Raw genomic sequence first — 70,272 nt, 5'->3', positions numbered from 1 at the left:
CAAGTAAAAGCCTCCTGAAGGTAAGGCTCCATCATATATTCCCATCTTGCTTTGTTCTTCTCTTAATCTCTAACCAGCATTTTTCTCACACACAGTGACTCTTCAGAAATATTTCCTTTACAGGCTGGCAGGTCCCCTGCTCCCTCCCTTTTTCCACCATGGCCTTGACTTCCTCTCCCTAGTGTCACTTTTATCTACCTTTTCCTGGACCCTCAGTCCCTAGCAAAGTCAAGCCTTGACTCTCCAGAGTCTGTTCTTACCCAATCCTTGTCCTGTGGTTCTGGTAGACAACAGCTCCAAATAATTCCGTTGGTTTGGAAGATGTTTGGGTCTTTCTCACCCTATGAATGTTTCCTTTGTAGCTCAACTAAACCTGGAATGGGGGAAATGGGGAGGGAGTTAGGAGTGGCCAGTGTTGGATAGGGACAAAGTAATTTCCCAAACACATGGAGCAAAACAAGGGATTGGATTTCAGATATATATATTATCCAGTGGGTAATAAAAACAGGAGTCCCAGGGTCATATTTAGGACTGGGTGGCAGGGGAAGTAAGGTAGTACTCTGATAGAACCTTCACTCTGACTTGGAATAGAAGAAAAATGAAAGAAAACCATTTCTCTCTTTCCTTGGCCTGTGCTATGTTGAACATTAAGAAGAGGGGAATGGGAAAAAAAGACATAACTCCAATTCTGGACATTTCTCTGTTTAGCCTGCCAAATCTATAATGGTTCTACCACTGGGGAGGGAGAGTCTCATCACAACCTGGTTGTAAGACTGTATCCCAGCAAGAACCTTTTTGTCAGTCTAATTCCTTAGAGAAACTGAGTCTAAGTGGTGGTGCTTTGGTTCAGCTTTATATTATTTATTCAGCAAATATATATTCAGTTTTTACCATGTGTCTGACATTATCCTGAATCTTATAGAAGAATACAGAGAAGTATAAAGCAGGAACATGAAAGGTTAAACAACAAAAAGCATTCTGTTTAAGACAATGATTATAGTAAAAATGATATAGCAAGTCTTGAGATTAAACTTTTTGTTTTTCAATTTCTATTATCCTGAAATTCATAACTTCATTTTTTACAGACATGTTCAATTTACTTTGTTGCTCATGTATCTAGTTTCTTCACTTTTTATTGGTGGCCAGTATAGACTTTGTGTATCTTCTCATCTGTGGTCCCAATCAGTTAGGGTAATCACCTATTTAATCTTATGGCTCAAGACTCAGTGCCAATGCTTTTCTTTTTTTCATGGGGGGGGGCAAGGAGGTTAAGTGACTTGCCCAAGGTCACATATCTAGTAAGTATCAAATGTCTGAGGTCACTGAACCCAGGTCCTCCTGGTTCCAGGGCCAGTGCTGTATCCACTGTGCCACCTAGTTGCCCCACGCCAATGTATTTCTAACTAAACCCAATAACTTTAAATTCATTATCATCCTAGACACTCATTCACAAGTGACTTCTATCCATTTCTCCATCCAGGTCATCTGGGAAGCACTTCTCTCACTCATGATTAACCCTTTGCTGGGTCCCCCAATATAGTTAAGGACAGAGGGTAGAAAAGGGAAATCGGTTACATGTTGGCCTTGGTTGGAGCAGCTTCTCCCCTCTTAAACTGACTCTTTTCTCTCACTGGATTCCATAAAGCAAGAAGTCAATTGGAAGAGAAGGAATAAGGTTGGCTAGTGCTTTTTGAATGTACCTCACCCCTAGTTAAGGTTACACAAACACAGCTAATCAAAGAAACTCCTATTCAGCACGTGCTTATCAAACCAGAATCAGTTATAGAATATCTTTGCAAGCTCCAAAGTCTCTTCAAGGTACATTCCATCATGACTCTCCCAGAAGCAGGTTCCCCAGTCTCTTTGACCGGAAATTCTACCAGTGTCACAATGCATGTGCTTTTCAGACCTGAGATCATTGACAAGTTCCCAGGTGCACTTTTTGTTGTTGTTGTTGTTGTTGTTGGCAATCTAGGTTAAGTGACCTGCCCAGGGCCACACAGTTAATGTCTGAGGCTAGATTTGACCTCAAGTTCTCCTGATTCTACTGGACTACCTAGCTGTTCTTGCTGGCTCAGTCTCTCATTACACTAGCCTGCCCCACTACCTCTGCCCTTCTATATTCCCTTCATTTAACTTCTTATTGGAGCAGCAGCATAAAGATTACGGAGACTAATTCAAGCAAAAGTCAATAATAATAATAATAATAATAATAACAACAATAACATTTATATAACTCTGCCATGTACCAGAGCATTTTACAATTAAATCTTATTTGATCTCCACAACAATCCTGGAAGATAGGTAATATCATTATCTCCATTTTAGAGATGAGATAACTGAGACAAAAAGGAGTTGTGACTTGCCTAAGTCAGGTGACCTTGACTAGGCTCTTATCACAGTGAAAAACTAGAGAATTGATTTTTTTTTTAGTACAATCTCTTTTCTGTCTCTACCGCCTCTTCTGTACCTGATAATCTCCTCCACAAATTAATCTTCATTTCTCCTCCTGGCTTCTACAACTCATTCTTACATTATTCACAAAATTATACTGGTTATCTATATTCATCCTTTCCAGATTTTTGAAATAGGACTTATCATTGACTCAGTAGCCAAATTTTACCAATTCTACCTCCACAGTATCCTTTGCAAGGGTCTCCTCTCCACTTAAAAATAAACAAACCAAAACAATAACCACAGTATATGCACTCACCTCTTCTTGCCTGGATTATTGCAAAAATCTCCCTTCTTTCAGCCTTTATCCTCTCCAATCCATCCTACAAAGAGGTGCCAAAGCAATTTTCCTAAACTTGAGGTCTAATATGTCTCTCCATTTCTCTGCAAACTTCAATGACTCCCTATTGCCTTGAAAATAAAATATAAACTATTCTGTTTGGCATACATTGTGTGATCATTTAACTGAGTCCAAGTGAACTGAGTTCAACTCCAGCTTCAGATCCTTGATATTCATTATCTGTGTGACCCTGGGCAAGTCACTTAACCCTGTTTGTTTCAGTTCCACATCTGTAAAATGAGCTAGAAAAGTAAATAGCCAACCATTCCAGTCTCAACTGGGACCAGTAAGAGTTGGACAAGAAGCAGCAACAGTTATCTATTATGGCATTCCAAGATAAATCTAATTTGCATTTTCCTGCGAATCATTCCCTTCTAGATAAAATGTCAAGTACTTACTAGTCATATGACTATATGTAAATCCCACAAGAAATGAGCCTCAGCTTCCTAACCTATTCAATGCACATATGCTTGAACTACCTACCTTACAGAGTCCTTGGATCAAGAGGAAATAATATCTGAAAAGTGCGTTGTAAACCTTAAAGTATGGTATTTAGTCAATCAATAAATCAATCTTTAAGTTCCTACTATATGTTGAGTACTTTGCTTGAGGGGCAAAGATAAAAGTTAAATAACTCCTACCTTCATAGACTTATTGTCTAATTTAATTTATTTTCTTTTTTTCCAATTGCATGCAAAGATAGTTTTCAACATTCATCCTTTTCTAAGTTTTTGAGTTCCACATTTTTTCTACCACCCTCCCTCCCCATGGCAGCAAATATTCTGATATAGGTTGACCAGGCACAATTGTGTTTAATATATTTCTATATTAGTCATGTTGTGAAAGAAGAATTAGAACTAAAGGGGGGAAAAACATGAGAAAAAAAAGAAAAAATATAAAAGAAAATTTTAAAAGTAAACATAGTATGCTTTGCCCTGCATTCAAACTCCATAGTTTTTTGTCTGGATATGGATGGCATTTTCTTTCCATCACAAGTCTTTTAGAATTATCCTTGATGGCTGAACTGTTGAGAGTTACTGAGTCCATCATAGTTGATCATCTCACAATGTTACTATCAATGTGTACAATATTTTCTTGGTTGTGTTCACTTCACTCAGCATCAGTCTATGCAAGTCTTTCTAGGCTTTTCTGAAGTCCAGAGGATAGAGAGCTTATAGTATAACAAAGAAGAAAATATATGTATTATTAATATGTAGATGTATAGCATTATGTATATATGTATATACATATATGCCTATATTTTAAAAGTTCAAAAATAATTACTGGATAATTTAATTATTTTATTGATAATTTCAGCATTTTAATAAAAGGATGGTCATTTGACCATCTCTCTCATAAACCAAAGACCATCATGATGTCAGACTCAAGACTTATATGTCCTTTGGAAGAACAGTGTTCCTGAGAAAGACAATTAATGAAAGAATAAATATTACAATGAGGAACTGAATTTATTCAAATGATCTTTGATTAAGTCATTTATTTCTTTTCTTTGCTTCATTTATTCCTAAACCATTCCCAATCTTAGTCTATTCAGAGAATTTATCTCCTATACAAGCCTGAGCAGAAGGAAGATTCACTTTAGTTTAGAAGTTTGATCTAGTAGGTAAAGCAGCAGATCAGAATGTCTTGTTTTTCTGCCTGTTCTTGAGAGATTAGCCAAGAAAATAGGACAAATAATTGATTGTAAATATGAGAGAGAAATAATCATCTCTCAATATATACATATATACACACTATCACTGCATATATGTACAAACACATTCAAAATAGACACGTGTATCAAAATAAAATGTGTATGTAGGTACAGAGAGTGCATTTGTGTGCAGACACATATCTGTATGTGTGTATTATGCATATATATGCATATAGATCTACAAAACATATTTCAAAATAAATACATGGTAACCTTGAGGGGGAAGATATTAGCTGATGGGAGAACCAAGATAATCTCATGCAGAAAGGAGCCCTTGAAATGAATCATAAAGGAAACTGAAAATTCCAAGAGATAAAGATAAACAGAGGGAAAGTGTTTCAAGCATGGTGGGGATAGACACAAAAGCCTAGACATGGGAAAAGGAGTGTTGTTTGTAAGTCTATGTATGAAGGCCTATTTGACTGGATCATAGCATACACAGATAATTGAGTAATAATTAATTGATAAATAAGTATGAGTAAGAAAAATGGAAAGGAAGGATGGGACCAGATGTAATATAAACTATATTTTTCTAATGTTACATTCTGAGTCAAAATCAAAATAGATTGTTATTCTTTAAAATTTTGTTCATCAACCAACCTCTGTTTTCCATTTCCCAATTTCCTCTATTAATCAAATTTCAGAAAGTTGGGTGAGGTGGAGAAAGTATAGAAAAAGAAAATACCTTTTAAATTCTTCTTTTAGAATGTAATTTCTAGTTACAGTTTGCCTTAGTTTTAAAATATGGGGAATAAGAAGCTAAATGATGAAGATACAAGAAAGAAAAATGAGATGTTAGTTTTTCAAGTTTATGGGATTTTATCAGTGAAAGTATTCCTTTTACCAAGGCAGACTGCAAATTCCTTCATGTTTTAGTAGATAATCTTGGATCCTAATCAGTTACCATTGCTTTAAAAAAAAACTTACCATATCAGATCTAAAACTTTATTATAAACCTAACATCATCAAAACTGTCTGGTCCTAGCTATGAAAAAGAGAAATGAATCAGTAGAATAGATTAGTTACAGAGGCAGTTAGGTGGAATAGTGGATAGAGCACTGGCCCTGGAGTCAGGAGGACCTAGCTATGTGACCTTGGACAAGTCACTTAACCCCATTACCTTAAAAAAAATAAAAATTTTTAAAAAGATTAATTACAAAAGACTATGGTAATATACTGTTTGATAAACCCAAAGACTCTAGCTTCTGGGAGAAGAACTTACTATTTGACAAAAACTCCTGGGAAAACTGGAAAATAATATAGTAAAAACTCAGAATAGATCAATATCTCACACCCTATACCAATATAAGGTCAAAATGGGTTCAGGATTTGAATATAATGGATGATAGTATAAGCCAATTAAAAGAGGAGTAGTCTGTCAGATCTATGGTATAGGGAGAAGTCTATGAACAAAAGAGTAAGAGAACAAATTGCAAAATGAATAATTTCGACTACATTAAGTTAAAAAAATTTTGCACAGATAAAACCAATGCAATCAAATTAGAAGAAATGCAGAGCAATGGAAAACAATTTTCTGATAGTGTTTCTGATAAAGGTCTCATTTCTAAAATACACAGAGAACTGAGTCAAATTTATAAGAATATATTCTTCAATTGACAAATGGTCAAAGATATGAACAGGCAGTTTTCAAATCAAGAAATTAAAACTGTCTATAGTCTTATGGGAAAATATCACAAAACATTATTGATTAGAGAATGAGGTACAACCTGACACTATCAGATTGGCTAAAATGATAAAAAAAAAAAAAAAAGGAAAATGAGCAATGTTGGAGGCAATGTGAGAAAACTAGAACACTAATGCACTGTTGGTAGAGTTGTATACTAATCCAACCATTCTGGAGAGCAAGTTGGAACTATGCCCAAAGAGCAATAAAACTGTGCATACCCTCTGATCCAGCAATACCATTACTAGGTCTATATCCCAAAGAGAGATCATAAAAAAAGGGGGGAAAGGATGTACACATGCAAAAAATATTTATAATAGCTTTTTGTAGTGGCAAAGGATGGGGGAATTGAGGGGATGCTCATTAATTGGCTAAACAAGCTATGGTATATGAGTGTTGTTATGGAGTACTATTGTTCTATATCATGAGTAGCCAGACTTCAGAAAAGCATGGAAAGTCTTGATGATCTGAGGCTGAGTGATTGAACAGAATCAGGAGAATATTATACACACTAATAACAACATTGTGAGATGATCAACTATGATGGGTTCAACTCCTCTTGGTAATTCAGTGATCAAAGATAATCCTGAGAGATCTGTTAAGGAAAATGTCATCCCTATCCAGAGAAAAAACTATGGATTTTGAATATAGAACAAAGCATACTCTATTCACTTTTTAAAACTTTTTTTATGGTTTTTTTCTTATGTTTTCCCCCCATAGTTCCAGTTTTTCTCACAGTTTGACTAATACAGAAATTTTCTAAGTGCGATTTTACATATATATAACCTATAACAGATCTTTTGCTGCCATGAGAAGGGGGTGGACAGGAGAGTGGAAAAAAATGTGGAACTCAAAAGCTTACAAAGGGATGAATATTGAAAACTATCTTTGCATGTAACTGGAAAATAAATAAGGGGGAAGGGTGAGTTCATTAGCTTCTGATAATAAAAGTTCTTCATATTTAGCAAGCTGAGTATTTGAAAGATGTATACACTCTCTATTGCCATGACCTCTTTCAGAAGTTTCCCAGTTTAAGTAGAACCTGCTAAAACTTATGTTCAACTTGCAGAACTCAGGTCATCTCCAGGCAATCATAAGGCAAGGGAATAACATTTCAGGAACTAATGAGGAGGAAGGAAGAACTGTAAACATAGAGTGATAGCCAGTTTCAAGTTGCCAACTTCAGGAGGTAGATAAAAATAGATTTGGAGCTTCGGTTATTTTTCTGCCCTTTGAGAAAAAAAAAAAGATGTTACTAGATCTTTTTTTTTTAATAGGCTGTACTTTGGAACAGTTGTTCCTAAGTTTAGAGAAAACATAGTGTCGGATTTTATCTGAGAAAACAATATCCGGGGTAGAATTGATGGTTCTCAAGTCTCTCAGACTCAAATATATATTTACATTGACATATGTCCAAACCACTTCGAGAAAGTCTGTTGATCCTATTTCCATTTTGTTTTCTTTAATTTTCAGCTCCCTAACATTTTATCTGCCATGTTGGCACTTCTCTCAACATCTATTCTTAGAACTAGGTGATAAATGACAAAGCTGTTCTGGGAAACCTAGTGAGTCTGCATCTAGTCCAGCAGATCTGAGTTAGGTGCACAGCTCTCACCCAGAAATCCATGGGAAATAATGAATTTCACTTAATGTTTTCTCTATGGTCAGGATGGAGAGACTGTGAGACAGTCCTGGGCAAAGGACAGTTATCTCCTAAAACTGATGGAGTAAAATGAGACAAAGTAGAAATTCTTGGGGATGGTTAATTGCTCTAATAAATGGGGGAAAATATAGCAGTCCAAGAGAAGGGAGCCTAAGGGAAGACAATCTCTTAAGTTATCTAAGGAGAATAAGCATTCTTCCCCATCACATACATCCCCTAAAATGAAGAATATATTAATTTTCCAAATTACATTTCATTTCTACAATGTTCACTATTGTCTTCATCAATAATTTTCAAAGTAAGTATGTTTATGAAGTTTTATGGTTTTTATGGTTTATGAAGTTTTAATCATAAGTACAAGTATTTCATACCTCAGGTAATGTCTGTCATCTTCCAGATATTTCCTTAGAAGCTAATAGGGCAGCTAGGTGTTGCAGTGGATAAAGCACCAGCCCTGGAATCAGGAGGACCTGAGTTCACTGGCCTCAGACATTTAATAATTACTTAATTATTTTCTTGAGATGGGGAGCTTGTTATACTTCTTCTTGCTCCTCTATTTTTGGTTCCATCCTACCTCTTTGTGCCTTTGAAAGCCATATCCCATACCTAGAGAGTCACTTGCTTGAGCAAGTCACTTAACCCCATTGTCTTGCAAAAACAAAAAACAAAAAAGAAGGTAATAGAAAAAAAAAGTGGTATGGAGGATAGAAGGCCAGCCTTGGAGTCAGGAAGAAAGACCCAAATTCTGTCTCTGACATATATTAGCTATTGGGCCATAAGTAAGTCCTTTAACTTCTAAATGGCCCAGTAGCTGTCAATGATGATTATTTATAGGTTACAAAGGAAGAAAAAAAGTTCCTACACTGATAAAGCCATAGAACTGCATTCACTAATACATGTTCATACACACAAAAACCTATAACAACATATACACATATTCACATAACAATAACAACAGTTGGAAGAGAAAGAAGACTTGGATAAATATGAGCCATTAATTTTTTATATAGTCAGTAAATTATTTAATAAATATTTCTGGACAAACTAAAAGGCAAGGAAATACATGAACATTATCCATCTTGAACAAGCTGACTTCAGAAGGAGGCACTCAATAGATCATTGTTTAATTCTTCATTTCTTAGCACCATAAATATCTCCATGCCCTTTTATGTTTAGAAAGAGAGGTTCCAGCAGCACTTTTTGAGTTAGACAACAAAAATAAGTTGTAGTAGAGATTAGTTGGCATCATGGTTCTAATTATTTTGATATCTGGCACATAGAAGGTGCTATATCACTATTAGCTATTAAATTATTGTTGTTTCTAACAAAAAAGAGTTAATGCAAATAATACTCAAATTACACAAATATTATAAGACACCTATTGTTTCTGCTCTAACAGAAGAGTAGAAAGGGCAGGAGATATTTAATATAATAGTAAGCTAGTATAACAACAGAATACGACAGGTACAAAGGAATCTTCTCTTATAGTTTAATATGAAGGAAGGAGAGATCATTTCTAGTTGTGATAAATATGGGGAATGGATTAAGGAAGACTTCATGAATAAGGTAAACTATCAACTGAGTCCTGAAAGAAGAGTTGCTACAGGTAGAGATGAGTGGGAGGGAGTTCATTCTAGGTATGGGAGATGGCTTTCAAAGGCACAAAGAGGTGGGATGGAACCAGAAATAGAGGAGCAAGAAGAAGTATAGTAAGCTCCCCATCTCAAGAAAAAATAAATAAAATAGATCTAAAATAGATCTAAAGAATGAGCCAGAGTTTCATGATTAGTAAACCAAGGTAAAAAAAATCACATTGAGTCATTTTTCCAGCTCAGGTCAGCATATGTATTCAGACAAACCCTGGGAAAGGAGTCTGGCTAGGACCACACCATGGGAGCATCAGATGAAATGGAGGTCCCAGATCCATCACAGAGGGACATAAACTTGTGCACAGTGCAGTAACAGATGTCATGTTGCTCACAACTCAGTTCTGAGTCATAGAGTGGACTTTGGAGGTAACCTGTGCAAAGGGGTATAATTCCAGCAAGAGCAATACCAGCCCTTCAGTGTGTACCTAGAGAGGAGCTAGTTCAGTTCTGTACCCAAAAGTAGAAGGGGTCTAAGTCCCAGACTCCAGTCCAGCTCTGAAGCCTACAGAGGACAGGACAGGGCCCCCAAACTAAAGGGGAGCCTAAAATTCTATCACTTTGCCTGGGACTGATTCTATTATGTTTTTTGTTTGTTTGTCTGTTTGTTTTTTTATATCTTTTTATTTAATATTTATTCTCACTTTGTACAAATAATGTTTTTTTTACATTAATAAAATATTCTTGTTTAAGAGTAAATGAAATACCCCCCATAAATATAGACTTGCTTGAGCGATAAAGTAAAGGGGAGAGAAAAAAATTAAAATTTAAAAAAATAATAGTAATAATTGTAGGTGTGGCCAGGTGGCACAATGGACAGAGCACCAGCCCTGAAGCCATGAGCACCAGCCCCGTACACCCAACAACCACCCAGCCATGTGGCATGCAAGCCACCTGAACCCCACTGCCCTGCAAAAACCAAAAAAAAAAGACCCAAAATAAAATAAAATAGTAATAATAGTAGGGGTGGCTGGGTGGCAGACAGAGCACTGGCCCTTGAGCCAGGAGCACCTGGGTCCAAATACAGCCTCAGGCACCCAACAATCACCCTGCTATGTGGCCTCAGGCAGGCCACCCAGCTCCATTTGCCCTGCACCTTCCTCCAAATAATAATAATAATAATAAATGTGCTTCAGTCTGTGTTCCAACACCAACAACTCTGTTGCGGGTGGATCACATTCTCTATGATAAATCCATCACAAAAGTAACTTCCATATTTTTCCACCATTGCCATTGCTGATCGCAACTCCCTCCTTTTGTATTTCTCCACTACCACGTACTATGTTTTCTCTCTCCTTTCACTGACTCTGCTGTAGGGTAGCTGAGTGATGCAGCATACAGATCCCTGGCCCTGGGGCCCAGAGGCCCTAAGCCCCCATACCACCATTTAGGCCCAGTATTCACCTGGCCCTATGGGCCCAGACAGGCCATCCAATCCCAGCCCCTTGCAAGAAGTGAAAAAGAAAATGTGTTATATCTGACCACTCTCCCCCATGGTCCATCCTCTCCTCCATGACTCACATCCCCCCCCTTCCCCCTGTCCCACCCCCCTCCTTCTTACTCCAGATGCCTATATCCCATTGAATATATATGCTGTTTCCTCTCCTAGCCACCTCTGATGAGAGAGAAGATTCCCTCAGTCCCCCTTGCCTTCCCCCCTTCCATATCATTGCAATAGTTCATTGTAATAAAGAAAAATCTTATCATATAAAATATCTTGGCCTATTCCCCCTCTCCTTTTTCTTTCTCCCATTAATTTCCCTTTTTTCTATTGACTCCATTTTTACCCTATATTTTATCTTCAAATTCAGCTTTCTCCTGTACTTCAACTATAAAAGCTCCCTCTACCTGTTTTATTAACTGAGAAGATTCATATGAGTATTATTAGTGTCATTTTTTCTATGCAGGAATACATGCAGTTCATCATTAAGTCCCTCATATTTTCCCCTTCTCCTCCAATCTCTATGCTTCACCCATGTCCTGTATCTGAAGATCAAACCTTCTGTTCAGCTCTGGCCATTCCAAAAGGAACATTTGAAATTCCCCTGCTTCATTGAAAGTCCATCTTTTTCCCTGGAAGAGGACATTCAGCCTTGCTGGGTAGTTCATTCTTGGCTGCATTCTAAGCTCTTTTGCCTTCCGGAATATTACATTCCAAGCCCTACGAGCTTCCAATGTAGTTGCTGCTAAGTCCTCCTGTGTGATCCTGACTGCAGCTCCACGATATTTGAACTGTGTCCTTCTGGCTGCTTGTAATATTTGCTCTTTGACTTGGGAGTTCTGGAATTTGGCTAAAATATTCCTAGGGGTTGGTGTTTTGGGATCTCTTTCTCAGGGGGATTGGTGGATTCTCTCCATTTCTATTTTGCCCTCTGCTTCTAGAATATCAGGGCAATTTTCCTGTAGTAATTCTTTGAAAATGATGTCAAGGCTCTTTTCCTGATCATGACTTTCAGGCATTCCAATAATTTTTAAATTATCTTTCCTAAGTCTGTTTTCCATATCAGTTGTTTTTTCAATGAGATATTTCACATTTTCTTCTAATTTTTCATTTTTTTGTTTTGAAGTATTGATTCCTGATTTCTGTTAAATTCATTAAATTCATCAATCTCCTTGAATTCTATTCTTTGTCTGAAGGATTTGTTCTCCTCAGAGAGTTTTCTTATCTCTTTTTCCATCTGGCCAATTTTGCTTTTTAAAGCCTTCTTCTCCTCACTAACTTTTTGAACTGTTTTATCCATTTGACCTAAGCTGGTTTTTAGCATGCTATTTTCTTCAGCATTTTTTTGGATCTCCTTGACTAAGCTGCTGACTTCATTTTCATGTTTTTCCTGCGTCTCTCTCATTTCTTTTCCCAGTTTTTCTTCTAACACCCTCATTTGATTTTCAAAGTCTTTTTTGAGCTCTGTCATAGCCTGAGCCCAATTTCTGTTTTTCTTGGAGTCTTTAGATGCAGGAGCTTGTGCTTCCTCATCTTCAGACTGAGTATTTTGATCCTTCTTGGGCTCATATGCATAGTATTTCTCAATGGTGTTCCTCTTTCTTCTCTGCTTGCTCATTTTCCCAGCCTAAGCCTGTTTTGGGGGTGCTTCCTGAGCTTTTGGGACACTCCCAAAAGGGTCTCAGTGTGTGAGGCTCTGTCCTCCCTCCTGGTCTGTGAATGTGCCCCCCCTCTGCCACAGACCTGAGGTGGAGGGAACCCCTGCTGTTCTATGGGGGGGCCTAGACTGTGATCAGGATCTGAATGTGGTCAAAACCCCAGTGTCCTGTTCCAGGGACAGAGGACAGAGCTCTGTAGTCTCTCTCTCTTCACTCCCACCCTTGGCTCAGTGGGCTCATGCTCTGGGGGCTCCTGCTTACTGGCTCTGTCTGCTTCTCTGTTTCCTGGATCTGGGCTGACACAAGACCAGTTGCTCACTGTGTGCCCTGAGGGCTGGGCTCCATGTGCTTGCTCTGGCAGAGGTCCCCCACTGTTCTCCCAATTTGTGCCCAGTGCTCCCCAGGGCGTAACTCAGGAAACTCCCCCGCTGCTGTGAGCTGTGGCTCCCAGTGCCCTGGGGCTGCCTCCGGGAGGCTTAAGTTCTTTCGCTCTGGCGGGCCACCCCTCTGGCAGGCCGCCCCCCCCCCCCACCCCAGGGAGCAGAGCCTTTCTGTTCTTTTCCAGGTTACCTTGAGTAGGAGAATTGCCTAACTGGTCCCTTTGTGGGTTCTGTCTCTCAAAAATTTAGTTAGAGTCCTTAGCTTATGAGTTTTATGAGAGAGCGCCTAAAACACTATCTTGTTGCCATTTTGGCTCTGCCTCCTGTTTGTTTGTTTTTTCCAAGGCAATGAGGTTAAGTGACTTGCCTATGGTCACACAGCTAGGTAATTATTAAGTGTGTAAGGCAGGATTTGAACTCAGGCCCTCCTGACTCCAGGATCAATGCTCTGTACATTGTACCACCTAGCTGCCCAATTCTATCTCAAGGATCTTAAAAAAGAAGATTGAAAGAGAGAAGGAAAGGGGCGGCTAGGTGGCACAGTGGATAGAGGCACCGACCCTGGAGTCAGGAGTACCTGAGTTCAAATCAGGCCTCAGACACTTAATAATTACCTAGCTGTGGGGCCTTGGGCAAGCCACCTAACCCCATTGCCTTGCAAAAACTTTGAGAGAGAGAGAGAGAGAGAGAGAGAGAGAGAGAGAGAGACAGAAGGAAAGGAATACACTAAGGAAGGAAAGGGAAAGAAAGGTTAGGAAAAATTATCTCAACTAATCAAAATGTGCAAGAAGACATCTATACAAACAAGGACAAAAGAGTGGAAGAAACAGTTGACAATTAAACATCACTCTCATCTGAACTAGTCAAAGGAAGGAAGAATATACATATTCACAAACATATTAAAGTAGCAAAATATATTTCACTACCCAGGAAATTAGGAAGCAAAGGGAAGTAGGAAAGAGAAGTAATTAGAAAGAGAATAGATTAAGAGAAGGATTAGTACTAGGTAGAGTTTTGCTGAATGAAAAAAACTAAAATTTAATTTTTTTTTAACTAGAGAGAGGTAGAACTTTCTATCTAGAAGGCCAGCTCAGCCGAAGGTCGCTTAACCAACTCTCCTATCTATATGCATCAGTAAAATTATGAAGTTCATACTGAACTAAATGATGATCAGGAAATACACTGAGAACTTATAGTAAATTATTACTTATACCCCAAAACTGAAAAGTCATCCAAAAACCTACAGGCTAGAGTAAATGGGAACCTTCCAGTAAAGTGTGTCAGCATGACCAGAACCAGGACACATATTGCCTCCAAGATGTGTCTAAAGATAAAAAACTATGGAGGATTCCCCCTGAGAAAACCTCAGGGTGACCAGAAAGCTCCAGAGAAATCAAAAAGTCCTAGGGTGAGGGCCTTAGAAGACCTAAGGAGTGGTGGCTAATGTCAAACACCATGGGTGCCAACCAGTGTGGTGCCAAAATGTTCAAATAAGTGTAGCCTAGACCCAGGGGAATCTAAGGTCCCTAATACTCTGACCTGAGATGCCAGAAAAGATATTGAGGATCTCACCCCCTGAACCTGAAAGATCCAGAGAGACCTAACCTTGGGAGATAGAATATGAATCCAGTTAAACCTAGAATGAAATCAAACTAGGATGACAAAGTACCCAAAAGTGTAGACAGTATGACATCCTGCAATAAAACCTCAATTCAACCACCATAGTAAATTAGCCAGGCTAGAAGCCCGGGTGATTTTGACTTCCACTTTAGTACTAAAGTCAGATAGTGTTAAAATTTCAGAATGAGCATTTAACACCTTGAAAGTTGACAAATGCTACATTTGTTATAGCAACATTTAACAAGATTTATCAGTCTACAGGGCAGCTAAGTGGCGCAGTGGATAGAGCACTGTCCTGGGAGTCAGGAGTACCTGAGTTCAAATCTGAGCTCAGACATTTAATAATTACCTAGCTGTGTGGCCTTGGGCAAGACACTTAACCCCATCTGCCTTGCAAAATCCTTTAAAAAAAAAAGATTTATCGGTCTTGTTTATTTTCTAGACTTAAGAAAATGATGGAGAAAATGTTAGCAGGACAGATTAAACTTATGAAGGAGGGGCAGTCAGGTGGCACAGTGGATACAGTACCAGCCCTGGATTCAGGAGAACCTACGTTCAAATCCAGCCTCAGAAACTTAATAATTACCTATCTGTGTGACCTTAGGCAAATCAGTTAACCCCCCATTGCTTTGCAAAAAAAAAAAAAGTAAGAAAGAAAGAAATGTATGAAGGATTCATTGTTAAACTTTTACCAGCACACCCTTGAAGATGGCAGACCCCTTGTGCATATAGATTTCCATGTTAATGCAATGTGAAGATCTAGGGTACTTAAATCAAGAGAAGATTCTAGATCTAATGAGGAATAGATTCTGTTGACCTCGAATGGTTACTAAAATATTTTAGGAGAACTGTTCCAGGCGTGTTCAAAGAAATAATCCCCTTGAATGACTTATTTGAAGAGCTTCCTTGTTAAGAAATGTTGGGTGTTGGTATGTTTAAACCTTTTATTTTTTTTAAGGTGATCAGAGGAACCTGAGTAACAGTCTAAGAGTGACTGACCACTTTACCCAATATGCCACAGGTCTAGCTAATCTGAAATCAGAGAAACCTAAAAAATTGTGGGAGAAATATTTCTCAGACTCTGGCTTCCCTAACAAGATCCACTATGATTAGTATTAAGACTTGGGAAGAAAAGTATTTTGTGAAGTATTCAACCTGGTAGAGGATTAAAAAATCTAAAACCACACCTTACCGCTGACACAGAGATCTCACATATAACATTTCTATTACACACCAGAAGTAATGCCACAGGACAACCATATGACATTGTGCAGGTGAGAGTCTAGCTGTCCTTTAGTCTATTCTCTATAGGAACAGAGGATGGAGAAGATTTAGAGATTTACAATTAACTTCTCATAAAATTTCAAAGAATTGCAGAGAAAGGTCTACAACATAGCTATAAGCTCAAAAGGAAAGAAAGCTGAAAAAGAACCAACAGTATTACAATGTTTGGGTTTGCGGTCAGGAATTCTAGCCAAGAGATAAGAGTCCTGCTATTCTCTTGATGATAGGGGAAATACAAGAAAGCTAACCAATAGAGTCAACCTTATGAAGTAAGTGGGAGAAAAAGAAGTCTATCCAACCATAAAATAATGTTGAAAAAAAATAGCTAGAGCTATGGTTCTGATGGTGAGTCTGAATCTAGGCACATTAAGAAATGTCAACTGCCTGCTTCCAAGGCTTGATCTATGGGAAATAAATGCTATGGTGGAGAGAAAACAGCTTACTTCCACTATACTTGATATTCTCAAGATAACAGAAGCTGCCTAGCACTTATCCACCTAAGAGCATCAGACAGTCCTGAGAGTCTTCTGTTCTCCTTGATCCCTTTAAGATCTCCAGATCTTGGGCAACTGGCCAGTATGGATTTGTCCCAAATAAATAATAAAAAGACAAAACATCTAGAAGTGGTTGTCAGTTGCAACATAAGCTCCTAGGCTATCTGAGTGGGAAATGAGGTAAGATAATATATTGCACACTAAGGAAAATGAGTAAAAATGTCAACCATATAGGTTCAGGTACCTTCTGGCACAACCTATCATCCTGAAGTCTAGATAGCAAGCAAATGAAGGAGTGTAAGTGAAGTATATTTTATCTGAATTGCATCATTCATGAACATTACATATTGCATATAATGTCCTGTATGCAAATGTAGTTTTTAAGAATATAGAAGGGTGGGCAGCTAGGTGGATAGAGCACCAGGCCTAGAGTCAGAAGGACCTGAGTTCAAATCCGGCCTCAGACACTTAATAATTGCCTAGCTGTGTGACCTTGGGCAAGTCACTTAACCCCATTGCCTTGCAAAAACCAAATATATATATATATATATATATATATATATATATATATATATATATATATATATGAATCTGAAATAATTTAAAAACAAGGGATCAGGAAGTTACCTGAACTCTTTTCACTTCAGAGGGATGAATAGAGCATTCATGAGTAGCCCCTTTCTGCTTCTGTTGATATTCCTAACAGAGGGCACATGGAACTTTGAGATGAGATTAGGTGAGTCTCTTCATTGGCTACTGAACAAGAAGAGCTGATGACTCAGTGGATATTTAGAAAGGAGTGATTATACTCTCGGTGTACTTTTCTTTCTACAAATCACATTGTTCAGCAGTTCCCAAAACTGTTTTATGTACTGATAAGATTTAAATATCAACTTCTTAGGAGAGTAGAACTACGGATATGAATTACTAAATCATGTCTTCTTTCTGCCATTGTTAATGTTTCCTTTTCCAAAGAACTGAAGTGAAACACAAAAAAGAAACGAGAAATGTGTTTATTTTGTGTATCAAGAGTAAATACTTATTTCATACATGTATTGTACATTAAGAACCTTTTTACCTACTCCTTTAGGGAAGCCTTCCCATGAACTCAAATCTAAGCTTTAAATAAATCTTTCTCAGATCAACAGGATGAGATAATATAATAAGTCAAAGAGTATATGATAGGGAAGTTGGACCCTTCTCATTAGGCCAGTTTCCCCTAAGACTGAACCCAATCCATATCATCGAAAAGGATCAAAAGTACAGAGGAACCTCTTAATGAGAAGGAAGGAGACATCATGCTAAAGACCCTTGAACCCACAGTAGTAAAGTAAGATTGGAGGATTCTATGAATAACTACTGGCTTACATAATGATACAGGTGAATATGTTACAGAGGCATGAGAAATGAGAGAAGAGATTCCTAGAATTTAAGCTGTCTTCCCCATATTTAACATAGGGGTATCATTGCGTGCTTTGAAGGGAGGCAAAAATAGACATCTCTAGTCTCTTCTTTTTCCACCTTTCCTCCAAGGGAGATGTTAATTCCTACCAGGAGGAAAAGAAGGAGGCTGAGGCTAATGATTGCAGCTTTGCTCTCCTCAGAGAGACAGGGTATCTGGCTAGAATTATAGCTTTTTGCTCTCTGATAAAATATTAGTCTAGGGGATATAGTTGTAAGATTCAAGATAAACTTCTGATCATTGTTTATTAAAGAGACAAGATCCTGGGGCAGCTAGATGGTGCAGTGGATAGAGCACTGGCCCTGGAATCAGGAGGACCTGAGTTCAAATTTGACCTCAGACACTTAATAATTACCTGGCTGTGTGATCTTGGGCAAGTCACTTAACTCCATTGCCTTGCCAAAAAAAAAAAGAGGCAAGATCCCAGTTTTTATCCAAGCTCAACTCCCTTACCACCAAAACCAGTTCCACACTGAACACACATAGCCAATAGCAAAGAAATCCCTTTATACAAATTAATGGCAAAACAGAAATCAGAAAAAATATATATATATATATTAGAATATATGCCAAATAATATGGAGTGAAGAAACTCTTCCATTGGTAGCAAGATAACTCAGCTCAACAGCAAAGAGTTCCAAATCTCACCCAAAAGGGAAATTCTTCCGAACTGTAAGAAGCAGGATAAGGCTATGGAGATTGTTAGCTCTTCTCATGTTGGCTTCTACCCAGAATCTTTTCCTTCAGCAGTTTCAAGTGGGGTTGGCATTATACATCTTCTCTCTTGAAGCTGGACATCAGAAGAACCTAAAGTGACCATAGGGCCTGAAGAGCCTGGTGCTCTCTTTTCTCCTGCTCTGGTCAATTCTCATGATGTTATGGGGTGCTAATCTCCACCAATGAAGAGAGAGTCCCATATCAATGAGCTTTAGGACCTGAATTACAATATATTTGTCTTTATTCAACACCATGGAAAAACTGGTGATGACAGGACCTAAGGAAAAAAAAACATTCACCAGAAATATGAATTCTAAAGTAAACAATTAAAGATTAACATACATTTTGAGAACCAATGTTTGCTTATTCTGATATCTCTTTCTTTTTTCCTCCTTTTAACAAAATATCCATCCATACTGTGAATTGCATACTTACCAGTGGGAATCTGACCTTAGTACCTTCCAGGGTGGGATCTATAAGCCCAAAGGATGAGAAAATTCTCCAAAGTGTACCTGGGTCTTCAAGTCATGAGACATTCATGTAATTTTTGTGGCCTGATTGCTGACCAGAGGAATTCAGTTCTGTTCCCCCTCTTCCACAGTTTCTAGTTCTATCTGGAAGTATCTCTGAGCCTCAGGGGTAATTTGCTAGGTGGGAATAGTGGGAAAGTGATTGGAATTGGAAAACCTGACAGAAAGGGGGGGGGGTATTTTTCTCTAGTTTCAAAAGATTCAATCGGAAATGTTAATAGTAGAAGACCACAAAGCCTGAGTCCACATGGTGAAGACGTAAATGGAAGCAAGTTATTCTAATTCAGCTAAGAGAGAGAACTAGTAGCTCTAGTAGAGAAAAATAAAGGGCCCTTTTGTTGGCAAAATGTAGACATAGACCTAAGAAGGGTTAGAGATGTAAACAGAGCAGTAGCAAAGTCATCCTTGGGCATGTTGCCTTAGATGGTTTCTCTTTACACCCAACTGGCCTTTGGGATACGAATTCATTCTTCACCATGTTAAGAAATGGAGATTCCTGGTAGCTGAGCACTGAAGAGCAAAGACAGCTGACTGCCAGGAAAATTATTACCAACTAACTTTAGGGAATCAGATATGGTAGTCTTTGGTAGAGAGAATTCCTAGTGGCCATTCAGGAATAGAACCAGGGAAAGTTGCAGCCATCAGAATGGGATTTCCCAGACCACAGAGAAGGGGAAGCTGGAGTCTAGCAGCAATCAGAACAGTCAAGCAAGAAGCAATAGAGCCTATATGGGTCAGTAAGCCCATCTGAGTAATCCTCACTGCTTTGTGTTATGGATATTCAATGACCTGAGGGGAGGGGTTCCCTTCCACAATCCCTGCCATGATGTGTGGAAGCAGAAGGGACAAAAATGTTCTCCCAGGTGCTCCAAAGAAATGGGATAGTATTTAGGAAAAAGTTTTAGCAAAGATCGATCAAAGCATTCAGAAGTGAAATGCTTGACCTTTTAGGATTTTTTTTTTGGTTTAAGGATGAAAGAGGGGTTATAGTTGGTTTTTTAAACTAATTTTTAAAATTAAAAATTAATTTCATTTTACAATGTTTAATGATCCCTGTTGCTACAGAAAAGTTCATTGCCTGAACTTGAACATCAGTGAGAGATAGGATTAGTTGCTTTTTTTAATAAGTAAATTTAGGGTTTACTGTAAAAATTAACGAGTAAATATCTTTTGTAAATGTCAAGGTTATGAGTAAGATTCATCAATAAATGGGTTAGCACGCCACCTGGTGAGCAAAATTATAAACTACACTCTCCTGCTAGTTAATGGTAGAAACTACCTTTGTGCGGAAAGTGGCTAATACAGAGTTGTGGTGTGCATTCATTATTGCCACACCCCAAGTGCCTGCAGCAGTATCATACAACCGCATGATTTATATTGATAACTTTTATTTCATTTCCATATTGTCCTTTCCCAGTGAGCCTCCCTTACAATATGCTTTTTTAGCTTCAGCAAAAACAAAATAGTATCTTGATAGTGTCTAAGAACATACGCCTTATTCCCCACTTCTCCAATAAAAGAAGGAAGGCATGTTTTCCATCTCTTCTTTGGGACAAGTTTGCCCACTATAATTATATAGTATTCAATTTTGTTTTATTTTTCTTTCCATTTCCATTGTTAAAATCATCATGAATTTTCTTGGTTCTGTTTACTTTGCCTTATATCATTTGATATATGCTTCCTGAGTTTTTCTAAATTCTTTGAATTTGTAATTTTTAAGCTTCAATAATATTCTAGCCAACAGGCACCTGTTTTGTTTCTTTGCTACCATAGAAAGTGCTGTATGAAACATTTTGGTACATAATGGGACTTTTTTTTTGTCTTTGACTTATTTGAAGTATATGCCTGGCAGTAGATACTGGGTCAAAGAGCATGGATCTTTTATTCATGGTTCTAACATAATTACAAATTTCCACTTGTTGTACAAACAACAGTTTACTCAGAGTTTATAAATCTTTTAAAGTCATTTTTCCTCACAGTATTGTTAGATATAATTGTTCTCCTGGTTCTGTTTACTTCACTCTGCATCACTTCATACAAGCTTTTCCAGATCCTTTCTGTAAATATACCTTTCATCATATACCATAATTTGTTTAACTTTTCTTCAATTAATGGGTAAACCCTTTGTTTCTAAGTCTTTGCAATTACAAAAATAGATGTTATAAATATTTTTGTAATTCATGAGCCCTTTTTCTCATTCCTTGACCTCTCTGAGGATAAAGGGCAGTAATATTATCACTGGGTCAAAGGGTATATACATAGGTTGGTAACTTTGAGGCAAGGGTCCAAATTGCTTTCGAGAATAGCTAGGCCTATCCATACCTCCAAAAATTATATTAGTGTATCTGTTGTTTGTCTACTTTTCCAGCAACTGTCATTTTCCTTCTTGTGTGTGAAGGAGAAATTTAGAGTTACCTTAATTTTCATTTTTCTAATTATTAGTAACTTGAAGAATTTTTCATATGGTTGCTGAGAGTTTGGATTTCTTCTTTTGAAAATTGCCTATTCATATCTTTTGACCATTTACATATTGGGGAATAGTTTTTGCTCTTAATCACTTTATTTTATTTTTATTTTTTTAGGTTTTTGCAAGGCAAATGGGGTTAAGTGGCTTGCCCAAGGCCACATAGCTAGGTAATTATTAAGTGTCTGAGACTGGATGTGAACCCAGGTACTCCTGACTCCAAGACCAGTGCTTTATCCACTGCGCCACCTAGCCGCCCCTTCTTAATTACTTTAAGCAGTTTTTATGTATCTTGAAATAAAACATTTATCAGGAAAACTTGCTAAGTTTTTTTTTCTTCAGGTAACCTTTTCCTTACTAATTTTAAATGTACTGCTTTTAGTTGTTCAAAATCTTTTATTTTATGTAATTGTATGTATCTTCTCTGATTTCTCTATTCCTTGTTTTTTAATTAAATCCTCCCTTATTCATAGTTATAGAAAGCATTTTCTTTCTTGCTCTTCTAATTTATTTATGATATGAATTTTTCTTGGTATATAATTTCTATAATTGGTATATAATTTCTATAATTGATTTCTCCTGTGATAGAATATGAGAGAAACCCTTGAGAACATTTTAGAGTTTATACTCTAAATAGAGTAAAATACTGAGAAGATGCTTAATACCATTTATTGATTTAGGCATTGCAGGAAATTTGAAGAAATTAGGAAAAAGAGAGGTCTATCTCAGAATGCAAGTACTTTATTGGGAGTAGGCAAGCTGAGAATAAGTAGTGAGTTGTGACTGATGTTTGCCCTTAGTTCTCAAAGAGGACCATGATATCAGGAAAGTGATGCTATGACTTGTAAATGAATTAGATTTAAGTGAGGAAGGCTATACAAAATTATCAGCCTCACTCTATTCTCTTTTCATTTGGGTCCAATAGCAAGATCAGGTCAATTGAAGATGGCCCAAGATGCAGTGGGAGACCTTTGCCATTTTAAACTAAGGTCTTTCCCAGGTCTCAGTTTGACTGAGCAATTTAGGATTGGTAAGAAATGAGGCAAATAATTATCTCTTTCACCCAGACCAAAAAAAAATCATTCTGAGAGGGGAGTTTAGTTTTCTTGAAAGATACCTGAAGGAAACTAGTATGAGTTAAGTCTTAGATTTAGATTAGAAATAAGCAAGACTTCCCAAAGCATTGAATGGCAAGACGGTGGCATTAACAAAATTACCACTAGAGGGCAGCAAACCATTTCTTTCCTGGGTACCCTTGGTAATCTCTGGGGTGCTTGGAGCTCTCTGCATCTCCTGGCACTACAGTCTCCTTCCTAGCTAACAATCAGAAGATCCAAAGGCCACTGGTTATTGGAAAGAAATCTAAATCTTCTCAGGAGTCAGTCATTGTAAAGGAACCTAAGGATTCTGCTTCTACAGTCATTCAATAGACTACAAAGGAAAAAAAACATTTTTTTCTAAGATAAATAAATGTCCCCTAACTACTTCTCCCAAGGTAACATGGGGCACCAGGATCTCTGAAACATAGCACTAGGGTACTTGGGTCCTATTTGTTTTTGTTCCATACAACGAAAAGGAAAATGGTAACTACTCACTCCTATACCCCTTTATCCATAGCTAGAGGAAAATGTCCAAGGAATAAACCAAGGGAGGAGATGAAGGAATTCCCCTACCTCCAGTAACTACAGGAATCTAGCACTGGTTTATTTGATCAGAGAGCAGTATAACTTTCAGCCTTGGATCTCAGTGAGAAAGACATTTCTCTTACTCCAGGGAAGCCTTGTCTCCCTCTCTCTTCTATGCCCCTTCTCCCTAAAACTTGGAACCCAGCAGAAGAACTATTTCCAGAAATCTGCCCTCCTCCTGAATAGATGAAAGGACGATATGGCCAATGTTTCTCTAAATATCTCTATCAGGCAATATGCCCCCATCATCCTAACATTCCCCCCTGCCCCCAATCCCTCACCTTATAAAGAGAGCAGCTGACTGAAAGGAAGATGTAGGAAAGAGGGGTTGGTGAAAAAACAAGCTTTAACTTTCTCCCTCCACTCCCCCCCATCCCCAAACCAAATCTGAACTGGCCTTTTAAATATCAGATATCTGCTGAATCCCCGAATTCCCTCCCTTCCACCACCATAAAACATTTCGTCTGGAGGAGGCCCTTCAGCCCAAGACTGGAAATCAGAAAGACGTCTAAATAAATGAGGGGAAAATTTGGCCCAGGGTAGAATTTCAAGATAGAATGTTTCCTACTTCCTGCCTCCTCTTGAACTAAGCCAGGAGTGTGCAAAGCCCTAAGAATTCTCTACCAGCTCCTTCCTCCCAGAGCTTCATTCAGCCCTGACTGGTGGTGGCCCCTCTGGGCAGAAGACCAAAGTGGGGGGTGGAGGAGAAAGTAAGGTGAATAGTGAATAAGGGCAGCCTCAGAAGAATTAGAAGTGACTGTAGAAGAAACCTTGAACTAGAGGCCACAGCCCCCCTCAACCGTGGTCCTCTATCCCAGCCCTCCCTTCTCCCCACCCCCTCCCCGCTCCACACCCACGCACCTCGTCATTCTCGGACACAGGAACCTCATTGTCCGAACAGGGCAGAGGCTGAGCGTGCTGGGCGGGAGAGAAGGGGGATGGGGAAGCTGGAATTGTCCCCTAATTTCCCTCCGTCCATCGCCACGAGATGCGCCTTGGATGAGAGGGAGGCCCTCAGCCCAAGTCTGGAAATCAGAAATCGATGAGGGATAAAACTGAAGGGAAAGCATGGCCCAGTGTAGAGTTTCGGGATAGGCGGTCTCCAGCTCCGAGCCTGCCCGGAGAGAAGAGATTGGAAAAGAGTCACCCCGAGTCCCAGAAAGATTCATTTAAGGGTCAGATCCCAGACAGATCCCGAGGGAGGGCAAGAGGGGAATCCCTGGGAGAAACTGGCTGTCCGATGGGTCAAGGTCCGGAGTAAATGAATTGGGGTCTGGGATGGATGAGAATCTGGGGTACGTGAGCGGGTGTTCTGGGTGCATGGGCGGGGTGAGGGTGGAGTGTCCCAGAGAATTGTCCATCTCCCGTTAGATCAAGTCGCGGAGCAGGAGTCTGGGGAGCAGGGGGGAGGTGGGGGTGTGCGCTTAGGGGCGGGGCGGCCGTCTTGGTCCCCCTTAGTGGAGCCCCGCGGCCTGGGATCCCGAGCCCGGGCTTAGCTTCTGCCGCTGCCTCCGGGGCTGGAGCTGTCCCTCAGCCAGACCAAGTGAGAGTCGCCGGAGGGAGGGAAGCGGGGCGCCCCGGCCCCGCCTGGACGAGCGGAGGACTGGGGCCCGGATGCCCCCGAGCCATGGTGAGTCCTGCTGCACCTCGGCGCAAACCCTCCCCCCTTCCAGCTCTTGGCCCCTGGCCCCCACCTTCTCCTTTGGGCCTCTGGATCCCAAGCCCAGCCCCAGTCCCGCCGCCGCCTCCTCCGCCTGCCCTTGATCGCGCTTCTACTTTGACTCTAGTTCCCCACCTCAGAAAAGAACGGAAAGCGCTTCCCTCCCCTCTCCTTTCTGCCTCTCTCCCTGACTCCGGGTCTGGAACTGCCTGGCTCTCCCTCTTAGTTCCTTTCTCTCCATTTAGCCCCCTCACTCCTCTTAGATCTGTATCTGGACTTTGCCACCCCACCCCCATCCTCCTTTCTGCCATGCACAAATTTGTGCTATCCGTGTCCCTTGCCTTCTCCTGTCCCCTTTCTTACTCTCTGATCTGCTTGCCTCTGACTCTCCCTATCTTTGCAGCGCCCCTTCCCTTCTCCAATTGCCCCATTAAGTTCACCCAGGACCCCTGGGAGCAGGTCCTGGCAATGGCCCTGGAAGGGTCGGCCAGGCCATGAGAACGGACCTGCCTGCAAACACCATTTTCCATCTCAGTCCCCGGTCCTGTGAGGGGAGGCCCACCCATCCGGTCCCAAGAGAACCAGTGACAGGATCAGCTGTAACTGCTCAGGGACAAGAGCAGGGGCACAGAAGAGTAAAACATGGTAGAAGAGGTGCAGAGGAGCTAAGGCTGTAGGGAATACTACCCCAGGTGGCATACCTGAGAGAGGAAGGAAGCATCACCTGGGGGAAGCTCACCCAGCCCTTTGTTCCATACCTCTCTAATTGCTCTGATCATTTAATATTGTATATTATAGCTCTCTGTGCCTATGGCAATTTTCTCTCCAAAACTGGAAACTCCAAGAGGAGGGTTATATCCTATTTAAACTCTGTATTTTTCCTACAGTTATACGGGGCTGTGCACACTATAGGTAATTGAGATGTTTGGGGAGTTGGATGGCGTAGGGAGCCAGGGGAGTTCCCTCTGCAGTGAAAAGGGTGATATTGTCTTAAGGGAAACTCACTGCACGAGTCCACACTGCAGGAAAAATGAGAGCATTTGAAGAACTGAGGCAGTAACACACTATAGGAGAGGAAATCTAGGTGCCTAATGGGCACTGCCTCTGAAGAATTCACTGCAAGAATACTTTCAGAAGGAGACCTCACTGCTGAGAGAATGAAGGCACTGCCAGGGGGAGCGGCTACTGCAGGAATGGGGGAGGGGTACCAACAGAAAGAGAGTGAACTTCAAGAAAGAAGGGGGGCACTGCCTTTAGGGAAGCCCACGTTTCAAAGAGGAAGGCATAAACTGTCAATGAGGGAAAAGGGAAGCAGTGCCAGGGGCTATTGACTCAGTCACTCTAGTCTCCTCTCTTGTCCCAACCCTATTGCTTCCCCCCCCCCAAGCCCTCCCAAACTCTCCACTCCCAGTCCCCTCTCTTCAGACTGCTCCTCCCCCCTCCCTCTACTGCTGCTTCCTGTGGCTGGGACTCTCACACAGCCATGAGCTCACCGCCCCTAATGGGTTGCAGCTGCCTCTCGGCTGGGCTTCTGCTCCCCCCCTCCTGGCCTCTGAGCCTCTCGCCCACTTGGTTCCACCCCCACCCCCACCCCATTCTCAACCATCCCCACCCCTTCCCCTACACATACCTATTCATTCTGCTAGACACTGGGGTTAGCTCTTCCACATGCCTGCAGGCCCAGGTCTGTCTAGGTGCCCCTCTTTGTCAAGTCTAGCCATCCTCTGTCTGTTCCTGATCGTTCTTTCAATATGTAAATGCCCAGAATCTGTGGTACTCTATGGATAAATATGCCTGCTTCTGGATGAATTATTTAGGGGCTGGTGGAGCATTTAAATCACACTAAACTCTTGCTCCATTTTTCACACACACACACACACACACAAATACACACTTTTCTTTTTAAATTAAATCAGGTTATTTGGAACATCAAGGAAGGGAAAGGGGGAGGGGGCATAGTGTATATGGGAAGGGTCTTGATGATGAAGATGTGAGAAGAGCTCCATCTAAGGTACCTAGAATCAGAGTTATCTATGATGTCACTGGTATGTGGAGAGGATCCGGGGGCAGAGGATGTCAAGAAGGGTAATGATTCAGGAAAAGGCCTATGGCTGGAAGGAGAAAAAGACTCAGCCAGCTAGTGCTCAAAAGTGGCCAGCTCAACTCATGAGCATCCTACACGGACTCATGCAAAGTAAAGCCTTTCCCTTATACAATAACCCTTTTGTGACCTCTTTTTCCCCAAAAACAAATCCCCCAAATGTTCATTTTAACATAGTTTCATCTACCTAAAAAATGTGTTTCATTTGTGGAGGAGAGAGGGGACTAGTACAAAGCATACTCTGTCTTAGTTTACAGTCCTCCACTGATAATATATGCTAATACCAAAGGTCTTATTTAAGCTAGTCCTGCCATATCCTTAGTTCCCCGACTAGTCAATGCCTAGCCCCTTAGTCTGATTTCCTCATACTCTAGCAATAATTCTAACCGGAAGAACCTACTCCTTCAACCCCAAGAGTCAATGGAGAGGCTCATGAATAGACAGACCATCAGATGTCTTCCCCAGATGTCCTTGCCCCTTCCCCAAGCTCTCCTCTGTGTCCTCTGATCTCTAGACCTGTCCACCTGCCATCTCCTCTAACTTCCCCTTTTTTTCTTCCAGGAGCCAGAGCCAGTAGAAGATTGTGTGCAGAGCACCCTGGCTGCTCTGTATCCACCTTTTGAAGCTACTGCACCCACACTCCTGGGCCAGGTGTTCCAGGTGGTAGAGCGTACCTACCGAGAAGATGCACTTCGCTATGCCCTGGATTTCTTGGTGCCTGCTAAACACCTTCTTGCCCGGGTCCAACAGGAGGCCTGTGTGAGTTACTGTCCACCTGCATGTATGCATGCCTGCTCACTGGGCCCTAAACTGACCTCCTGACTGCCTCATCCTGGGGACCATCCCAGAGATAGATACCCCACCCCAAGAAAAAAACTGATCTTGCTTCAGAGTCTGACTCCCCAAAGAGAGCCACTGGCTGTCATTCTTCATCTATATAACAAGGAGGTTAGACTGTCTGGCCTCAGTTTCCTTCCAAGGCTAACATTCTATGATTTTTACACTAATCATCTCCAACGAATCCTCAGTACTGACCCTGCCCCAATACATCAACTAACTCCTTAACATGACTTTGCTGAACGGTTCTCACACCTGCTCTCTTACCGTAGTGAATTTCCTGTCTAAGACTCAGTGTACATTTTGCAATAATGGCCAATCAAGAGATATGGACTGCCCTTCTGGCTGTCTTTCCCCTGGCTGAACCTGTTCTTGTGCATTGTCCCTCCACAGCCTGCTGACCAGGCTTGGAACCCCTTGACCTCCAGCTCCCCCTCTCTCTCCAGGCCCAGTACAGCGGCTTCCTCTTTCTTCACGAGGGCTGGCCACTCTGTCTGCATGAGCAAGTAGTAGTACAACTGGCTGCACTGCCCTGGCAGCTGCTTCGCCCTGGAGACTTCTACCTACAAGTAGTGCCCTCAGTGGCCCGAGCCCCTCACCTAGCTCTCAAATGTCTAGCCCCAGGGGGTGGGCGGGTGCAGGAACTCCCAGTATCCACAGAGGCCTGCTCCTACCTTTTCACTCCTGAGTGGCTGCAGGGCATCAACAAAGACCGTCCAGCAGGACGCCTCACCACCTGCCTCCTGGCATCACCCACAGGTGTCCAGCGGTTGCCTTGGGCTGAACTCATTTGCCCACGCTTTGTACACAAAGACAGTCTCATGGTAGGACAACGCTCGGTCTCTCTTCCCCCGGAGCTTCCCCCAGGACCCTCTGGTCTCTCTAGTCCCCCACTACCTGAGGAGGCCCTGGGCACTCGAAGTCCTGGGGATGGACACAATGCCCCAGCAGAAGCCCCTGAGGGTGAATATGTGGAGCTATTAGAGGTGACCCTACCAGCCCGAGGGTGTCCAGGGAATGAAACAAGCTCCCCTGGCCTCTCCAGGACTCAAACTGTACCTGCCAGGAAAGGTGCAGGAGGGAAGGGCCGACACAGACGACACCGGGCATGGCTGCACCAGAAGGGGACAGTGCCCCGGGGTCAAGATGGGACTCGGCCCCCTGGAGAGGGGAGCAGCACTGGAGTCAATACAGGCTCTCCCCCACGAGCTGAATCCCCTCAAGAAGAAGGAACAGTGGATACTCCTGAGCTCCCTACTGAAGCACTGGGAGGGGAGGCTGGTCCTTTCCCTCTGAAAACAAATGAAGGTGGGGATGGGCTGGGCCAGGGGGAGGAAGGACCAGCTGGGACACCCCGGAAATCAGGCAAAGGAAACAGAAGGAAGAAGCGTGGGGGAGGCAGAGGAACTGCTGGGCAGGGAGCAGAAAGTGTACCATCAAGTCCCAGGAGCAAAGATGAGACCAGCCATCCTGAGGTTCTCAACAGTCCAGGTCCCCCAAATGAGAATGAACTCTCAGGAGTCAACCTGGTACCAGAAGAAGAACCTGAATGTCCAGGAAAGACTAAGTCAGAGTTGGACCCTCAGTCAGAGCAAGTAAAGGAAAGAGAGCCCAGTTCTACATCTATCTATGAATCTACAGAAGAAGGAGTTGGAGAAGCAGAGCCAACAGTACAAAACTTGACAGCTACAGAAGGTAAGCTGCCTTGGAGACCAGTGGAGAGCAAAGGTGGGAGTTGTCTCAGCAATAAGGAAAGGAATATTGTAGTGGTTTCAGTGTGGGGAGCAGCCTCTAATCCAGACTTTAGTTCTATCCATCGTGCTGTATTCTTTAGTATCCACAGACCCAGAAGAACTTCCAGCTAGCTCCCTAATACCACCATCTAAAACTGTGAAGGGCAAGGAAGGCAGTAACCCTGAAGGGTATACCCCAACTTTGATTGATGATCACTTCAGTATGACTTGGGACTTGATGGCATCTGGATTTTTCATGCTGACTGGTGAGTACTTGGAGTGGAGGAATAGGAGAGGATAAAGGAAAATGGAAGAAGGTAAAGAGTAAAGGGAAAGGAAACTATGTTGCTGGGGAAGAGTCAAGAGTAAAAACTGATGGCACCATCATAGAAATGACTATCATCTGTGACCCCTTTTCATAGCCACATCATGTTCACAGGTGGAGTGGACCAGAGTGGCCGGGCCTTGTTGACCATCACTCCACCATGTCCTCCTATTGAGCCTCCACCCACACAAGCAGAGATGAACACAGTTCTTTGTTACCTCCATTCACTGCTCAGGTAAATGTAGGTCATTTGCTGACCTCTCTGTGTCCTTAAAATGAGGACCTCATGACTTCTGGGACAATGACAAGGACCCACCCCACTCCCCATCCTCAGCCCACTGACTTTTAGCTCAGTGATCCTTCTGAATTCTGAGAAGTTTGACATTATATCCAGGACACTAATTAAATTTTTTTCTACTTTGGCTCCATCCTCATAAGTGTTCCCCTATGAACATTGAGCTCTCCAGAACCTCAAGAAACTTGCCTCCATGATCTTCAAGACACTCTCCTAGAGAAAAAAATTTCTCCCCAGATATTGATTATTTGTATTCTATTTCCTTGATCCACAAGAAATTGACTTTTTCCCAGGGATTAAAACTCAGACTCCACTGAGCCTTAACTTCAAAATGAGACCTAATTAACCTTTCCATCCCCTATAGGTCTGACCTGAAGACATTGGGGTTATCTGTTCTTCTAGACATTCGAAGTGCTCCCTTGCTTCCCCCAGGACTAATTCCAGTTCTAAATGACCTTCAGGTATCATTCTAGACCTATAATTCCATTATGCTCCTATATTCCCTAACTCTCAGTCTTTTACCTGATCTACCTCTTCTCTTAGGATACCAAAGAACACCCTGTGATACAGCGACTGATGATTCTAACTGAGAATGAATCCCCCACTGAGCTTTGTGATCTTCAGGTATAGTTTATTAAAGTCCTACCTATGAGTAAAAGAGAAGAGAGATGGCTGAGTCCCACTAGCTTACTTGGTTAGCTGTGCATCTGGGCCACAACTCTAAATGATCACAGTATTTCCACAGGGTGCTGAGTTGCTATCAGAAAGTGACCTACCAACAGTGGTCAAGCCTGAAGAACTTCAAAAAGACCTAGGAGGTCACAGGGACCCTTCTCCACAGCGTTGGACAGAAACTCATCAGGTGAGATCACTTTTTCCCCCATCTCAGTCAAAGAAAAGGTTATCCTCCTTGGATACTGCCTGAAGTAAAGGGCTGAATCCAAGCCATGGCCACAAGACTGTAAGAGATGGTGCTTTCGATTCAATTCAATTCAATTCAGCAGTATTTTTTTATTGAACCCTTAATGAAGATGTATCAAGGGTATCTAAAGATCTTGATATGATTGAGTATGGTATAGTAGAAGGAGGATTGGACTTGGGGGGAAGATGACCTGAATTCAGGTCCTGGTTTGTACACTACCAAACTGTAGAGACACAAACAAGTTTCTCTTCAGACATCAGTTACTTCAGTTGTAAAATGAAGATAATATTTGCATGACCTTGACAAATTTGTTGTGATGAAAGTGTTTTGTAAACCCTCAACAGCTATATCAATGTAAGCTGTTATCATTCAAAAAAGTTACAATATTGGAGAAGATAAAATATATGCACCTAAAACCAATTAGAGAATAATGCAAAATAATAAAAAAAAAAAAGTCCTGTGTTAAAAGCAAACTTGTAAGAAGCAGTACGGGAGGGGTGGAGTCAGGAGTACCTGAGTTCAAATCTAGCCTCAGACACTCAACAATTACCTAGCTGTGTGGCCTTGGGCAAGCCACTTAACCCCATTTGCCTTGCAAAAAAAAAAAGGCAGTAGGGGAGAGTGAAAATAGAGTAGTTTCTAACCTAGACTCTGTTGCTCCCTAGTTGGGTGACCTCAGATGAGTCATTCCACCCTATCTGGATGCAAGGGTGGGTGGGATTGACCTCTAGTGTCTCTAAGATCCCTCCTATAATGGAATATTTCTATAATTCTATGACTCTTAGTGATGCAAATGGTTAAGCAATGATCTACACTAACAGTTAAAAAGTGAAATGTACCCTATTATTATTGGGGAGGACTCTCTTCCTCATCCTCCCCCCCCAACCCACCATGGTAGTTGTCTAATTTGATCTGGACCCTGAAAAATGTATGGGATGTGAGTAGGGAGAGAGAAAGAGCATTCTACAGTTGTTGTGGGGTTTTTTGTTTGTTTTTTGCAAGGCAATGGGGTTAAGTGACTTGCCCAAGATGACACGACTAAGTAATTAAGTACCTGAGGCTGAATTTGAACTCAGGTCCTTCTGACTCCAGGGTCAGTGCTCCATCCACTGTACCACCTAGCTGCCCCAAGAAAGAGCGTTCCAGATAAAAGGACTATGTGAGCTTTCCTCTATTTCTGATATTCTGATGTTTAGCTCCCCCTGTAGGAATTAAGAGAGAATATCTCTTGGAATTGGTCTACCCTGTTTTAGAATTTGGGTTCTTCATCAAAATAGCACCTGTTTGCAATGTCTCTGTCCCTTCTCTGCTGTGTGTATTTTGCAGGAAGTAGCAAGATTGTGCCAGTTGTGCCATGCTGTTCTATGCTCTGTACGAGAGGCTATTGAGGAACTAGAAGGGACCTCAGAGTCTGCGGGAGAGGTACAGATTAGGTGAAAAAAGATGGGGGGACAGGCAATAATCCCAGGGTAGAAGAATTCGTGGGACCTTGGAAAAGGGGAGAAGGGAAGCTTGTGGGACTGGGGTGGAAAAGAAAAGGAGTTGGACTGGTGTTCTTTCAGCGGTCCCACTCTGTACAGGTGGAGGTGGGAGCTCCTGAGCCTCTGCGGAAAGTTCTAGCAGATCCCCGCCTGGCAGAACTGCAAAGAGATGGAGGAGCCATTCTTATGAGACTTCGCATAGCTCACAGTAGCAGGTGAGAGAAATGGATTAAGTGGGGTAGGGGAGGAGAAGAAGGAATTTATGAAATTGATTGAAAATTGCAAAAGGTAGGAGATGAGGTAGGTAGTGACCCCCATGGTATCCTGAATGAATGGATATGTAAGGGTCAAAGGCAGAGTCTGGCCAGAGGTAGCCTGTTGCTCCCATTCTCATTGTTCCTCTCAGGTTGGAGGGTCCAGGTCCTGCCATTCTGTACCAGGAAGTGGATGAAGCCATTCACCAACTTGTGCGCCTTTCCAACCTCTACCTACAGCGGCAGGAGAATCAGCGGCGTCAGCACCGGCTCCTCCAGGTGAGCCAGAGTCCTCACATCTACAACTTATCTGGATCTCTGAACACTGATAGGAAACATCCTGCTAACTGCAGGCTTGGCCATTGCCCCTCCCCCACCTCCCCCCAGGACTTTCCCTTTTCCTCACTTTCTAAATCTCCTTGATAACTGAAACTTAGCTCAAAATCCTGAGCCTTGAATGGACTTCATTTCCTAAAATCTGAGAGACACCTAGCCAAGGCTGCAATTTTTGCTACTAATCCTCCTTGTAGACTCTTGATTCTATCAATTAATTAGGCTTGCTAAGAACTTAATTTTCTTTCTTTCTTTCTTTCTTTCTTTCTTTCTTTCTTTCTTTCTTTCTTTCTTTCTTTCTTTCTTTCTTTCTTTCTTTCCTTCTTTCTTTCTTTTTTCAAGGCAATGGTGTTAAGTGGCTTGCCCAAGGCCACACAGCTAGGTAATTATTAAGTATCTGAGACCGAATTTGAACCCAGGTACTCCTGACTCCAGGGCCGGTGCTTTATCCACTGTGCCGCTAGCCGCCCCAAGAACATAATTTTCAATGATTATTTTTATGTATTTTTAGTTTTTTTTTAATTTTTAAAACCCTATTATGTGCTGGTACCAGGCTAACTTCTGGGGTTATTAAAACAAAAATGAAACCATCCCTGCCCTCAAGGAGTTTACATTCTATAGGAAGGAACATGTATAAAAGTGAACTAGACTAAGATGGCAGCTGAAGGTCCCTTCCGGTTCTAGATCTAACATCCTGAAATATATATATGAAACAAAGACATGGTAAACACAAAGAAATTTCAAAGAGGAGACACTAACAAGTGGGAGAATTTGTAAAGGCCAAATCATAAAAGAGGTGGCACATGAGCTGAGTTTTGAGTAAGTTAGGTTTGTTCAGAGGTGAAGGGGAGGAGGGAGTGCATGAAAGCCTTAGGGGGATTGCCTATAAAAAGGCAAGTAAATGGGGAATGTGACATTTTGTTACAAGGGTCAGAAAAAAGGCCAATTGACTGGACATGTTTAATAAGCCTGAGAAGGCTGACTGATATCAAATTGTGAAAGATTTTAAATACTGAACAGAAGGGTTTATAGTTGACTAGAGAGGTATTCTTAACTTAGGGTTCACTGAACCCCAATGGATAGATTACAGAAAGTCTCTGAACTTCAATGGGAACTTCTGTGCAGTTATCTCTTCCACATCAAGGGGGTTAGGGATATGGCAACCCCTGTGATCTAGAAAATCCATATTAAATTTTTTGACCCTCTGCTCATCCCAGAGAAGAAGTCTGATTTTTTTTTTCTTTTATGCAATGTTTACAATACCTTAAGGTAAAATTCGGGTTGACATTATAAAATTCTTTACATATATTTTATGCATTTCTAAGCTTCTAAACTTTTTTCTGTGTCATCTACTGGCCATTGCATGTTTTCTTCGGCTTCTACAAGATTCCCCCCAAAATTCACATTTAATTTCTTGTGCCGACCTGCTATGTAGCAAAACTTTCATGGGGAAAGTTCATGATGTGGATAAGATAACTTTGTATATTTATTATCCTCTAAATGAAATTCATCATTTCCTTCAATTATGAATATTGACAACAAACCAGAATAGTATGGAGCTTCATTAAACTGCTAATGGGTTTCATGATCCCCAAAAAACTTTAAGAAACTCTAGAGACAATGTAGAGTTTCCTGAGGAGTGGCATGAATTTCCCTCTTACCCATTACCCCTAGTTGCTACATACTTTGGTTCACTTTCTAGGGTTTATTTCCTAGACAAAAGAAATGTGTATGTATGTATGTATGTATGTGTGTATATTTGCATATATACAATTAAATATAGTGCATGTGTATATAATATAAATAGATGTATCTATATACATATATTCAAAAATGTTGCCTAGAATTACATATAAAAGATATCTGTACATTCTCGACTGAGACACACCTAAAGTTTTTTATCATAATTCTTTTTTTTTAAGTTTTTGCAAGGCAATGGGCTTAAGTGGCTTGCCCAAGGCCACACAGCTAGGTAATTATTAAGTGCCTGAGGTCAGATTTGAACTCAGGTACTGACTCCAGGGCCAGTGTTCTATCCACTACACCACCTAGCCACCCCTTTATCATAATTCTTGACCAAAATTTCCCAGATCAAGAATGAGTCATCTTCTTTGGTTGAGAGACCCAAGACATGGCAGCCAGATTCTTCATGATTCTAAGTGAGACTGTCTCCTTGTATCCCAGAACACCTCCATTCTGACTTTGGGATCTGCCACCTGTAATCCACAGATCTAATTTCCTCAGCGATTTCTGAGCAAATCTAACTGAACCTGATCCAATGTCAGACTTTTCATGGGGAAGTTGTATGGTACAGTGGATTCAAGTGGTGGGCATGGAGTCAGGCAGACTTAAGTTCAAATGTGGCCTAGGATACTTCCTAGATGTGTGACCCTGGGAAAGTCACTTAACCTCAGTCTTCTCATCTATAAAGGGAAGGACATAATAGCACCTACCTCCCAGGAATTTTGTGAGAATAAGATGAGACAATATTATAAAGTGTTTGGCATAATGTCTGGCACATGGTAGGTATTACATAAATTTAGCTACTTTTATATTATGCCCTTAGTGCCATGTAATCAGAGGATCCTAGATTTCAAGCTAGAAAAGGCCTTAGAAGTCATTTCAGATGACCTCAAATAAAGAAACTGAGGCCCAGACATATTAAGTGATTTGTCTCAGGTTACAAATTTGTCATCACTTTGCCAGTAAATTTCCCTTTCCTTCACCCCAAGAAAGGAAGGAAACAGAACTATCATATACTTTTTTGATCATATCCCAAATCAGAATCATGCAGTCAAGGGTGTGCCAGAACCAGCTCAAATCAGCCTGAGAGAATTGATTATTAAATTTTCAGTGTAAGCATTTACACCTCAGAAATCAGTAAATGCTACAAAATAGGTTTTGATTTGTTTGGACAAGAGAGTAATGGACAAAATATTAATAATGCAGATTAAATTTTAAAATACTATGAACATTTATTTTTTGGATATTCACTTACTAATTTGGTGATATGGGCAAGTTACCTATTTCTTTATTTGAAAATAATAATAAGGCTTGTACTACCCATTTTCCAGAGTTCTCTGGATCAAATGAGATAATTTATGAGCATTTTGTAATCATCAAGTTTAATATGACTATCAGATATAACAATAATAAAAAATTTATATAATGCTTTATTGTTGACAAAGTACTTTCCTTTGCAACCACCCTGCAAGATGAGAAACCTATTTTACAAATGAAGGTAAGAAATTCATCCAGGGTCTTATGGTTATTAAGTGATAGAGCTGAATTTTAAACCTCAGTTCTCTAACTCCAAATCTAAAACTTATTCCCTACTATATTGGTATAATTCTAATTTATTATTATTAAGGTATCTGTTTAAGGACCTCTTTATACATAGGATCTACATATATGAGGATCTAGAAAATTTCAAACTAGTCAGTACCCTCTTCAGAATGAGTGTACACACAAATGCATACTCACACACACATGTGCATTCTTTTCTTATCTAGACTAAAAATAAACAAGCAAAAAAACCTTTCATTGGTCTTTCTTTATCAGATAGACTTCAAGTACCTTCCTTTGGAGCAACTGGGTAGCTCAGTAGATAAGAGTTTTATGCTGAAAGAGCTGAGTCTGGTTTTAGACCCCTGCTAACTATATGACCTTTGGCAAATCCTTTAACCTAGGGGCGGCTAGGTGGCGCAGTGGATAAAGCACGGAGTCAGGAGTACCTAGGTTCAAATCTGATCTCAGACACTTAATAATTATCTAGCCCTGTGGCCTTGGGCAAGCCACTTAACCCCATTTGCCTTGCAAAAACCTAAAAAACAAAACAAAAAAATATCCTTTAACCTATTGCCTCGGTTTCCTTATCCATGAAATGAAGATAAAAATAGTACCTTCTTCCTAGGGTTGTTTTGAGGATTAAATAAGATAACAATTGTAAAGTACTTTGCTCAGTGCTTCCTATTTAAGCATTCCATGCATGTAAGCTATTATTTATCTTTTGGTCAATCTCAGTTCTATTTTCTTAGAATAACAATATTCAAACCACACAGGCACACATATACATTCTAAAAACTGCAGTGCTGCTTTCTATGCTTCCTCTACATCCCGTCATTCTCTCTTCAGTTATTGAGGAGTCAGCTCATTCCAGTCAAGTCCTCAACACCTTTTACATTACTATCTCTTGAGTCAGTTCCCCAAAGAGCTTTCTCCTGGTTTCCCCTTATCTCCCTTCTCCCCCGCAGCTCAGCCTGCCTCTAGGTCCTGTCAGGTTTCCCTTCTCACTTTCCCTTGCCTCTCCTTGATCAATGCCATGCTCTTCATAGCCCCAGTTATATATATCCTGCCTGCCCCCAGGACTTCTTAATGACTGTTGGATTTAGATAAATACTCTTCAGAATGCTTTCATATCCATTAGCTCATCTGATTCTTACAACCCTTTAAATATGATGATTATTATTATCCCCATTTTGCAGCTGAGAAAATTGAGCATTAGGGAAAGTTCAAGATCTCACAGCCAACTAAGGGGCACAGTTAGAATCAATCAGAATCCAACCCTTCTTACTTCTGGGTTGTGTTCTTTCCATAATGCCAAATTTTTTGTTTGACTGGTGCCTTCTCTCCCCAATCAATTTGCTCCCAGGTGTTGCAGTGGCTTTCTGGCCCAGGAGAAGAGCAGTTGGTGAGCTTTACTGAGCTTGGAGACTCCCTCCCTGCCCTGCAGGAGACGGAGATGCGTTTCCAAACCTTCAGTACTGAAGCTCAGGTAAGGCAAGGGGGAACAATTGAGCACCTAAAAAATAAGGGGTGGGGGATGAAGAAGGGAAGATCTGGAGTAGGAAAAAGGAAAAGCTCTTGAAAAAATCAGGACAAATACTGTGGACAGTGGACCTCTCTCTCCCCTTCCAACCTTCTGCAGGAGCAACTGGCCCAGGCTCGGGAGGCCCTAACCCTGGAGGAGGACCCTACCACCAGGCAGCCCCTGGATGACTTTGAGCAGCGCCTGGAACAAGTAGAGAGTAGCCTCCATCGGGCCCTGAGGCTACATCGTTTCTTTCAGCAGGTAACCTAGCTCCTTCCCCTCCTTTGCCTTCCTTTCCCCTCTCCACTCTCCTCATTGTCTTCCTTCTCTTCCTATATCCTTCTCTGAAGCAAAGAAGGCTGGATTAAAGGATCAGTCAATATAAGTCTATATTAAGCTTCTGCAATAGAGGTGTAAAGATAAACATACAACAGTTCCTATCCTCAAGAAGCTTATATTCTGTTGAGGGAAAATACTGTCACATGTACAGAGAAGTCAATACAAAATGGAGCACCAGTCCTCAAGTCAGGAAGACCTAAGTTCAAACCACTTATTAGCTAGTTGAGCCTGGGCAAGTCACTTAACCCTGATTGCCTTAAAGGGAAAAAAAGGCTCTGAAATGAGAGGAAAAGTGAGGATGAATGAGTTTTCTATGAGTCTGATTATAAAAGAAAGCTATAGGATGATAGCTTGGGGTTTGTAGGGTCAAATTTAAGCATGGAGAAGAACTGGATATTTTTATAGGCAGAAAAGGATGCAATAGGAAGTTATTGAATAGAGAGAGGACTAACTGTTCACCCTGCCTCTGACATATACAACCTATTTGACTGTGGGGAGGAGTCATTTTACTTCTGAGTGTCACTTCATTTGAGGAGATAATAGTAATCCTTGCATTTTACCCTTCAGAAGTGTTGGCTGGATTCCCACTTTCACAGACTTTTAAAGTTTGCAAAGTGTTTTTCTCAAAGCACATCTAGGAAGCAATTAGTATTTCCCCCTTTTTTTTCAGACAAGGAACACAGAGAAATTAAGAGACTTTCCACTGATCACCCAGGTAGTAAGTGGCAGAGCAGAGATTTGAACCCGGTCTCTCTCTCTCTTTTCTTTTTCTTTTTTTTTTTTTATATATTTTTGCAAGGCAAATGGGGTTAAGTGGCTTGCCCAAGGCCACACAGCTAGATAATTATTAAGTGTCTGAGATCAGATTTGAACCCAGGTACTCCTGACTCCAGGGCCAGTGTTTTATCCACTATACCACCTAGCCACCCAAAACCTGGTCTCTTAATGAAAAATATTCTTAGACAAGTATTTTATATTATTTACCAATATTCTTTCTACTATGCTCTACTATGTTTCTGAAATAATGTATCCAAATCAGACAATATATATAAAACAGTTTGTAAACCCCTAAATTCTATGTAAGTGTAAACTATTAATTTTCTTCATATCTCTGGGCTTCCTTACCTTGGAGACATGAAAGAAGAGCAGTGGTGCTGAGACTATGAGGTAGATTGTTCCCTGGGGTGCTTTTCCTTGGGTATTATTCTTGTAACAGCCCTGGACTGGAGGTGGAGAGGCATTAAGTAAAGAAGAAATAAACTTATAAGGACAAGAGCCTAACCTCTTAACCCTTTTTCTTTCATTGGTTCCTCCTCTCCGACGCCTCTTCCGTTGCCCTTATAGGCACACGAGTGGGTGGATGAAGGAACAGCAAAATTAGCAGGAGCAGGACCTGGTCAGGAGGCTGTACTGGCAACCCTGGTGCCAGCACCTAGTGCAGGCACCTTTCAAGAAATGCGGGCTCTGGCCCTCGAACTGGGCAGCCCAGCGGCACTCCGAGAGTGGGGTCGCTGCCATGCACGATGCTTGGAGCTAGAAAAAAGGGTCCAAGAGTTTCTGGGAGATGAAACAAGTCCACCAGGCCGGTGTCGACGACGGGCAGATAGTGCCAGCGGTGGAAGAGGCAAACAGGACCCACTCAGCCCATCTCGAAGCCTGAGCTTGTTGCTGCTCCCCAGTAGCCCCGGGCCCCAACCAGCTCCTTCTCACTGTTCCCTGACCCCCTGTGGGGAAGACAGTGAGGAAGAAATACCGGAACTTGCTCCTGAGGCTCCAGGCAAGCCACGGCCTGGGAGAGCTGTATTGATCCGTGGCCTCGAGGTCAGCAGCACTGAGGTGGTGGACAGGACCTGCTCCCCCAGGGAACATGTCCTGCTAGGCCGGGTTGGAGTACCTGACGGGCCCTGGGGGGTTGGCACCCCTCGGATGGAGCGCAAGAGAAGCATCAGGTGGGTGCTGAAATCCCCTTAGATACCAATGAACCCTGCCCACCAACATTCTCCTCCCTTCCTCAGTGAAGCTAGTGCATGCCCGGCTAGGGAGAGGAGAAGGGAGGGAGGGATTCCCCATCACTCCCCCACCCCCGCCCCTGCTCCTTTGCATTCTAGAGTGACATGCCCGGCCCTCCATCCTGTGTTTACAGTGCCCAGCAGCGGTTGGTGTCAGAGCTGATCTCTTGTGAGCAGGAGTATGTAACAGTACTGGGAGAACCGGTGCCACCAGCCGGGCCCGAGCTGACCGCCGAGCTCCGGGTAGAGTGGACCTCGGTCCTAGCAGCTCGGGAGCGACTCCGAAATTTCCACCGGGGGCATTTCCTTCGGGAGCTGCAAGGCTGTGCTGCACACCCTCTTCGAGTGGGGGCCTGTTTCCTGAGACACGTAAGTAATTAACCGGGATGTGTTCCCCACTGACCTCTATTTCAATAAAGCTCATTTCTCCAACTTTACTTTCCCCCAAGCCCTATCCTCCTAAACCATTTGCACAATGCCTCATCCTCTAAAACTCTCCATCCCCGAATGTCTCTAAAGATCTCTCATCTCTCCCTCAAGTTATTTCTTCAACCTTTTCTAGACAGCTGTGTAAATAAATAAGATCTTCTCCTGTGAGACACTGTATTTGTGTTTTGTGGGGTGTCTGCCCGTAAAGTTGGTCCCTTTCTTTTAACCAAGCATCCCCTGATCTTCCCCACTCTTCTTTTGGGGCAGTCAGGAGGAGATAGCATCTCTTCCTGCATCACCTGGTTCTTCATGGGCTACTGTTAACCATCCTCCTCCTGGCTCAGAGAGGCCAATTCAAAGATCACCCATTTTTTTTTCCTGATACAGGGGGACCAGTTCAATCTGTATGCTCAGTATTTGAAACATCGGCACAAACTGGAAGCTGGCCTGGTTGCACTCAACCCTCCTAACAAAGTAAGCAGTCTCCTTTTAGATATACAACAGAGAAAGGGAAAGAGAGATGTAGAATTCAGCTACCACTTTCACCCTCTATCTCTATGTCCCATAGTGGGAGGGGATGGGAAATTGAATCTTTCTAGTGGAATATAGATGTGTAGGGGTATCTGTAACTTGTCTGAGTCACTTGGCACTGGAACAGGGCAGCCCAACTTTTTTTTTTTTTTGGTGACGTAGAGGGGCTAAATGACTTGCCCAGGGTCACAAAGCAAGTAAGTAAGTATCAAGAGTCTGAAGTTGGATTTGAACTCAGGTCCCCCTGACTCCAGAGCTAGTGCTCTATCTACTGTACCACCCAGCTGCCCCAGCCCAACAACACTTTGCAGGAGGTGGGGCCACTGCTATATCAGATGACTGGAGTTAGAGAGAAGAAAGGTTCAAGAGTTTTTGGTGGATGAAATAAGTCCACAAGCCCCTTGCTGGCAATGGGCAGACAAATAGGAAAAACCTGTATTCCAGATCCAGTTCTTCCTCATCTCAGTAAATAGGAAAAATTCCTATATTACCTATCTTAGAGGGCTATAGCCAGGATCTAATAAAATCAGACAGGAAAGACCTCTAAAAAGTTTGAATGCTATAGAAATATAGACGGTGATCATTATAATTCACTCCATTCTATCCTTTCCTTCTCAGATTATGGAGGGGGAAAAAAATCTTCTAGATGTCCTTTCTCCCTAACCCTTCTCTGGGACATTAAATGGAGGCACCCACTCCCTAAAGGATAGGGGAAGTCCTTTGGTCCTATCTACACATGTTATCCTTGGGTGGCATCCCTCAATTCTCTAGAATATAACTGCTACATACTCATTGAATGAAGTTCTCAAACCCTAATCATCAATCCCTTTTGTCTCCTCCCCCACCCAAGGGTTGCCCAGAAGGTGGCCCCTATCTGCCCCGTTTCCTACAGCAACCCCTGGATCAATTAACTCGATATGGGAAGCTCTTGGAAGAGTTGCTGAAAGAGACGGGTATGGAGCTAAGTTCTGAACGTCAGGCTCTGGCAGCTGCCCTGCAACTGCTAAGAGACCAAGAGGACAGAGGCCGGGATCTGCTGGCTGTAGAGGCTGTACGTGGCTGTGAGGTAAAAGTAACCAACACCATACACTTGGCACCACTACCTCTGAGATGGGTTCCAATCTTAGTTCTGCTACTGGTTAGCTATTTGACCTTAGTCCAGTCAGTCACCTACCTAGTTCTGTTTCTTCAACTGTAAGATGAAAGAATTAGATTTAAATCAGTTCTAAGGTCTCTTCTAGCTCAAAATCCTAAGACCCTATGATTCCTTTGCTGTCCCTTCTTGACTTTCTAGTTTCCATATCTTAATTCCATACCTTTTCCCCCATATACCTTTCTAGCCTTTCCTTAGATCCATCCCAAATGTCTATTCAGAGTTCCTCTTCCTTTTTCTCTTTTCTCTTCCCTGATATCAAGTTCCACTGCAGTTTCGACCCCCCTCTCCTACTTCTTGGCCCCCTTTCTTACAAAAACAGTCTTTAGAGTACTAAAGTTCTCAGAATGTAATGGTATCCCTCAGTGGCTACAAACTGATCTTTGTAGTATGCCATGACTTCTTCCTCCCAAGGCTGGGATGAAGTATTGCCTGCAGAGATACCTAATCTATGATTTTTCAAAGCAGCCCTGAAGTAAAGTTTGTAAATTCTAAGCCAAAAGCTTCACTGCTTCCTAGTCTCCACCAGAAGAATCCAACAGGATGCCAAAAGTAAAAAACAGTCTCCCTAAACTTCTAATTCATCCTGCTGCTGTTTCCTTACTTCCTGTAAATCCATTTCCCTGCCTCCTCCTTCAAGGTCAGCTAACTTTCATCTCCATGTAGAGAAAAAGAAAAATGAAGAGGCAAATAGAATGGGCATTTGAGATGGAACTAGGTGAGGTAGGGCTAGAAAGGGAGAATTGAAAAGTCAAATAGAAGGAATAGGAAAGGAGTCATGGGTTAATGAGATTTTGAGCTAGAACCCAGAACAGGTCAACTTTTCCCTTTTCTCTTTCATCAGGTGGATCTGAAGGAGCAAGGACAGTTACTTCATCGAGATCCTTTCACTGTCTTCTGTGGGAGGAGGAAATGCCTTCGCCATGTCTTCCTCTTTGAACATCTCCTCCTTTTCAGCAAACTCAAGAATCCAGAGGGTGGACCTGAGGTTTTTGTTTACAAGCAGGCCTTTAAGGTACAATCCCCATGAGGGCATCCTTCCTTCCTTGGATAGTCATAGCACTCTGGAACTTCATCCTAGAGCAGAGAATCAGATAATCTAGAAACAGACCTTGCTCTGGAGTCAACCAATGTCAGGGTCTCAACCTGGGTCTCAATCATGGACCAAGCTCAGGAGATTTCCTTTTCTCCAGTGCAGTAGCCACCGCTTAGACAATCCAGCAATAAAATGGAAATGATAATATGTGATCTAGAACATCAGGATCAAACTCAAATAGAAAGGTATCTCTTCAAGTCATATATTGACATAGAAAACCACAAATTAACATTATTTATGTTGTGCTGGAATTATTTATTTTGTTAAACATTTCCCAGTGGCATTGTAACTTGGTTTGGCTGCACTTGGGAATTTTGCCAGTGGTGAATTGGACACCTCTGATCTAGACTACATAGACATTACAAATCCATCTGACCCAGAGGAAATAACCAAAGGGAATGACCCAAAAGATTTGCCCATGTGAAGATTTCTTGGTACCAGGTGCTGACAGGATTCCTATTTTCCACAGCCAATAGTTTTGCTCTCAGGCCTGTATTGGTAAATCTAAAATCATTTATTATGACTCTGGTATTTATTCTTAGGCTTTATTCTGGATCTTGGGGATCTAGTTTGAATGAGATACCCACTTGCTCCTTTATTCACTCTCCACCCCTCTCTTTTTTTTTCTCACAGACTGCCGACATGGGGCTGACAGAGAACATTGGTGACAGTGGGCTCTGTTTTGAGCTGTGGTTCCGAAGGCGGCGTTCCCGGGAAGCATATACACTTCAGGCCTCCTCGTCTGAGATTAAACACAAATGGACAAGCTCCATTGCCCAGCTACTTTGGAGACAGGCAGCCCATAACAAGGGTACAAGAAGAGAGCTTTGGAGTTAGAGCAGGTTGAAGTAGTGGTGATGGAGAAGCAGCAAAAAAGAGGGGTAGATGACAGGTTGTTCAAGCAGGAGTTCAGGCAGGTGACAAGGGAAGAGGAAATGACAATGTCTCTGTTTCCCCAGAGCTTCGAGTGCAACAGATGGTATCCATGGGCATTGGAAACAAACCCTTTTTGGACATCAAAGCCCTTGGGGAGAGGACTCTGAGTGCCCTGCTCACAGGGAGAGGTGAGGGTTCATTGTGTGCAAAGTTTTCCTCTCCCCCCCCCCTTCCCCAAGAAATTCAGAACCTTAAAGATGAGGATACAGTTCTTGGATGGGGGGTTGGTGGTTAAGAAGAGATAAAAAGGAGTGGTAAACTCTTTTTAGGCAATGATGGGACTAGGGGCCATTCCTTTGGGACCACAGAACATTATGGGGAGGTAGAAGAGCTTTCTATGACAACATCCGCCCCTCCCTCCCACACACCCCACTTTCTACAGCTGCCCGAACCCGGGCCTCCGTGGCTGTGTCTTCTTTTGAGCATGTCGGCCCCTCCCTACCCTGTCTCTCCCCGGGAGCCTGCTCCCTGCCTGCCCGCGTCGAGGAGGAGGCCTGGGACCTGGACATCAAGCAGATCTCCCTGGGTGAGGCACCATGAGTAGCAGAGGCTCTGCACCCTGGTGATGCCCCTAACTGGATGCTCCTAACTACTACTTCATTATGGCAATGCCTAGGGTTGCCTCTAACTGGGAAACTTTTCCTGCCTTAGCCAAGTAGCCTTGTTACCATCATAATTTAGTATACCTTTCCAATCCTGAAGTACCTTCTACCCCACTGCTAGAGTGATGCTCAGAGAAGACTGTTTTAAAGGAGCATTTTCTCTATACCCCTCTCTCTAGCTCTCCCTTGGTCACTATGGAAACCTGCCTCAGCTTCCTGTTGTGCCCTCCTGGTTCACCATGGCAATACTTACAGCTTCCTGTCGCTCCTTCCCTGGTTGCTCTAATGATGCTGCTGACAATTCCCTGCCTCTTACTGGTGGGGACATGGGTGGGGGTCCAGGGAGAGCGTTCCCCTGCAACTGGGTTGCCCTGGTGACTCATAGCTTCCTGTTGCTAGGGGATTTTTCCTCTATGCTCCTGCAGCCTGGTTGCTTAAGGTAATCTGGAGGGGTTCTATACACTACTCTCAACCCAGCTTCCCCTCCAGCACCTGAATCACCTGACTCTTCTGGAGAAGTGTCCCCAGGAGCAAGGAGCAGCCCCAGCCTACAGCCCCCCATCCTTGGGAGCAGCACCCCTATCCTGCCTAGTGGAGGGATCTTGGGTTTTGCCCGTTCGGTGAGTTCCTATAATGGGGCCGGATCTGGAAATGATATGATTCTTTTAATTAATAGACTTCTCCTACCCGTAGAGTCTATTAATTTTAGGGATATTGTCTTTTTCAAATTAAGCCAGGGATCAAAATATCCCTTACAGTAGGGGAAGTGTATTTAATAAGCCCTAGGGTGGAAGAAATGGGAGGGATGACAGATAAGACTAGGGCTTAAACTGACAAAATCCAGAAATATTAGGGAGAGTACTTTGGTATAGTACAAGTATTAGACTTCTAGTTAGGACTGTGTTCAAATTCAGGCTAACTCTCAACGGTGCTCTTAACTGCCATTTACTAGTGGTGTAATTTTAGGCAACACTTAATCCTCAGGCTCTTCATTTATAAAATGGGGGTGACATCTGGTTACTTCATAGAGATATTGTGAGGATCAGCTGGTGTCATATATAGAAGGGCTCTACAGCTCTAAAGAACTATCATGAACATTTGCTATTATATTGCTATTAAAGAAATACAGGGGTTGATGGGGGGACAACTAAAAAGAAAATTATCTTTCTAGCTCACTGTAGTTTCTCGTTCCTCAGAGTCATGCTCGAGCCCCAAGTGACCCTACCACCCCTCTGTGACCCTGCAAGCTCTGGGGTGAGTCATAATATTCTCTCTGTTCCCATCCAACACTTCCCTCCACTTAAGGCATTCTCAGATCCCTCCACCAGTTCCCAGGAGTCAATTCTTCCTTAACTCCTTTCACTCTTCTATCTTACAGAGTAGATCCAGAACTCAACAACAGCATCACCTTCTGAAGCACAGGATGTGATGGGGTGAAGGCATAATATAGGCATGGGAAAATGTCATGCTTCTTCCTTTTTATTTTTCCGGGAAAGAAGGGCCAAGGGACCAGTGCATTATTATACTGCCTCCCCATTCCCTGCTTTCTAGCTTGGTGCCTTTGCCTGCAGGACCCAAGGTGACCACATCTGCTCACCGCTGAAACCCTGCAATAGGAGGAATTCTCCCTCTTCCTTTTCTTCCCCAACCCTAACCCATGATCCCCCAGGAAATACATCACTGCACATGCCCAGTACTCTCCTGCCCACAACTTTCAGTTCTCTTCCAACCCTTACTCCTCCCTAAAGGAATTCATCTCTGCTGGGCAAACTGGAGTATTCTGGGAACTGGACCATCACAGGAGACAGAACTCTGTAAATTGTTGTGGGAGGGAGGGGTTGGGAAACCTGAAGGTGTCTTCAATGTAATTACTGTTATTATAATTACTATTGCCATATTAAATGTATTTACTGGAGTCATCTCCTGGAAACAGGAAATCTTCTTAGTCCCTTAGAGTGATTGAGACAACATTTTAATTTGGACACTTGCCCAGAACTAGTCCCAGAATGGATAAAAAATTTAATTTTGAGTAAAAAAAGGTCTTTTGTGTGACCTCAGACTTCATTTTTTCCAATCTGGAAAATGAAAAATTTGAACTACAAGATCTCTACAGTCTAAACCCATGACCAAAACCTTTGTTTCTAAGACTAACTGCATGTCTAAATGGGAGCAGCTATAGTCAGGAAGACTGATCACAAGAAGATCAGCTACTAAGTAATGACTGAATGGGGTTTTTTTTTGGGAGGGGGGGCAAATCACTGTAACTTATGGAGTAGCTACTTTGCTAAAAGATGGAAATGATTACCATCTCCCTTGTGAAGGCAGAACCCACAAGGAAGAAATCACAACTCTTCTGAATTATTTAAGTAAGGCAGGTGCCATCCACACAAGTCAAGAGCTGTTGGTAGGAGAAACCTGACTCGGCAGGTGCCTTTCATTCCACCTCCTCTCTGGACTGGCAGTGAGGTTACCAAGAGAGGGATGCTACCTCGTAGGTACCTTCTACCCACCCACCTCTGTCGGGAATTCCTGACTGCTTCCAGATAGCTCGGAATCCAATGGGCAGCAGCTCGGGAAACTGGCTGCCTCATGGAGTTGATTGACAAACAACATTAGGACATAGGCCAAGAGAAGGACACAGTGCCTAGTGCCTGAAGACACCTGTTTATTGGGGGAAACCGAGTCTGCGGGGATCGTACCAAAAATAGCGACGTCTACAGGACCCCTGCTAGGGACAGGAGGAGGGTGGGACGGTCCCCCTCATACAAAAATAAACTCTCACGGCTATGGACCAGCAAGGACTGGTGGGGTGGCCCTCTCTACCGGCCCTCTTTCCCACCCTAGGACTCTGCTCTCTGCCCCCCACCTCCGCCACTCTAAGGCACTGTGACTCTCCCCAGGTCAGGGTGGACACCGCCCTCCAACCCACACATCCCAGGCTGGCTTCTCCCGGCTCTGCCCAGATCTGCCCGAGGACTGGATGTGGGTTCCGAGCTGCCCCCTGCTGGCTGCCCTACCCAACTACCTCTAGTGTTTCCCGCTCCCTCAAGGCGAGCGCTCTTCTCTACGCTACCTGCCCCTACATGGGCTGCCTACCGTTCCTGGCCCCCCACCCCGGCCCCGGCGGCCTCTCCCGCTCGGGAGAGCCCGGGGCTCCCATCATCCCCATCCTGCGGAGGGCTGGGGGTCAACTCCCCCGACAAGACGCAAGCGGAGGAGGGAGGGGAGGGGGCGGACTGGGGTGGCCTGCGACCCCGCGCCCTCCGGCTGTGATGCACTTGCAGATGCAAAGCCATGAGCTCGGGAGCCCCGGTGGCGAACGGGCAGAAGAGGCAGCGGTGCAGGGAGCCCCCGGCCCCGGCCTCGCCTCCGGCCCCAGCCCGCAGGGACAGGTCCAGAGGCTCGGCTTCGCCGCCTCGCCCATTGCGCAGGGTCCTCCCCGGGCTCACGGGCTTCCGGCGGGAGGGGGCTGTGGCGCTGGAAGGGAGGCGGGAGGCCAGGGCGCCCTCGGCCCAGCTCGGGGGCGCAGGACTCGCTTTGGCCCCTTGAGACGGAGTTGAGCCCCGCTGGGGCGGGGGCGGCGGCTCCGGGGGCGGCCCTGGTCCTGCCCCGCTCCTCTGCTCTCGATGGTGGCGCTGCAGGTGGTACTTGAGGGAGCCCGACTGGGTACCCGCGTAATCGCAGTGGGGGCACTTGTAGGGGCGCTCACCTGCGGGCAACAGAGAACTCGGTTGGGGAGAAAGGTGGCGCCTCCTGGAGCCCCTGGGCCCTCCCTTGACTCCCCCTCCCCAGGCCTGTCCCCTCCCCCAAACCAGGGACCCCCGAGGTACCTACCCCCCCCCCCCACGGCCTGTGGACCCCTCGCAAAAATGTCCGCCGCACGCATTTCTAATTCCGAGCAGGAGCTGCCCCCCTCCCCCGTTTCCCCAAACCCGGGTCTTCTCCAGAGGCGCCTCACCGCAGCCTTCATCTCACCTGTGTGCACCCGCAGATGCACTTTGAGGTGGTGCGCGGAACGGAAGGATTTCCCACAGAAGGGGCAGTCCTTGCCCGAGGCCCCCCGGGCCCCTTCAGGCCGAGCTCCCCCAACCAACAGCCCGTTCTCTTCTGTAAGACAGGTTAAGAAGCCGAGTTAAGGGGCGCAGGCCCAGCCGGATCCCCCCTGCTGTCCCTCCGAGCCCGGAGCGGGGAGAGGGCTGCGGGAGGGAGGGAGGCCAGACAAAGGGGCATCGGCGCCGGACCCGGGGGGGGGGCAGCCCCACCCCGCGGGGGGGGGGGCTCACGCGCACATACCCTGGGAGGCTGCGGGCCGGGGCGGGCACCCTGCGGCGGGGGCGGGATGGGCCGCGCCCTCCCCGGGCCGGCGGTGAAGCGAAGCCAGCGCCCCGAGGGCCCTGCCCCGCGTCCAGCTGTCCTCCTCCGCCTCCACCACCACCTCCTCTTCCTCTTCCTCCGGCTCCTCCAGGCGGGGCCGACGCTCCCGGGCCGGGAGCGGGCGGAAGCCCCCGAAGCCGCGGCCGGCGCCGGGCTCGGAGCCCTCGCCGTTGGGCCTGGCTTTCCCGGCCCGCAAGCTCAGGTAGCCCAGCAGGCCCGGGGGCTCGGCCCGCTCCCCGGGCGGCGGCGCCGGGGCCAACAGCAGCGCGGGGCCCAGGGGCTCGTAGGCCAGGAGGCCCAGGTCGGGAGGGGGCGGGGCCCGGGGGGGCCCGGAGCCGGGCCCCGGCGCGCGCAGGGCCCCCAGCTTGCTGGCGTGCACCTTCATGTGGTTCTTGAGGAACCAGGGCTCCTTGAAGCAGCGGCCGCAGACGGGGCACGCGTGGTCGAAGGAGGCCTTGTGCTTGCGCATGTGGCCCTTGAGAAACCAGGACTGGGTGAAACTCTGGCCGCAGACTTGGCAGCGGAACTCCGGGGGCGCCGGGGGCTCCTCCGGGGCGGCGGCCGGGGCCGGGGCGGGCTCCGGCTCGGGCTCCGGCTCGGGCTCGAGCTCCGGGGCCGCCTCGGACTCGGGCCGTGGCCGGGGCTGGGGACCGGCGGCGTTGGGCGCCAGGGGGCGCTCGGGGGCGCCGTGAGCCGCCAGGCTGTGGCGCAGCAGCTCCTCCTCCTGGCTGGCGCCGAAGCTGCACAGGCTGCACTTCCAGGGCCGGTGGAGGATGTGCAGGTGGCGTTCGCGCTCCGCCGCCGTGCGGAACTTGCCTTTGCAGAAGGGGCAGCGGAAGGCAGGTAGCGAAGGGGCCGGGGCCGGGGCCGGGGCCGGGGCGGGGAGCTCGGCGGGGGGCGGGGCTGGCAGGAGCGGCCCGGGCGCACTGCCCAGCCGGGCCTCCCGCAGCAGGGCGCGCTCCTCCAGCTCCAGCAGCAGGCGCGCGGCGGGGCTGCGCGGGCGCTCGGGCTGGTGCGTGCGCAAGTGCAGGCGCAGCAGGGCCCTCTGCGCCGTGCGGTGGCCGCAGTGCGGGCACTGGAAGGGCTGGGCGCCCGGGTGGGCCCGCAGATGCAGCGCCAGGATCGAGTTGAAGCGAAAGCGCTTCCCGCACACCGGGCACGGGAAGCGCCGCCCGCTCCCGCGGCCCTCGGGCCAGCCGGCCGCCCCCATGCCCGCCGGCCCCCCGCTCAGGCCCGGCCCGTTGGAGTAACGCTGCAGGTCCAGCTCGCCGTCGAAGGCCGGCAGGGCGAGGGGGCCGCCCGGGGAGCGCGGCCGTGAGCCCTGCCAAGACAGGAGCGGAGCGGCCGGGTCAAGAGAGGATACAAGGAAGAGGGAAGTGGGGAACCGGAAGATAAGAGCCATGGGGGCGGGAAAAGGGAGGATCAAGGGACAACGGAGCCCACGGGGAGAGGAGCGCGCGGCGAGCCGGGCCGGCCGGGCAGCGTGCCCCCCACCCGGCCGCCGGGCGCAGGGGGCTGCATGCGGGGAGGGGCGGGCGCGCCGCCGCATCACTCACCTCCATGGACTCACTTCACATTCTTTGGTGCCAGGGACTGTAGGGAGGAGGGGAAGCCTCTGCTGGAAGCGGCTGGGGCAAGGGGGCTGGAGAGAGAAAGCCAGATTCCCAAAGTGAGATCGTGGGGTTCCAGGTACAAGAGGTGAGCCCTCTTCACCCACCACGAAAAGGGCCTTTCCCACTCCCAAACTCAAAAATACATGTCCCTTCTTTTCTTCTAAACGGCAGGGATGGGGGGGGGGGACCGAGATTTTCTCCTAATTCCTCAGAAATTGAAACCCTTGATCCCCCATGCCCCATGAAGCAGCCAGTGAGAATTTCCAGATCCACAACCCTTCCTTTGCTGACTTTTGCCAGTTATCTGTAGTCTATCCGTGTAGCAAATTCTTCCATTAAAAATGGGGGGGAGGAGTGGACCTCATAATTCCTCCATATCTTCTAACTTGGGCTGGGCATTTCCCTCTCTCAGTCAAGGAGAATTACCTAGCTTCCTGGTTATCCATTCCCTTCCTTTAGCCACTACCTATCTTGCTGGCCCAGTCTTTCCTTCCTTTTGCCCAAACCCTGTCTTTCTGCCTTTCCCCCCTCATTCCCCCTCCCTCTGCCTGGATTCCTGCTCCATTCATTTCCATTCATTACAGAGACTCATTCATGCATGGGAGAGAAACCCCTCCCAACAGCAGTAGCAGCAAGTCTGGAGACAGACAGAGGGGGAGGGGCAAGGGGGGGGGACAGAAACAGAGAAGGGATGGGAAAACAGTTGGGGAAGAATAAGAGCAAAGGGGTTCTTCTGGCCTGGGAAAAGGGATCAAAAGTGGGAAACCATGATAAAAACCATTCCCTTGTTTTTAGCACCCTGGAGACGGAGACCTGATGATACCTTCCAGTCCCTTTGTCCAGGGCTGCTCCAAGCCAGGCTTTCCTTATCTCTGCAGGGGAGAGGTTCCCCTACACAAGAGGAGGATTACTCTGGCTCTGAGCTCCACAGCTTGGAGTGTGGGGCAGAGAGGCGGGGCTAGAGCCATCTGCACAGACAAGAGGCCCAGCACATGGTCTGGAAGGGAAAGGGTTAAAGTTTTCCAGGATAAGACTTCAAGGCCTGGTCATCCTGGCTGGAGTGCTCAGGGAAGCTCTTTGCACTGAAAGGAAAAGTCAGGGGGGGCACTCTAGCCTACAAAGGAGGTCAGTGTTAGTGATCAGATTGGAGACAGAATCTCCAAGCTGAAATGAAAAACTGAGTCTCAGATAGGTAAAGGGATTTGTCTGAGGTAATGGAATTAATATTTAGAGCCCAGGTCTATATTCTTAAGCTAAATCTCTCTCTACTATATCATGCTGACAGACTACACCAAAATACATAATTACCCCAACAGGTAGAAGCAATATCCTAAGACCACCCAGACTATCTGTCTTTACACAGAACTATACTTAATCGAGAACGCATTATTTAAAAAACTTCCTTATACTGAGGGTTGTGATCTTGAAATGTGGTACTAATGAAGACTGAGTCATGCATGTCCTTCCCTTTGACCTTAAATAACAGGAAAGACTATCTGAACCAGGGAAAGATCTTTCTTGCTTTGAGGGAGAGATATAATGTCCTCTGGAGGACCCTGCATGTCCAGGGATTTTATGTGGAATGTGCTGAGCCTCCATCTGTTATCTGGGATCTATGACCCTTAAGACTGTGGGAGCTTTATTATTCGTATAATGTGAGACAAAGGAGTCCCTGTCTGTGGGTCACTGAGTCCACAGACAAATGCATCTCACTCCCAATCTTATCATATCCTCCCTCATCCAATTCTGGAACCATCAGGAAAAAAACATTTTTTTCTTGGGACCAAGAACCTGAAAGAACCTAGACAGTTGTGGTTAGTATCTCTTGGCCTTAGGAGAGCAAGCAGAACAAGGGATTTCAAGATTCAGTACCATGGAGAGTACAATGGACTACCAGAGGGGTACCTTTGGCCACCTCAGCACTAAAGAAAAGAAAATGGTATACATCAGAATGGCCATGTTTGTCCTCTCCACCAAGAGAGTGCACTGGGAACCAGAAAGTGGACAATTTCTCATCTATACATCAAAAAGGGGGGGGGGGGGGGGGAATGAGATAAGTAGAGAGGCTCTCAATGTCACTGAATTTTTTTCTAAATGTCATGGAAAATAAATGAAACTGGATTAATTCACTGGTTATGAGGAGCAATGTTCTGTCCATTTCAGTTTGTACATCCTGGAATCAGTAACTCAAGAATCTATTTCTTAAAGCTGTCATATTCTGGAGCTCTCTTGGGGATTCCAGAACATCCTGGTATACAACCAATCTTGTATATTCAGAGAAACCAGATGGTTAGGGGTGGGGTTTCTGAATGTCCATATCCCATTAACTACTAGACATTTTATGAACTTCCCTCCCATGCCTCCCAGGCCCTGAAAAGGTTCTAAAGCTCCTGTCAAGATCCAAAAAATGCAAAACCAGAGCTCAACAGGCCTAGGAGAACTTAACTTTTAAGGGGCAGAAAATATCACAGAAGATAATCTTGGCTGGGGGGAAGGGGGGGTGATGGTAAGGGTAGAATGTAAAATATAGTCCCAAGTAAAATATTATTTCAAGAGCTCTTAGATATGGGAAAAGGTATCTTTCAAAATAGATCAAATTCTTCTAAAAAAGAATGACTTGGAATGAATCTCAAAGGCCAACTTAGGTCTACTTTGATACCATGAATAAGTTATTACTAAACTCCAGTCCTCTAGATTTATTCCAATCTAAAACTATTAGAGGAATCCTAGATTCTTTGAAATAGGACCTGAAGTCCTATTTCATCCCTATCCTAATCCTTCTAGCATATTGGACAAAGAAAGCATAGGCCAGCCTAGGAATAAAAATATGATGTAAAGGAAGTGGTTGGTTGTCCCAGTATTAAAGAATGGGAGAATGGAGAAAAGAGAAAAAAGTTGAGGAGAATGGAGAAGGGGAAGGACTTGATGGAAAGAACTGATGAGAAAGGACAGACATAGTTCAAGGATGTATCACCTGGGTATGTCAAAACAGTATATTTTTTCCATAAAGTTTGGAGTAGTTCAAGGCTCAAAGGACATGACTGATAAAATGCTGAGCTAGAAAAGCAACTATCCATTCCTATTCCCCACTCTGGTACCCATATATACATATACCTTTTCAGTCCCTGATAATCCATAACTTTCTTACTTATAGAACTCTAAAGAGATCATATAATTTAAGACAGGAATCAATAACAAGCTGTGTGCCATGCTACTGGCCCCCAAGTCAAATGTAGTGAGGGAATTAGAGATTTAGAACAGGGACCTCTAATTATAAAAAGATGGAGAGGGGCTGGTACAGGGAAATGGCAGGTAGACAGAGGCAATAACCAACAGAAGTGCCATTCAAGATTGGCCCTCATGCCATCCTGTAGTATTGAGTATGGATTGCCAACCAGTTACTTAGGATCAAAGTACACTTGAGGTTAGTATTTTTAGGGTCTAGTAACATATATATGTATATATACCTCTAACTCCTTGTGTAATAAATAAACTTAAACTCTGTCCAGACCCCCAAACTGCCTGAGAGGCATTGCTGAATCTAAACTGTTTACAATGGCGGGGGGGGGGGGGGGGGGGGGGGTAACGACCCAATGAACCCTTTTGATAGGGGTCCTGGGCTTCAGTAGCTCCAGGCATAGAGCTGCTCTCTGCAGACTCACTGTTCTGGTTGGCCCCTCATTCTAGGACCTAAATAGTTTAGGAGAGAGTAGGGGGTATGCTAACTGCACCAGTCTTGGCCTTCACCCAAACCCCAACCTGACCCTCTTTTGGTGGTTTTTACAAGGCCTCCTGATGGAGCAGAGGATGAGACTTAGGGAAACCCCTAAGCTCCTGTAGTGAAAGCTGACTTATCTCTAGGTTGGAATCCCTCCACTAAGATGGGAGGCCCCCCTGCCCCTGGATAGGAATCTGAACGGCTTTTTTGGGGGGGGAGCCCCCTTGCTGTCCTGCCGGTAAACGGATTGGCAAATTAGGCTGGGCTCCCACGGGGCTCTCTCCACCCCCCGCCCCAACCCGCGATGGATGAGCTGAGGTGAGTAAAATGATTGGGCACAGGGTCCGGGAGGAAGCAGCCAGGGGCTCGACCACCCCATCTCGGGAGAACAAAAGCGGAGCTTCAGCCCTGCCTCGGCTGCCGGCGGGCCGAGCTCTTTGTGACACTTTGTTTGGGACTCAGAGAGAAGCAGTCCTTCCCCCACCGCCATCTCTTCCCTCCCACCCCCCACCCCGGGGCCGGGGGCTCCGGTCTTCGCCCCCTCCCTCACCCCGGGCCTCACCTACCTGCGCCCCGGATCGCCCACCAAGCCCGGCTCCCCCGCGCCCCCCGGCTCCTCTCCGCTCCTCTTCCCTCCCCGCCCCTCCGGGCCCCTACAAAGACGCTCGCTCCCCCTCGCCCGGCCCTTCCTCCCGGGTCCCCGCTCCCCGCGCCGCCGGGACCTGGACCCCACCTCTCTCGGGGCCCCCAGCTTCCCGGGCCTCCCCGGCCGGCCCCCCGCTCTGGGAGCTCCGGGCGAAGTTTGCTCGGGGCCGAGCCGGCGCCCCTCCCCCGCCCCCGCCCCCTGCACCTGCTCCGAGCTGGGCCCGGGGAGAGGGCCCCCCCGGGGCGGGGGGAGGAGGGGGCCTGGGGCGGGAGCCGGGATGGCGGATGGGGGGGGGGGAGTGAGAACGGGAGGGGGGGGGAGAGGCTACTCACGAGCCCGGGGCGGCGGCGGAGCGGGCGGGCGGGCGGGCGGGCGGGCGGCGGGCCGGCGGCGCGGGCGTCAGCGTTACGTGGGGCCGGGGGAGATGCGCTGGGCCCCGGCCCCCCCGCCCCCGGCCGGGCCCGGCCCCCGCCCCCTCCCCCTCCTCCGGTCCCCCGCCCCCGCCCCTGGCCCGCATTGTGTGGGGCAGGAGGCGGCCCCGGCCATTAGCATGCGGGGGGCGGCGCGGCCGGGCCGGGAGCCGGGCGGGAATGAGCGCGGGGTCCCGGGGGCCGGGGAGGCAGGGCTGGGCACCTCGGGGCTGGGCAGAGGGCGCCGGGCGCGAACCCGACGGAGTGAGGTGGGAAGATGGGGGCGCCCTTCTGGGGAGGGGCCAGGTGATAAGGCTCCGAGGGGGGGCTTTTTGTGAAGGGTCACCAGCCTCTCCCCCACACCCTTCCCGCCCCCCGCCCCGCATCCCGGCGTGACCGCCCCTTACCAGACCTTTAGTTTCTCATCATTTATCTGCATAGTGTCTAAGTGTGAGTGTGTGCGCGCGCGCGCGTCTCATCTAGCCTCTGGAACTGCGTTTCAGCGGCTGTTTTGCCCCCGTCCCCCCCCCCCCCCCCCCCGGCCCACACCTCCGGAGCCTCCTGAGTTAAAGAACACAATCGCCGGCCCACGGCTACACTCCTCCTCAGGCCATCGTTTAGGCGCCGTGATCGCGGCAGTCGGCCCGGCGGCGGCGCTGGCCTGACCCCAGAGCCGTAGAGCACAGTTCTAGGCCGTTGAGGAGCGGGGCTCGGCCATCGGCCCTCCCGGGGGGCCCCGCAGACGGCCGGGCCTCCATTCTCCCCATCCCCGCCCCCCGCAACATCCCCACGCACACACAGCCCCAGAAGCAGGTGCCTGATCCCAGTCCTAGTCTTTCCGGCATATTGGACTACAAGGAAAACATCCCAGGGAACTGCAGAAAGGCATAGGACAGCCTGGGAATGAGGTGTGGTGAGAGGAGGCTGGGTGGTTGTCCCAGGGCTAGGGAATGGGAGGAGGGAGAGAAGAGAAAGGAGTTGAGGAGGAGGAAGGACCTGATGGCAAGAACTGATGAGAAAGGACAGGCAGAGGCCATAATGTGAATACTGCCTTCTGCTTCTGTTTTGACAGCCTGGAAGTGGCGAGTGTCTAGAAGTAAAGCACTGGAGATAAACAAAGAAAGGGTAGATTGTCCAGAGATAGCAATGGAGAGGAAAAAAACAATAAAAGGCAGAAGGTTGTAGTAGAAATAAACAGCATGGGACTGGGAACCAGGAGTTCTGGGTTCTTGTTTTTGGTTTGTTTGGTTTTTTTTTTTACTTTGCTACTTCCTTTCTATGTGGTCTTAGGAAAGTAAATCAACCTTTCTGACCCTCAGATTTTTAATCTGCAAAATTAGAGAAGGTAGAGAAGCAGTTGAATTAGACAATCCTTAAAGTCTATTCTAACTCTGATATTTTATTGTGATAGAATTTTGGAGCTGGGAGGAGTTATGGATACTTTTTAGCCAAGCCCCCTCATTTTGCAGATGAGCAAACTGGGGCCTTGAGAGGTCAAGTAATTTTACTCAGGGTCACACAGGTCACAAGTGGTCGAGGGATAATCTGAACCAAGATGTTTTGGACTCCAAATGCATTGCTCATTCCACTCATTATGCAGAGAAATGAGGTTACCAACTGAAGAATCATTTCTACTCATTTCAGCTCAGACTATTAAGTACTAGAAAAGGCAAGAACAGTGCGTACACAAACACAAAATCTGGGTTTTAACAGACTATTCTGGCACAAATATGGGGCACCTACTAAAGTCACATCCCTGAAAGAATCTGGAGTGGGGAGAAAACTACTTCCTCACCTATTTCAATGAGGTAGATAGAAGACCAGGAAATAATGAAGAGGGAAATAACAGTACATTATTTCTGAGATCTATGCTAGTCTGGTTTCAAGGAGAGGGGATTGGGCGGAGGTAGGTGGTGATAGATTTAGAGATCTGAAGTGAGGGATTGGAAATGAAGAGGGAATGCCATTAGTAAATTAAGTATATAGAAAATAAAATTGGGAGGTTTATGGAACATCCAGTGCCAGGGAAGTCTGTTGGAATACTGGTGACTTCCGATCCCATGTTATCTTCCTTCTCTCCAGCAAGTCACAAGGACTTTTGCCCTGGCCCCACCCTACCCCTGACAACCCTCTCTTGAAGGGACAAGAGTGTCCTTTAAGTTTTTCATTCCCAGGGTCCACAATACCAGGGCAGTCAACTCGTTCCTGCCTATCAGAAGAAGTCGACAGAGATTTGGTATGTTTGAATCAGAAAAATTAAATTCCCAGGAAAGAGTATAAGTTGGGAGTAAGGAGGTGTGTGGCTGAGGCAGTAGTCTAAGGGTGGGGACAGGAGAGCATATATCTCCCAAAATCTGAGCCTAGAGAAAAGGGTAACTTCTCTGATCTAGGTAACCCTGTGGGAGTGGGAGAGCATCATGTCCCCAGGACTGAAGCTATGAAGTCCTTCTAGGTTCCAGTAAAGTCATGGAGGAGAAAGATATCCAGCCAGAAGAAAAGAGAAAGTCCACCCGGGAAGAAAAGCTGAGGCATTGGGCTCAACATAGAGAGAGTGGGCGTCTCCTCGTGTTAGCGGTGAGACTGAATGTCCCCAACTCTGGATCCCCTCCATTATACTTTTCATAGTGACCCCACCCCCCATCACTCCACCCCATCTTTCCCTTTTCTCCGTGTTACCTTCCCCATAGCACCCTTCCCCCCTTTCCACTTGCACCTCAGGAATGAGAGGAGAGATTGGGCTTGATACAGTGAAAGAGAGCCCTAGATCAGTGGTTAAGAGATGTGGGTTCAAAGCCCGGCTCCAACCATGTGACATTGAGCAAGTCACTTCCCCTCCAAGAGCTTCAGCTCCTTCATTTATGAAATGGAGATTAAGAATATTTGAAATGCCAATTTCAAAGGAATATTGCAAGTAAAGTGCTTGGCAAACCTTAACAACAATAGAAATGCGAGCTATTATAATGAAGAGTATGAAGGAAGACAAAATTGTTAATGATACCCTGTTACCATTCTATTGTATCTCTTTTCACCCTCCCAAATCAGGTGAGCCAGCTCTGGATGGCAGTGGCTTCTGTACCCTTTCCTGTTGCCATTTCTTGCCTGGAGTCAAACTGCTACATGAATGTAGCTCTACCCCTCTGGCCAGGAGCTTTGGTGAGTGTGAGGGGAGAGTTCAGGGAGTCATCCCTCCCACACACCCAGGCAACAATTCAACCCAACAATAACCCCTTTTAACCTTCAGGGTCTGCTCACTGGAATCCTAACACTAGAACTTCGAAGAACTCCCCGCCTCTGGAAGGTGACTAGGGGTCCTGAATTCAGAATTCCTCAGATACCACTGGGCTAATGACTAAGCTGAGGAGAACCACAGAATCAATGTTTCCAGTTCTTGGTAGAGATGACTAAGAGGGAAGAATGGGACAGATTGCTGCTGGGGTGAAGGCTAAAGGTGAAAGATGGGGCAGACAGTCTGGACTGGGCGGTCTGCCCTTTGTCTTGGGCAGGATGGGATCAAGATCACTCTCTGACAGGTGAGAGCCATGATGATCCTCAATTTATCTGGGATAATCCTGGGACTCGTTGTGGTGGTGGTCCAGGGAGTGAAACTGGCCTTGGCTCCATCACAGCCAACCTCCTACCAGGTACCATCAAAGGGGGAAAGGAGATGAGGAAAAGTGCTTAGAAGAAAGGTTTGGAGGAGGAGGAGGGGGTAGGGAAAATGGTTCAGTGGAAAGGAGAGACTGCAAGCTCCATTCCAGGCTCTGTTTGACTGCAGTGGGTTGGCTTGCTGATTCTGGAATTGAGTGCTGAGGCCTTCACCCTAGGCGGAGCTCTGGCCTCTGCCTTTTCCCTCCTCCTGCTGAGCCAAAGAAAGCCAGGATGCTGTGGTGCTCGTAGACTACGCTACCAGGAGCTACAGGAGGTACTAGAATGGGGAAAGATGATGTGGCAGTGGGATGCTTTTCCTACTCAGTAACACTTAAGGGGAGAGGATAGGCTCCTAGACAGTCTTAATGAAAGACAGCAAAGCCTGGGGCAGGGAAGGTCTGGGCCTTCTAATCCTAATTTGTCACTGTTTGAATATCTAGTTCCAGTCATGGTGTAACTCATGGGGGGGGGGGGAGATGGGAGAAGGGAGAGGGTTGGAATTTTTCTGAGGAAGAAATAGAGAAAACAGGAGGGCCTCCCATTCCTACTTCTCAATCCACCCTTCTGCCTCAACCAACTGCCCTAATCTGGCCATTCACAATTGGGTCTGCCTTTCAGGGCCTCTCAGAAATGGAAGAAGTTAAACGTACTGAAAATATTTCCTCTGCGACTTCTGCAGCAAATGAATGAGCCGAGAAAGGGGAGTACTCTGAGAATGCTTGTTGAGAATGGGACACAATGGTCCCTGCATCACCCTGTACAGACACAGATGACAAGGGAAGGGAGCAGGAAGGGCTCCCCTACCCCTCCCCTCCACAGCCGGGATGAGTTCACTGCATTCTCTTCCGGCAACCTCTCTTCCCTGGAAGGTTGCAAGCCAATGAGACATACAGGAATGCCAACCAGGGAGGTGAACGCTTCTTCAATTTGGCTCAACAATGGACATGGGCTTTTCCCTGTCCCCTGCCCAGGCAGATTTGTGCTTGGAACTAAGTCCTCTTCCCCCGGCAGCCCCCGCTTCCTAATCCTGGGAAAGCCTCCCCTCTTGCATCCTGAATTCCCCCGACACCTGTTGCTGTTCCATTATATGTATCTGCCCCCCCCCCCCCAGTCCCGGGCTCTCTCCATCCAGCCTCTCTCTCTCCATCCATTCCCTTCCATCCAGTCCTTCCCACAGGGCCCCGTTGGCCCATCCATCCCCTCCCAACCCTTCCCAGCTCAGCCCCTTCCCCCACCAGCCGCAACTTGCCCAAACCTCCGCCAAGGAAGAGCCAGAGAACTACAAATCCCAGCAGATGCCCTTACCGCTTTGCATGCTGGGAAATAAAGGTCCTCCGTGCAACTGGGGGCGACATGGATACCTTCAGTGACGCGCGGCGCTAGAGGTCTGCCCATCGCGGTCCATCCACCCGGTCCGCCCAGGCTTCGCTCGGGTCCAGGCAGCCAATGGGCCGGAAGACGCCGGGCGAGGCGGGGGGAGGAGGGGGAGAGGTGCGGGGCGAGGAGGAGCTGACGTGGATGGGACCTGCATCTGGGCGGGGAAGCGGCCGCATCCCCGAGGGGCGCCGGGGCGCGCGGAGCACGTCTGCCCGCGAAGCGGCGGGAGGAGGGGCGTCCTCGCCGCCGCCGCCGCCGCCGCGCCCTGGGGTTCCCACGAGGAGTAATCGCCAGCCCGCCCGTCCCCGTCTTCATTTGCATAGTCTAGGCCCCCGCCCCCCAGATGCGTGGGGGGGAGAGCGCTGCGGCGGCTACCTGCTCTGGAGTGGGGCTGCCTAGCTGCGACCAGGGGCCGGGGCCGGGCCGGGGCCGGGGCCGGGGCCGGGGCCGGGCCGGGGCCGGGGCCGGGGCCCGGGGCCGGGGCCGGGCCGGGGCCGGGGCCGGGCCGGGGCCGGGGCCGGGCCGGGGCCGGGGCCGGGCCGGGGCCGGGGCCGGGCCGGGGTCGGGGCCGGGGCCGGGGCCCGGGACCGGAGCGCCCGCCCGCCGAGCCCCTGGCGGCTGACACGGCCGCAGCTCCCTCTAACCTTCCTCTTTACATCAGAGCGGACGGAGGCGGCGAGGCTCCCTGCTCGGGCCGCGGGCCGACGCCAGGCCCCGGTTGGCCGCCTTAGCCGACCTCTGATCCAGACGTTCCGAGCGCCAGGCTTTTGAATCCCCGGTGCCTATCACAGCCAAAGCACACGCCGCCGCCCGCCTCCCGGCAGCCAGGAAGCCGTCATCCCGCGCTCAGGAATGCGCTCCCTCATCCCCGCCTTTCAGACTCTTATCTCCCTCGTGGCTTCGGCTCCGAGGCCCGCCTCTGGCCGCGCCGCTGCGCACCGGCCCCCGAACCCGGCGCCTTCCACCAGACCCTTCCCTGTTTTCATATTTACCTGGGCACGTCCATCTCCTAGAGGAGATGGCAAAACCGCTCTAGTGGCTTTGCCACGAAAACCCCACGCGGGGTCAAGAAGAGGGGGAGGCCACGAGCCAGCTATCACCGGGAAAAGGGACCCTGAGCCCAAGAGCCCTGGGAGTGACACTGAAGGGCAGGCCCTAAGGGCTCGACTTGGGGCTGGAACCTCACCTAGGCATTGTTTGTGAGCTCCTTGAGCTCACCCGATGCAGTTAACACAGTGCTTTTGCTCATGTTAAGCCACTGAGATCCTGAGATCACTTATCTTTCTGATGTTTTGTCTTTAGACCCAGTGCCAGGCATTCTTCCTTACTCTTAGTAGGCACTGAATAAATGAGTGTCGAATTTAGAACAGGGTGTTGTAAAGATATATAAAACTGACAGGCAAGCAGTCGGGGCACAAAGATGAATTTTGAAAAATATACAAAGTTCACAATGCGATTAAGTACTAGAGAAAAGAGAATTTGAATAAAAATTCATATAGTTCTTTGTTTTCAAAATTAAAAAAAAGATCCTATTTCATCCTTATACTTCAACCAAGTTCAATCATCAACCCAGGTGATATTTTGGGTAGCGGGCAGTCAGTACCAGAACAACTGGGGAGAGTCATATCAGCACATAACACTGTTCAATCCAACATAGAATTACCCTATCTCATTATCAAAAGAAAGTAAGAATTCTCTAAGGAATAATGTCTCCTTACCAAAAGATGACAGATTCGCTGTCCTATGTGTCAATTCCAGTGGTACAAGTTAAAACTCCCTTTCCATGGCACTTTGGTAGAAGCAGTGCTTTGCTGGCCAATTTTAGGAGAATCTTCAGTTCCATTACACAACAAACAATTGGGTGCTTTCTATTTGCAAGGCACTTTTCTAGACTGCTGGGGGACAAAAGCAAAATCATTTCTGTCCCTAAGGAGCTTTATATTCTATTGAGTGGGACAAAGCATGTATACACATCCCTTTTACAGTTAGGATGGTGAATAAGAAAAGGGGGGGGGGGAGAAGGGTGGAGAACAGAAGGCAAGTCCTTAAGGTTAAACTTGGATATGGAGAAAATAGTGTTTGTTTTCTCAGATCTCTGGCCATGGAAAACTAGAGAGATCCACTCTATATAGAGCTATATCATCAGCAGAAAAGAGCTGGAAATGATAATTTCTGCAATGTGGAATGGTGGCCAAGAAAACCAAGAATGATGCCATCAAACTAGTGCAGAAAATTCTCAAACTAAAGTTGCAGTTCTTGATTATATAAAGAATGAGTAAAACTCAAGTCTCCAGCCAGGAAAACATGCCATGACCAATCACAGCACTGGGATGAAGGGATTCCAAATGTACTTCAGGGAAAACAAAGAGTTAATCACTCGCTGTGAGCAGATGAGCAATTGGAGCTCATTCATTCTTATAGTTATACTCCCATCTGCTTCTGCTGTGGTTTAGTTGTGGTTTAGTCACATGAACCACTGAATTAAATTTTAGAAACTTTGCCCATACCTATTAAAAGAGCACTGATCTGGGAGTTGCTTAGACATAGGTCCTCTGTTGGACATTCAAAGCCCTTCACAGGCTGGCTGCAGCTCCTCTTTCTTGGCTTATATTACACATTGCTCCTTTTCACAAACAACATTCCAGCCAGACCAGACTGCTTGCCATTCCTCATATACAACCTTCAGTCTCCCATCTTCTAGCCCTTGCACAAGTACCCCACTCCTGGAGTGAACTCACTCCTCACTCTGCCTATTAAGAGTCTCAACCTACATTCAAAGCTCAGTTTAAGTGTCACATCCCACCTGAAGCCTTTCTTTATCTCTGCTGCTGTTTGTTCCCCTCCCCCAAACCCAGGGAAAATTTTCATTAGATTCATCCTGTATTGTATAGTATATTATTTCTTTCAAAGAAGATAAGTTCCATGAAAGTAGACACTTAATCTTTTACTTTCATCCCCAATCACTTCACAAAATGTTTGATACATAAAATATATTTAATGAATGCTTGTTAATTGTTTGATTTGCTAACAGAAGGGCCAGTTCTAGTCAAAATTCATCATTATGAAGTCACATGCTTGATCTTGTTTTCTTCATATGGCAAATGGTGTTAGTCAACAAGTATTTTTTTTTTAGTTTTTGTAAGGCAAACGGGGTTAAGTGGCTTGCCCAAGACCACACAGCTAGGTAATTATTAAGTGTCTGAGACCAGATTTGAACCCAGGTACTCCTGACTCCAGGGCTGATGCTTTATCCACTGCGCCACCTTAGCTGCCCAACAAGTATTTATTAAAGCACCAACTTCTAAGCCCCTTACAATTGTCTCATTTGATCCTTACAAGAACCTTAGGAGATAGTTGCTATCGCTATTCCCCATTTTACAATTAGGGAACTGAGACAAACAGGGTTAAATGAGAAAGGGTAACTCAGATCTTGAGTGCAGATCTAGCACTTGATCCACTGAACCACTTAACTGAAAGGTTAAAGAAAAAAAGTCTTTGCTTTCAAGGAGCTCACAGTAACCTAAAGCAACTATGTATCAACAAGATATATATATATATACACACACACACACACACAAGAAAAATTGAAGATAATCAACAGAGGGAAGGGGGTATCATGAACAACTTCATGCAAAAGATGGGATTTTAACCAATAAAATGAAGTCATAGAGTTCAGGAGATATTGATGAAAAGGAAGAGAGTTCCAGGCATGGGGACGGTGAGAATTCGGAGAGTTGAGAGATTGAGTGTCTTATGAAAAGAGCAACAAAGAGGTCTTTGTTATTGGATGATAGAGCACGTGGAGGGAGAAAAGCATAGAACTGGAAAGGTAGGACAACCAAGTTATGAAGGTCTTTGAACCACAGACTATTTCAAATTTGATCCTAGTGGTAAAAGGGAACTACTGGAATTGATTGAATATCTGAGTGACATGAACAGAACTAGGGCAGCTAGGTATCAAAGTGCATAAAGCGGATAGAGTGCCCCTGGGCCTAGAACCTGGAAGACCTGAGTGCAAATTTGAACTCAGATACTCACTAGCTGTGTGACCCCTGGGCAAGTCTCTTAACCCTGTTTGCCTCAGTTTCCTCATCTATAAAATGAGCTGGAAAAGAAAATCACAAATCACTCCAATATCTTTGACAAGAAAACATCAAATGGGGTCACAAAGCTTTTGATATGACTGAACAACAATACAATAGTCAGAATTGCACTTTGGGCAGATCATTTTGACAGCTCAATGTAAGATGGTTTATGAGAGATTTGAGGAGGGTAGACCAAGATGGACTGGAGTGAAGGGATACACTTGAGGTGGGTAGATATTATTGTACTAGCCCAGGCATAAGGAGATGAGGGTATGTAGCAGGGTGGTGTAAGTGTCAGAAGAGAAAAGGGAGTATAAATAAGAGATGATGGAAAAGTTGGACCAACAGTACTTAACAAAAGATTGGATTGGGGGGTCAGGAAAGGTGGAGGGAGAAAGAGAGAGAGCTAGGAATCAAGGGTGACATCCAGGTTGTGATCCTGGATGACTGGGAGGATGGTGGTGCCCTCAATAATAATAGGAAAGTTGAAAAGAAGGAACAACTTTGGGAAAAAGATACTGAGTTTGGTTTTGGACACGCTGGGTTATGGTATCAATAATACTTCCTTTCAACCACAGTGGGGTTCTAAATTTTAAAACATATGTAAAATTACTTCAAAAATGTAAATGCTGGGTGGCTAGGTGGTGCAGTGGATAAAGCCCTGGAGTCAGGAGTACCTGGGTTCAAATCCAGTCTCAGACACTTAGGTAATTACCTAGCTGTGTGGCCTTGGGCAAGCCACTTAACCCCATTTGCCTTGCAAAAAAAAAATGTAAATGCTTTACACATGTGCTATGTACTGGAAACTACAAGGGATATGAAAGATTGAGTACTTTTGCCTTGACATTTTGATGCTAGTTGCACAACTCTGTAAGTTCATCTCTCCCCTTTTACCACCTTCAAATCAGTTTAGTTTTGTCCCTTTTTTTTTGCTCACACATACTATATTGCCCCCTTTCTTCCCTAGAAGACCCTGTGCTTTAAAAAAATCCTTGGTACCTTCTTTTTCATGTTTCTCTGCCATCTTACATTCCTTCCCATCGTCCACTGCAACAATCTTCTTGATACAGTAGGCTCTCTGGAGATCACTGATATTTTGTCCTATTTGCTGACCAACTGGGATCTCACAGGAAGGAATGACTATGAATGAAGGCCCCAATGATGTCAGATATTTATCATCACTTAACTTCTTTCTCTTGCGCCAACCACTGGGAAGATTTCCAAGAAATGACATATGATCAAGAGCTTATACAAGTCCGGATTTGATCTCAATTCAGTCACAGTGTGATGGAACAGAAAGAACTTTAGAATCAGGAGACTGAGATTCTAGTCCCACTATCACTAACTGCCTGTGAAAATCTAGGCAAGCCACTTAAATTCTCTGGGCTTTAGTTTTCTCACCAATAAAATAAAAGGACTGGCCCAGAGAACCTCTAATGTCTCTTACTAAGGCCCTATATTTTTAGGAATTATCCCATTTATTTATATTACTCATTTCTTAGTTTATTAACCTTTCCTATTTTTAATGAACACACCAGAACTATGGAAAAATCAGCTCTCAAAGCTTACTTCATTGACTAATAGTGGTCCTATTGTCTTCTGGGAAAGGATTCTACCAGAAACAGCTTACTCACTTCAAAAAAGCATGGTTCACAATTTCATTGCCTCCCATCTCCAGGCTGTGTCCTCTGCTGCCATCTTGTGGCCTCAGGTCTGTCCAAACCCAGGTGTTTCCAGGGTGTTCTCTCCCATCAGTCCAGGTATAGGAAGGTGTACAGTAGCTCACTCTTTTTATCTTCCTATAACCATCGATAGGAAGTGTTGTTTCCCATATTGTGAGAGACTCTGACAGTATGTTTGTGAAGTGGCCGGAAATTTGATACTCAAGTGGACTTTCACACTAGATTCTAGTTTCCATTTCTCAAAGTCTGCTTCTAGGCAGTCATGTATTGGCTATGTTTACATTTTAATACTTTAATACCCCAAGGCCCCATGATTCACTGGTATGGGTGATTTCTACTCTTTTTGTAGATCACATATTCTATATATTTTAATACATAGTATTCCTTAATTGCTCTGCCTGCTCCTCAATTATCACCTGAAGGTCAATGGACTGATGTCTCTCTCTCTCTCTCTCTCTCTCTCTCTCTCTCTCTCTCTCTCTCTCTCTCTCTCTAAATATATATATATATATATATATATGAAACTAGGCTGGTCCTCAGATGATAGAAAAAATGGTCCATCTCCTTGTTCATTTCAGAAGTTCAATAATCAGAAAATTTTAAAGACTTGTGATGGAAAATATCATTCATATCCAAAGAAGGAACTATGGAGATTAAATAAAGACTTAAAGTTTAATATCTTTAATTTTAAAAAAAAATTGTCTTTATGTATTATGCCACTTTTTTCCACTCTAAGGTTTTCTTCAATTTGATTCTGATTCTTCTCTTATAGCATGTTCAGTATCAATCTATGTTTAGCATGATTATAAATATAGAACTTCTGTTGGGGGAGAAGGGAGGGGAGGAGGGAGAAAAAATTGTAAAACTCAAAACCTTGCAAAAAAATTATTGGTAAAAACTACCATTTCATGTAGTTCGATAAATTATAAAATATTTCTTTTTTTAATGGTATATCTCCAGGCACACACTTGAAGTTGTTCTGCTTTGGAAAGATCTGCTAAAGTTTGTGCTCAACTAAGATAAGCTTCAAGAACCAAGAGTAACCTTAATGCTGAAAGCAATAAAGTATCATACTAGGTTTTTGACCAATATAGCATAAGCAAGTTCTCATGTCCTATACTGTAGGGTGACTAATGTCTTCTGATGATGTCATTACCTGCTGTCCACTGGTATGAAACTAATATGCAGTTTCTACAAAGTGTGTTGTATAGTCTTTGTGGCTTGTGGGCATGACATGAACTCTACAAAGCATAGCTTTTTACCAGCCTTGAAAGGGTGAGCTCTGAAAAGTGCAATAGTGGGGTTACTACTGGTAATCCCAGTAGTACATGTCTTCACATAGTCTCGTTTGAACAATTGTCTCAGCCAAAGCTGTAACCTTCCTGGTATGGGATTCTTGACCAGACCCCTTGGATCTCCCATTGTTATTGCTCAGCAGAGCTTATTGCTGCCAAGTTATAGAACCTCAGTATTTCCTGCCTCAGTTTCTTAACTAGAGAGTTCTTTAATTAATCAATTTTAAAATTAATTTAATTAATTAAATTACTCATAGGAAGAATGGACTCTACATGCTCTTTCCTTTTTATTCTTTTTTGGTATAGCTCTTTCAAAGTGAAAAGTAGCAACCCTATCTCTTGGGGGTAAAATACTTCCTAGGAAAAAAATCAAGAAAGGGATTTCCTCCCCCTCTTAAAGAATGATTTGTCTGTTTCTTTCCCAGCTTGGGCTAAAAAAAAATGTTCTAATCTCCACAGTAAGATTCTTTGCCCTAGTACCAAGTCTTTAAAATAAAGAGTAGAGCTACTTCTTAACTAGCTAGTGCTGGCAAGCTTTATTCTGTCTCTGAACTATCTTTATTTTCATTGTATTTTTTTTAATTTCTAAGGTTGATTTTATTTATTTTGAGTTTTACAATTTCCCCCCATTCTTGATTCCCTCCCCCCACCCCTCACAGAAGGTATTCTGTTAGTCTTTACATTGGTTCCATGTTATACATTGATTTGATCTCAGTTGAATGTGATGACAGAGAAATAATATCCTTAAGGAAGAAAAATAAAGTATGAGATAGTAAAATTATATAATAATATAATTTTGTTTTTCTAATTTGACGATGATAGTCTTTGGTCTTTGTTCAAAGTTGATAATTCTTTCTCTGGATACAGACGGTATTTTCCATTGCAGATAGCCCAAAATTGTCCATGTTTGTTGTACTGAAGGGATGAGCAAGTCCATCAAGGTTGATCACCACCCCCATGTTGCTGTTAGGGTATACAATATTTTTCTGGTTCTGCTCATCTCTCTCAGCATCAATTCATGCAAATCTTTCCAGGCTTCCCTGAATTCCCATCTTTCCTGGTTTCTAATAGAACAATAGTGTTCTATAACTGTATTTTATTTTTCTAATTACATGTAAAGTCATTTTTTATATTCTTTTTAAAAACAAATTTGAGTTCAAAATTTTGTTCCTCTCATCTAAGGTGGTAAGCAATTTAACTTAGGTTTTATATACATATATGCAATCATGTAAAAGATATTTCCATATTAGTCCTGTTGTGAAAGAATATACCAAAAGAAAAAAATGAAAAAGAAAGTGAAAATTGTATACTTCGATCTGCATTCAGATTTCATCAGTTCTTTCTCAGAATGTGGATAGTATTTTATATTATTGTATTAAGAAGAGCTAAACAATATTGCACAATATTGCTGTTACTTTAAACAGTGTTCTAGTTCTGCTCACTTCATTTTTATTAGTTCATATCTTTAAAAGTTTTTCTTAAATCATGCTGCTTGTCATTTCTTATAACACAGTTGTCTTCCTTTACATTCATATACCAAAACTTGTTCAGCCATTGCCCAATTAATGAACATTCCCTCAATTCCAATTCTTTGCTATCATAAAGAGCTGCTATAAATTTTTTTACATGTGGGTTCTTACTCCTTTCTTGTGATTTCTTTGGGACACAGACCTAGTAGTTGTATTGTTGGATCAATAGTGTACAAAGTTTTGTTACCCTTTGGATGTAGTTTCAAATAGTTCTCTGGAATGGTTGGAACAGTTCACAACTCCATCAACAATGCACAGTGTCCTACTTTTCCCACATCTTCTCCAACATTTAGCATTTTCCTTTTCTGTCATATTAGGCAATCTGAGAGATGTGAGGTGGTACCTCAGAGTTGTTTTAATTAACATTTCTCTAATCAATAGTGATTTAGAGAATTTTTTCATATGACTATAGATATCTTTAATTTCTTCATCTGAAAACTGCCTGTGACCTTTTATCAATTGGGGAATGACTAGTATTATTATAAATTTGACTCCTCTCTGTATTTTAGAAATGAGGCCTTTATCAGAGACACTTGCTGTAAAAATTGCTTCCAGTTCTCTGCTTTCCTTATTAATCTTTTGTTTTGAAAAAGCTTTTTTCAAAACAAATCAGAATTATACAGAATACTTTACATCTCTCAGTATTCTCTATCTTTTGTTTGCTCATAAATTCTTCCCTTTTCCATAGATCTGAGAAGTAAACTCTTCTTTGCTCTCATAATTTGCTTATAGCATCATTCTTTATATCTAAGTCATGTACCCATTTCACCTTTTCTTGGTATATAAGATGTTGATCTATACCTAATTTTTGCC

The 70,272-nt window shown here is 44.7% G+C and overlaps 3 protein-coding genes across 11 annotated transcripts; 2 read left to right on the top strand and 1 right to left on the bottom strand.

Moving 5' to 3' along the window:
* The first annotated feature begins 24,706 nt into the window (after nt 1-24,706).
* Nucleotides 24,707-47,297, top strand: ARHGEF40 (Rho guanine nucleotide exchange factor 40). 3 transcript variants are annotated; one of them, XM_074234933.1, is made up of 24 exons: nt 24,707-24,866; nt 27,559-27,756; nt 28,281-29,529; nt 29,669-29,833; nt 30,007-30,127; nt 30,552-30,648; nt 30,731-30,811; nt 30,933-31,049; nt 32,436-32,531; nt 32,690-32,805; nt 32,997-33,123; nt 37,829-37,951; nt 38,105-38,248; nt 39,671-40,275; nt 40,470-40,704; nt 41,152-41,238; nt 42,146-42,361; nt 43,293-43,463; nt 44,178-44,355; nt 44,504-44,608; nt 44,863-45,006; nt 45,572-45,702; nt 46,264-46,336; nt 46,461-47,297. In XM_074234933.1, the coding sequence occupies exons 1-23, from the start codon at nt 24,864-24,866 to the stop codon at nt 46,318-46,320; spliced, it is 4,566 nt and encodes a 1,521-aa protein (XP_074091034.1). In that variant the 5' UTR covers nt 24,707-24,863; the 3' UTR covers nt 46,321-46,336; nt 46,461-47,297. The 3 variants fall into 3 exon arrangements, with proteins under 3 accessions (XP_074091034.1, XP_074091035.1, XP_074091036.1); XM_074234934.1 differs by having other exon boundaries at nt 46,279-46,336; nt 46,461-47,295; XM_074234935.1 differs by lacking the exon at nt 24,707-24,866 and having other exon boundaries at nt 27,667-27,756; nt 28,594-29,529; nt 46,461-47,293.
* ZNF219 (zinc finger protein 219) lies at nt 42,082-61,284 on the bottom strand. Of its 7 annotated transcripts, none has more exons than XM_074234936.1 (6): nt 60,797-61,284; nt 60,142-60,353; nt 51,013-51,098; nt 49,376-50,777; nt 49,058-49,189; nt 42,082-48,791 (listed from the first exon to the last, which is right to left on the bottom strand). In XM_074234936.1, the coding sequence occupies exons 3-6, from the start codon at nt 51,016-51,018 to the stop codon at nt 48,175-48,177; spliced, it is 2,157 nt and encodes a 718-aa protein (XP_074091037.1). In that variant the 5' UTR covers nt 51,019-51,098; nt 60,142-60,353; nt 60,797-61,284; the 3' UTR covers nt 42,082-48,174. The 7 variants fall into 7 exon arrangements, with proteins under 7 accessions (XP_074091037.1, XP_074091038.1, XP_074091039.1 ...); XM_074234937.1 differs by having other exon boundaries at nt 60,142-60,246; XM_074234938.1 differs by lacking the exon at nt 60,142-60,353.
* On the top strand, nt 55,840-60,925 carry TMEM253 (transmembrane protein 253). Its single transcript, XM_074234944.1, has 8 exons — nt 55,840-56,751; nt 58,018-58,079; nt 58,296-58,417; nt 58,886-58,996; nt 59,085-59,141; nt 59,374-59,484; nt 59,619-59,765; nt 60,110-60,925. Exons 1-8 carry the CDS (start codon nt 56,747-56,749, stop codon nt 60,179-60,181), a joined length of 687 nt encoding a protein of 228 aa, XP_074091045.1. The 5' UTR covers nt 55,840-56,746; the 3' UTR covers nt 60,182-60,925.
* Nucleotides 61,285-70,272: the final 8,988 nt, after the last annotated feature.

The sequence above is a fragment of the Macrotis lagotis genome, chromosome 4, assembly GCF_037893015.1.
Source record: "Macrotis lagotis isolate mMagLag1 chromosome 4, bilby.v1.9.chrom.fasta, whole genome shotgun sequence".
NCBI lineage: Eukaryota > Metazoa > Chordata > Mammalia > Peramelemorphia > Peramelidae > Macrotis > Macrotis lagotis.
The sequence above is the reverse complement of the archived record's forward strand: the minus strand, read 5'-3'. Positions and strand labels throughout refer to the sequence as shown.

Excerpts from the sequence above, each read along its gene's own strand:
- ARHGEF40 (XM_074234933.1), top strand. Across the intron at positions 42,362-43,292 it reads AGGCTGTACGTGGCTGTGAG|GTGGATCTGAAGGAGCAAGG; the intron begins GTAAAAGTAACC and ends CTCTTTCATCAG. Across the intron at positions 45,703-46,263 it reads TCTTGGGTTTTGCCCGTTCG|TTTCTCGTTCCTCAGAGTCA; the intron begins GTGAGTTCCTAT and ends AGCTCACTGTAG.
- ZNF219 (XM_074234942.1), bottom strand. The coding sequence starts at position 50,858 with ATGGCTCTTATCTTCCGGTTCCCCACTTCCCTCTTCCTTGTATCCTCT. Across the intron at positions 49,190-49,375 it reads CCGGCCCGCAGCCTCCCAGG|AAGAGAACGGGCTGTTGGTT; the intron begins GTATGTGCGCGT and ends CCTGTCTTACAG. Across the intron at positions 48,792-49,057 it reads GCATCTGCGGGTGCACACAG|GTGAGCGCCCCTACAAGTGC; the intron begins GTGAGATGAAGG and ends TGTTGCCCGCAG.
- TMEM253 (XM_074234944.1), top strand. Across the intron at positions 58,997-59,084 it reads CCCTCTGGCCAGGAGCTTTG|GGTCTGCTCACTGGAATCCT; the intron begins GTGAGTGTGAGG and ends TTTAACCTTCAG. Across the intron at positions 59,142-59,373 it reads GAACTCCCCGCCTCTGGAAG|GTGAGAGCCATGATGATCCT; the intron begins GTGACTAGGGGT and ends ACTCTCTGACAG.